The sequence below is a fragment of the Pteronotus mesoamericanus genome, unplaced genomic scaffold (assembly GCF_021234165.1).
Source record: "Pteronotus mesoamericanus isolate MK-2021 breed Mesoamerican mustached bat unplaced genomic scaffold, CSHL_Meso_final scaffold_36, whole genome shotgun sequence".
NCBI lineage: Eukaryota > Metazoa > Chordata > Mammalia > Chiroptera > Mormoopidae > Pteronotus > Pteronotus mesoamericanus.
The window spans coordinates 921,875-982,822 of NW_026555313.1; the positions used below are offsets into that span (position 1 = coordinate 921,875).

Sequence of the window (60,948 nt, forward strand, 5' to 3'; positions counted from 1 at the left end):
GATGGACACTTGGGCTGCTTCCATATCTTGGCGATTGTAAATAACATTGCAATGAACATAGGCGTGCTTATGTTCTTTGGAATTAGTGTTTTGGGTTCCTTAAAATATATTCCCAGAAGTGGCATCACTGGGTCAAAAGGCAAGTCCATTCTTAATTTTTTGAGGTATCTCCATACTGCTTTCCACAGTGGCTACACCAATCTACATGCCCCTCAACAGTGCAAAAGGGTTCCCCTTTCTCCACATCCTTGCCCGCACTTATTGTTTGTTGATTTATTGATGATAGCCATTCATACAGGTGTGAGATGGTATCTCATTGTAATTTTAGTTTGCATTTATTTGATAATTAGTAATGTTGAGCATCTTTTCATATGTCTATTGGCCATCTGTATGTCCTCTTTGGAGAAGTGTCTATTTAGGTCCTTTGCCCATTTTTGAACTGGGTTGTTTGTGTTTTTAGTGTTGAGTTTTGTAAGTTCTTTACAAATTTTGGATATTAACTCCTCATCAAATATGTTGATGAATATGTTCTCCCATTATATCAGTTCTTTTTATTTTTTGTTTATTTTTTTGGTGTGCAAAAATTTTTTAGTTTGATGTAGTCCCATTTGTTTATTTTTCTTTTCTTTCCCTTGCCTGGGGAAATGCATCTGATAAAATATTGCTACAAGTTTTGTCCAAGATTTTGCTGCCTGTGTTTTCTTCTAAGATTTTTATTGTTTCAGGTCCAATATTTAAGTCTTTAATCCATTTTGAGTTTATTCTTGTGTGTGGTATAAGAAGGAGGTCTAGTTTCATTTTTCTGCATGTATCTGTCCAATATTCCCAACACCATTTATTAACTAAACTATCTTTAGTCCATTGGATGTGCTTGCTTCCTCTGTTGAGTATCAATTGACTATATAAAGTTGTAGGTTTATTTCTGGGCTCTCTATTCTGTTCCACTGATCTTTGTGTCTGTTTTTGTGCCAGTACCATGCTGTTTCGCTTACTATGGCCTTATAGTATAGTTTCATATTAGGTAGCGTGATTCCTCCAACTTTGTCCTTCTTTCTCAGGATTGCTGTTCTTTTTGTGGTTTCATATACATTTTTGAAATATTTCTTTTAGTTCTGTGAAATACATTGTTGGATCTTAATAGGAATTAGAATATAAAACTTAAAATAATGGCATTTCATCCAATTATGAAAAAATTAAATATTTTAAAAATGTATTGCTTACATGGAGTCCAAAGACAGGCACTGAGCAGATCAGGCTAGAAAGGCATAACCAGGATTATCGGATGGCACTGTAATGACCACTCCTGTCCAGCAGGTGGCGAGGGGGAGGGAGGGTGTGTTTACTAAATACGGGAAAAGGAAAAGCCCTGGAAGCAGGGCAGCACCGCCAGTTTTGGGAAAAAGTTAAAAATATGAGACCCAGGCACCTAGAATTTTGAAGATCTGGAGCAAAAACCTTTATACATACAATCAAATTATGTAATTAAAAATCAATGGCTCCTTATATGATAAAATTCTGTACTCTGAGAACCATTCAGTACCTGCCGGAGCAGAAGCGTGGAGCTGGTCTTCGAAGGGGTTAACACACCCTACCCGTCTCTTGGCACACGGAGGACATGGACCTTTACAGCATCAACTACCTGCACTTCGGGGAGCCCAAAACTTGGTACGCGGTGCCCCCAGAGCACGGCCAGCGCCTGGAACGCCTGGCCAGGGAGCTTTTCCCGGGCAGTTCGCGGGGCTGTGAGGCCTTCCTGAGGCACAAGGTGGCTCTCATCTCGCCCAGCGTCCTCAAGGAGAACGGGATTCCCTTCAGTCGCATCACCCAGGAGGCTGGAGAGTTCATGGTGACGTTTCCCTACGGCTACCACGCTGGCTTCAATCACGGCTTCAACTGCGCGGAGGCCATCAATTTCGCCACCCGGCGGTGGATTGACTATGGCAAAGTGGCCTCTCAGTGCAGCTGCGGCGGGGGGCCAGGGTGAGCTTTTCCATGGACGCCTTCGTGCGCATCCTGCAGCCCGAGCCCTTTGAGATGAGTTGTGGAAACGCAGGCAGGAGGGGACTGTTGCGGACCACATGGAGCCCATGTCCCCGGGCAAGCTAGGACCTGAGCGCCTGGAGGAAGGGCCAGGCTGCCCGGTGGGCACAGAGAGCAGAGTTCCAGACCCTGAGGCGGAGGACCAGCCCCAAACAGTGCTGGATCCCAGAGCTCTGTAACCTGTCGCCTTGCTATGTCTTCCGTGGATGAGGGTCCTTTAACGACCTCCGGACCTCGCTTCCTTCTGTCCCTCCCCACTTCCTCCCATTTGCCTATGTGCACCACCACCTGATGCTTTTAATAATCACTGGAGCAAAAATAAAATAAAATATAAATAAATAAATAAATAAATAAATAACACTATTGTTTCACAAAATACTGTTTTTTCGGATATGGCTCCCAAAACACTGCTGGAAACTGATGAATTCTAGATCTTCGGCAGTAGCATAAGGTGCTGGTTTCATTTGTACCTCTGAGATGCTTGTGGTTAAAGGGATTAGGTATGACACCAAGCGGGTTCAAATCCTAGCTGTCACTCATCACAGATTATGGGAGCTTGCGCATGTTAACTCCCTCTCTCTGAGCCTCAGATTCCTCGTCGGTAAAATGCGATATTATGCCCACTTCACAGATTGCTATAAAGGTCATGGTAGCTAAGGCATTAAACCATCTTTTAACAGTGCCCATAATATATTAAGTGCTCAGTTAGCACTAATTACCATTTTACCTTGATTGTCTTTGGAAAAGTCTGGGTCAAAATAAGGACAAGCTGAGCACCCTTCAGAGAATAAAAATAAAGGAGGAAAGTCCAAAGGGGACCTAAGAGTACCATCTGGGAAGGGAGCTAGAACTTTGCCAGGTAGTGAAATTGTGCATGCATGTGCGTGCTCATGTGTGTTTTTGTGCGTGTGTTGCCTCCTTTTGCTTTCCTTCAGCAAAAAGGAGTGAAACCTTTGTTTTCTTCTTGGAGCAGCATGGAAGTAGGGAGGTGCGGAGATTTCAGCTTGAAGGTAGAAGAATAAGAGGGGTGCAGCCATGAAGACATGGGGAAGATGGGCCTAGTCTCTGGGTTATACTGTCGAGAAGGAAGGAGACTTGGGGAGGCCTGGGTCTAGAAGGGACTGGGAGACCGAACTACCACGAAAGCTTGGTGCTATTCCTCATCCAGTGCTGACAAGAGGGACCCCTCCTCTCTTTCAACAGCACAAGCAGGACTGTGGAGTGAAATTCTGGTGTCTGGAAATGCCCACGGCAGGGGTCTCTGAGGCAGGGGCTCTGCCTGCCTCCTTTGAGGGCTTCTGATGTAAGATGGGTCTCAAGACAGTGGGTTACATAATGTCTCTGGGGACCTGAGGCTTGCTGTTGGCTAAGGAAGACAATCAGTCCTGTGGGTGGAGAAACCTCTGTAGCAACTGCAGTCACACAGGACACCTTGCAGCACCTGAAGTAAAGAGTTACAAAGGTTGAAGTCACTGCGCTGACAGGCATGATGAAGGGAGTTCAAGCCGCTGAACTGGATCTTCAGACTGGTTGCCCTAAAACGGGAGCATGGGGATGAAACCCTAGTCCTGGATGATTTACACTTTTCTACTCAGAGTCCCTCTGCTTCCCCTCTGTTATTGCATTTTTGCACCTTCTCGCCACTTCATTCCTCCCATCAGTAGCCCCCAGGCCACACTGCCTGCTTCAAAGCGATGGCTGTGACAACTGAGTCCATTTTCCGGGGCCTGAGCCCCTCCCTGTGTGGTTATCGGTTATCGGCGGTGAGGCCACCTTCCCTGGCCCGGCTTCAGAGCACGGAGGCTTTCCTTCCTCCCGAGGGTGACGCCCTGGAAATCTGACTCTGCTTATCCATTTCAAATGGCCTCTCGTCCTTAGTACGGGATATTCTAGAAAGACTGTCTTTCTGGATAGTGATAGTGACTCTCTGTTATTCCTCCCCTGTCACCTCACCCACAGCCTCTTATTTTCCTTTTAATGGTGAAGTGAATAAATAATGATGCTGTTGATGTGGCTTTATGTTTTCTCCCCGTCCATGAACTCAGTCTGTCGACACAACTACTCTGTCAACTATGTGCAAAGTTGATTCTGAAGACTTGTGTGTTTAGTAAAGCAAACCTTTCCATAGTTTCTGTTTTTACCTTTTCAGCAGTTAGTTTGATGGGAGAACCAGACTTAGAGTCAGAAGAATGGCATTGGAACCTGCATTTGCCACTTGCTAGTCATGTGACCTTCAGCAAAACATCATTGACTTTCTCCAAGCCAAAATTACAGCGCAAGAGTTTTGTGGGCTGTAAATGCGGCAGGCATGTAGGAGGCACTCAGTTAATTTGGATGAGCATTCACAGGCTCTCCGTAATTCTGGGGCAAGCACAGGCTAAGGACACACTCTCTTATTTTCTCTTTCCATGATGCTAAGTTCTGTCACTCTTGTTACCACCCACATAGGTTAATCATTACTTTTTAAAGAAAGTTAATAGACTTTATTTTTTGGAGTATTTCACAGAAAAATTAACCTGAAAGTACAGACAATTCTCACATACCCCTGCCCCCTCCACCAGAATCCACACCAACTTAGTACATGTGTTACAATCAATGAATTTACATTGACACATCATTATCCTCCAAAGTCCATAGTCTACGTTAGGGTTCATTTTTGATGTTATACATTCTATGGGTTTGACAAATGTACAATGGCATGTATCTGCCCTTATAATACCATACAGGATAGTTTTGCTGCCTATAAATCCTCTGCCTATTCATCCCTCCCCCTTTCCCAAATCCCTGGCAACCACTGATATTTTTACCATCCCCATAGTTCTGTTTTTTCCAGAATATCATATAGTTGGGATCATATAGTATGCTGTCTTTTCAGATTGATTTATTTCACTTAGTAGTAATATGCATTCAAGTTTTCTCCATGTCTTGTGACTTTATAGCTCATTTCTTTCTTTTCTTTTAAATACACACCTGAGGATATGGTTTATTGATTTTATAGAGAGAGAAGGGGGAGTGAGAGAGACAGACAGACAGACAGACATCCATGTGAGAGAAACATCAGTCTGTTACTTTCTGTACGCACCCCTACCAAGGACTGAACCCGCAACCTAGGAATGTGACCTGACTGGGAATTGAACACATGACTTTTTGATGTATGGGACGATGCTCCAACCAACTGAGCCACCTGGACAGGGCTATAGTTCATTTCTTTATCTTCCTGAATAACATTCTGTTATGTGAATGCACCATAGCTTATCCACTCACCTACTAAAGGACATTTGATTATTTCCAAGTTTTGGCAATTATGAATAAAACTACTATAAACATTCATGTGCAGGTTTCTGTGTGGAAGGAAGTTTTCAACTAATTTGGATAAATACCAAGGAATGGAATTGCTGTATCATGTAGTAAGACTATATTTAGTTTTGTAAGAAACTGCCAAACTGTCTTGTACCTACTATTTTTACTGGTAGAAAACTGTTCCTTTTTCTCATGATCTACAACATAGTATTTGTACAAAAGGTCGCATATACTCATTTGCAAATTCTCCTTCTTGTCATGCTTGGCCGGGTTGGGTTATTACCATGGCAAAGTCAAGATTTTATAAATGGTCAGGAGCCAGAAGACCCAGCCTTCATTCAGCCTCCTACCCTGCCTTGTCGAGTAATTCTTCACTAAATCAGCCCTTTCCTCTGTATCTCCACTTCCGCATTTAGTCAAAGGGGGCCCTCAGCCGCATTGCACTTGTGCTGGAGTTTACACACAAGTTCAGACCAGTGCAAACATAATTTTTGCTACAAAATGTTAACTATTATCATTATTATAAGACAAAATGCATAAGATGGACATTAGAATTTGTATTTGAATGCAACTTGGAGAGCTGGTGTTTGGGTCTTGGGATTCCTCTAAGATTTATCAAGCATTTCAGTTATAGATGTGTCTGCCTACCCGGCCACACTGAATTATTCACAAAGAAAAACCATACATCAATTCAGTCTCTGTGTGTATAAGGAGTCTTTTTCAGATATTTAAAAATAAGTTAATGTGATATTTATGTCATTGGATTGTGGCTATACATGGATTCAAAGTTGCCTTTTCCCCCAATGTTGGTGTCACCTTTCATCACTTTAAATAGGAAACCACAACCAGTTGCTAGGAACTGGCTTCAGAGATAAGCCGGGGAAAAACCCGATCTGAGTAGAACAGAACCCTGGGGAGAGGAACAGCCCCTCGCTGCAGCTGCCTCGGCCGGCCCGCCCTGCGCACCAGCCTCTCCAACTGAAGTCCCTCACGAGCTTGTGTTGCCCTCCTTGCCACCAGCTTGCGGTGACTATGGCACAATAGTGAGACCCTCAATTATTATCCTATTATTATTTTGGTGAGTCTTCTGGAGATAAACCATTTCAGGGAGAGCACAAGAGGGGCAGAGCTGAGCACCATGGGAAGGAGTGTCATTGTTAGAGGTGCCGCCCTACAGAAAAGTGGTGTTTGTGTTGCTGGGTTCCTGCATTTTCTTACCTCACCTCTCATAGGCTGGTACCCAGTATCCTTGGCCACAGTGAAGGAGACAAAGTTTCAAGTCCCCTGTAGCATTATGAGGAGTGATATATAATAACATCAAGAAGGCATAAGAGCTATGAGGAAAAATAAAACAACATATGTGCTGTTATATTCGATGGGGTGGACTTTTGGGGAATGTGGTCTCTATATGCGCCATGTGAACATGGGTGAGGGGAGCATCATTATAGGCAGCGGGACAACATATGAAAATGTCCTAAGGTGAGCTCATCTTTAATGGGCTCACAGACTAGCAAAGTGGGTGAAGAGTAGGAATGAGGGACAAGCAGCTGAGGCAGGGCTCTGGACTGGGGGATGGGCACACCATGCCTGACCTCCGTGAATGCATGCTTCTCCAGAAAACCGCTGAGTGACTGGAGCAGTTGGTGTTTTAAGTAAGCTGGGACAGAGGAATTCAGGGACCACCGAGCCTTGGAAAGCAGTTATAACTCACGGCCATCCCTGAGAGTGGCTCTGTCTTTCCTAGCAGGCGCAAATCCTGAGGGCAGGAGCTCTGGTTTGGTTCCCTGCGGCATCAGCTAACATAGAACGTATCTGACTCAGGAAGTACTTTGGACTTGAATTAGACAGGACTTGGGCGGACATAGCAGATCTCTGGCAATCACTAAGTTGACAACAGCCATTTCAACTATTTATAAGCTACCTCAAATTGATGACACGCAGGCAATATTTTGGAATTTTGCAGGGGTCCGTATTTGAATAATGCAGTCAGTTGTGAAGCCGATGAAGGAGAGAGAGACACTTGGCTCCTGGGGAGGCTGCAATAGGAATTCTCTGGAAAAATAGCTAGTAGGTGAAAGAAAGATCAGGTGAGAGAGTTGAACAGGCAGCAGATTTAGAGTGTGAGGCTATGCACAGCAAAATCTGGGCTTCAGATAACGATAATATTCAGGAAAGTACTAAGATTAGGAATTTGTGAAAATCTCAGAATTCTTTCTCTGTGAATATCAAGGGTCCCCTGAATACGTTTCTGCTACCCAAGAAACTCCTTAGGAGCCAGGAGGACACAAGGAATACTGTTGATTGAGGGGATACATTTCGTGAAACCGTCAATAGAAATGAAGAAATGGTTAGCATTATAAGAAACAGCTAAAATAAATGAAGTCCCTACTATAGCATTGGTGCTTTCACACTAACTGTCTTTTAAAATAAGATATCTAAGCCGAGGGTTGAAATAACCTGCAGAGCCAGAGAATAAACTCTGTGTCTCATATTTCAATACAAGACCTTCATTCATTCACTCAACAGATACTGTTAAGCACCCTTACTGTACCAGGCACTGTACTAGATGCGAAGGATACAACATAATCTGTGTTCATAGTCTGCTTGGGGAGACAGGCAAGCAGCCAGGCCGCTTCACCATGCCACAGATTCTTCTCAGCAACCGTAACAACATCCAGGCTCTCCCCAGGCTGATGGTTTGGAGCACCCGAAGATGTATCTTTTAAGTTCAGGGCCAAAGCCCCAGTGGGGCTCTCAGAGGCGTTTCAGTCTGTTCCTGGACTCATGGCAGTCATCTGGTTGCTTTTTCTCAGTCATGTGTGACAAATGGACGCATGCCAACTTTGGGGGGAACATGACTGCCCCGGGCATCTGTAGTCCTTCCCTGCCAGTTCTGCAGGGGCAGGCGGGCTGGCTTTGAATGCCCGCACTGGCTGGTCCGCTCCAGGGAGTGAGTGTGGTTTACCACCAGGCCCCTCCTTCCTCTGTCCGTGCCGTGGGCAGTCCATGGCCCCTTCAGGGAGCCGGGTCATTTACATGACATTTCCTATGTTCCATCCCGTCTTCCCACTATCTACACCCCTGCTATGGATTGAATGTAATTTGTATATTCGTATATTGGAACCCTAAGCTCAGTGCAACGATGTTTGCGGCTGGGACCTTCGGGAAAGGATTAGGCCACGCGGAGGAGCCCTCCCGAATGGGATTAGCGCCCTTCTAAGAATAGACTCGAGAGAGATGGTCTCTCTCTCCACCATGTGAGGATACAGTGAGAAGGGAGCTGTCTGGACATCGTGGAATCAGCCCTCACCAAGAACCCCACTCTGCCACCACCTTAATCTTGGACTGTGAGCCTCCAGGACAGTGAGGAATGAGTGTTGTTTAAGCCGCCCCACCCCCCGTTCAAGGTGTTCTGTTACAACAGCTGGCATGGACAAAATCTCACCGCGAGCCGCTAAAGTTTACGCTGGCCACTCTAGGAGAAAGGTAGGAAGAAGGAGGCTAAAACGCCAAGTAAAGGCTGTCGCTGTGTCACGAGTGTCAGTGTGCCGAGAACGCTGACTTGCAGTTTTTATACTTCATTCGTTTTCCCTTCCAGGAGCTTGTCTGCAGAGCCAAGCAGATGGAGATCCGCAGCGCAGGCCCTGTCATGGGCCTGTGGGCAAGACACTCACAACTCTGAGGCCCCCAGAGAGACAGTGGAGCTGCGTGGTCACCACACACACCCAGTGTTCAAATCCAGGTCTGCCTCTATGCTTGTGTGACTTGGGAAGCTGCTTCATCTGTGTGCGTCCTCTTCCTTTGCCCTAAAATGGAAATGGTTGCAACAGTACACACAGCAATAAGGGTGCTGATTAAGGTCCAATGCATTCATACATGTAAGACACTTTGAGCAGTCACAAACTTGAAGTAAGAACAAACTATTATTTTACATCTTATTGAACACTTTTTTATATTAACTTCAGCACACTCTTTGGCAAGAAGCATGCACCAGTCTACATATTATTGATATTTTTATTATTACTTATTTTGTATTCATTTAATATTATTAGTGTTATTTTCATTATGTTTATTAGTAATTACTTCCAGAGCTACTTAGGGTGACAGACCTGCTATCTTCCCTGCTAAACTACTAGAAAAGACAGCGACAAAGGAAAAGGGCTGTAGCTTCTTGTCATTCAAAGAACAGCCAGGTGTGAAGCGTGCACATCGCCTTTGAGTTTGGTAAAAATGCAGAAGCCCAGACGCCAGCCCTGACCTATATGACTCAGAACCTGCATTTTAGCTAGATCGCAGGTGAGTCACAGGCAAGTGGGAGGTTGAGAAGCACTGTTCTAGCACATCGGTTCTCAGGCCATTGGTACCACATCTGAAACATACTGATGTCTGGATGCCCACTGCCCTTCTCCAAATTTCCATTGTAACTGTTTCGAGGGCAAAGGTGATGCCCATGTGCAACCACGTTGAGAAGCACCCATCTAGCATCAGCTCCATGGGGGTTAGGCTACAGGGATAGATGGGAGTTTAATCTCTTCAGTCACTGCCAACGAGAGATGTGGTTTGTTTTCTTTCTTTTCAGGCCCAGTGGAAGCACAAAGAGACATAGAGAGGACACATTCTTCTCCCCTGCCCCCGCCATTCCCCAGTCTTCATTCCAGCTAATGGGACATGTGACAAGGCTCTGTGCAGGCCTCTTGGCCACAGTTTCTGTTTCTCTTTGTGTCGGGTCACAGTGTCCAGGCTGTGTTGGCCGGCACTGTTTCTCTCGCTCAGTCCTGTGCAGATGGGGCTCGGCTCTTCCGCAGTGGGAGTGTGTGCTTCCTTGAGATGCGGTCTGTCGCCGTCCTCCATCCCTTGCCCACTGTACACAGCAGCACCCACAGGCTGCTGGAGTGAGAAAACCCGGCCAGAGAGCTGACCTTTCCTGTGCACCCCTTGACCCCTAGTGGAAAATTCACGTTCCCATCGGGCTCAAGCGCTTTGTCTAATGAGCAACGCTGTCAAGGTGCTGTCTCCCACCCCTTCGGAAGATCAAGGACGCCCCCCCAGTGCCAGCCTACTAAGTTGTGGGAGTCAGGGTCATGGGGTTGTCGGTTTCTGAATTTTCAAGAGAAGCTGCAAACTTGGAATTTTCTGAAAAAAAAATCTTAAGATTTTAAAATGTTGGCAGCTAGTTCAAAAAAATGTAAAAGTCCTGTTGGCTGAATAAAATATTTCCAGAAGCCAGAGCTGGCCCATTGACCTGAGAGACATGCCCCCGGTTCTAAACTTCATTTGTCTTGCGAAGATTCTGGGAACCCATGATCTAACCTAAATGATCTTCCTTTACATTCAGAGCTTGTCAAAAAGGCGTGACACCTCGAGTCCTCTAAGTCATGCGGCCAAAGGTTTGTAACTCAGGTGACTTGTTAGTTAGGTGGACCCTCTGCTGAAGGCGTATCTTTCATATGTCTAGGCCGACGCATGGTTGTTCCTTCTATGGTCACATGGGACCTCTGCTTGGCCTGGGCCAGATAGCGTAGGAGTTGTGCAGAGTATATCGTATTTCCCCAGGACAGCAGATCAGAAGGAAAGAAAGAGGGATTTATACTCTCTGTCTTCTCCCTCTCTGCCCCTCCTCCCTCCCTGAATAACAGGCAGCCCGGCATTTGACAAAGCTCCTTGTTTCATGCTGCCACATCTCTCCTAGTGACCGAATGTTTCTCCCTCAATGTTCTCTTTATACAAGATGATGTGACTTTGTTTGTTGCTAATATTAGACCTGCAACAGATGCTCTGGGTGCATGTGGAGCAGATTAATAAATCAAAGACAAAGGCCTCAAATGCCCAGTGACTTTAACAGCAGAACTTGGGGCAAGGGGTAGGGGGCTCCCACTGTGTTAGGCAAGGTGCTGACAGGCCTGTGAGAGACCCCGGAACTGAGTCCACAGAATAGATAACTTTGGAAATACAGGGAGAGCTCTGGGGGAAGCCGGCAGAGGGCACGAAACATCAAGATACGGCCTCTTCACATGCAGACAAACAGTAATACCAAGTTCTGGTGAAAATGGCAAGTCATCAAGACACCACTAGTGGCTGAAATTAGGACCCAGGAGAACCAGATAACCTAGCGGGACAGCAGATAGTTCAGTGAACATGGCTGATGTCATGGTTCTTACTGCACCTTTCAGTTTTTCTCAATGAAGTCCCTTATTAGACAATTAGAGGAGAGTGGTTACATGCTGTGAACCTGCTGGGTTTTAGCGTGAACTGCTGAGATGCTCTCTTCTCACTTCTGCTAGATGTTTTAAGAGTTTCTTAATATCTGTGTGTGTGCTTTTTTTTCCTCCAATTTTTATTTGGTTGCCCGAATCCTGTGGAAGTGAATGTGTAAAGTGTGGTGGAGATTGTGCCTGACTCTGTTGCCTCCTACACAGGCCACATGCTAACAGACGTTGTCCTACGGAGCCTTTTCTGCCCACAGTGACTCCGAGGCTAGCTGAGACTTGGCCAAAGCCAACAAATCAAGGGTCTGTGGTCTCAGGAGGGTTGTGCTGAAAAGGTGCTGTGCTCTAAAAGTCCTACTGGGATTTGGAATTGAATTGTCACGTTGAATCCTGCAGCTAACCTGTCTATAAACTAAAGTTAATCTTGTTTGAAAATAAAACCAGAGCCCTAAAATACCTGTCTTATAAGTTCCAAATTCTTATAATTATGATTTTTTAATTTTTAAGTATATTTTATTGATTATGCTATTACAGTTGTCCCATTTTCTTATCCGTTTTATCCCCCTCTTCCCTGTATTCCCCTTCCCACCAGTGTCCCCCCACTGCCTCCACCACTTAGTTCATGTTCATGGGTTGTACCTATAAGTTCTTTGGCTTCTCCATTTCCTATACTATTCTTAACCTCCCCTTGTCTATTTTGTACCTGTCACTTATGCTTCTTGTTCCCTGTACCTTTTTCACCTATTCTCCCCCCACCCCCAATAACCCTCCATGTGATCTCCATTTCTGTGATTTTGTTCCTGTTCTAGTTGTTTGCTTAGTTCTTTTTTTTTGTTTTTTGTTTTAGGTTTAGTTGTTGATAGTTGTGAGTTTGTTGTCATTTTACTGTTCATAGTTTTGATCTTCTTTTTCTTAGATAAGTCCTTTTAACATTTCATATAATAAGGGCTTGGTGATGATGAACTCCTTTAATATTACCTCTTCTGGGAAGCACTTTATCTGCCCTTCCATTCTAAATGATAGCTTTACTGGATAGCACAGTCTAGGTTGTAGGTCTTTGCCTTTTATGACCTTGAGGACTTCTTTCCAGCCCCTTCTTGCCTGTAAGCTTTCTTTTGAGAAATCAGCTTACTGTCTTATGGAAACTCTTTTGTACGTAACTCTCTCCTGTTCGCTTGCTGCTTTTAAGATTCTCTTCTTATCTTTAATGCTCTCCTTTATCTTTACTTTGATGTCTTTTGGTGTGTTTCTCCTTGGATCCAACTTCTTTGGGGCTCTCTGAGCTTCCTGGACTTGCATATCTAGTTCCTTCACCAGATTGGGCTTCATTATTTTTTCAAATAAATTTTCAATTTCTTGCTTTTCCTCTTCTCCTTCTGGCACCCTATATGATTAGGATATGGGAATGTTTAAATTTGTCCTAGAGGTTTTCCTAATCCTCTTCATTTTTTTGAATTCTTGATTTCTCCTTCTGTTATAGTTGAATGTTTATTTCTTCCTTTTTTTCCAAATCATTGATTTGAATCCCGGTTTCCTTACCCTCACTATTGGTTCCCTGTATGTTTTTGTTTATTTTACTTTGTATAGCCTTGCCTTCTTCCTTTGTTTTGCGACCGTACTCAATCATTTCTGTAAGCGTCTTGATTACCAGTGTTTTGAACTGTGCACCTGATAAGTTGGCTATCTCCTCTTCGATTAGGTCTTTTTCTGGAGTTTTGATCTGTTCTTCCATTTGGGCCATATTTTTTTTTTGTCTTGGCTTTTTACATTGTAAGGGGCAGAGCCTTAGGTGTTTTCAGAGTGGGGCAACCCACTCTGCTGTGTTGTGGTGCTGTGTGTGGGAGTGGGGTCAGAGAGGGAACAATGCCGCTTACTGGGTTCTCACCCTGCTTTCCATCACTTCTCTCACTACCCATAAGCAGATTGTGCCCTTTCAGATGCTGATTCCCAGGGAGGTGGGTTTGTGTATGTTCTAGGACTCCATGGGCCCCTCCAATGGACTCTCCTGTGAGACTGGAAGTTCTCCTGCTGCCACAACTCTCACAGGTTTTTACAGCCAGAAGTTTTGAGGCTTTAGTCTCTCACACTGGAACCCTGGGTTGTGTGATCTGTCTCGCTCCCCAGTGGTTCCTCGCAGCTTATTGGCATGCAAATATGGGACTGCATAGTCCGCCCGCTGCCGCCTTGCCACACATCCTCTCTGCCCCAGCTTCCCATCTCCGTCCCTCCCACTAGTCTGGATGCATGTTTCTTTAACTCATTGGTTGTTGGCCTTCCATACAGTTTGATTTTATGGCAGCTCTGGTTGTTTTTTGTTTTTAAGATGGTTGTTATCCTTCTTTTTTATGTGTGTGAGGAAATGAAGCATATCTACCTATGCCTCCATCTTGGCTGGAAACTTCCTATAATTCCCCCCCACCCCTCAAATGAGTGTCTGGCCAGCTACCTATAAAGGAACTATATTAAAGAAATGAACTAGCATTTACTGAGTTATGCTATATGTTAAGTGCTTCACATTGGTTATTTCGTTTAATTCTCATGTCAACAATGTGAGGTAGGTGTTATTATCCCCATTTTGCAGATGAGGGATTTAAGGCTCAGGGACTTTCAACAGCTTGTGAGTGGCAGAGGCTTAAACTAAAGTTTTCTGATGCTCAAACCTGTGTTGTTTAAATTTATCTGCTCTTTTTGGAGCTTTTATACAATTCCCAGATATGGTTACATGCACACTGAGACAGACACACACAGACAGATACAGGACTCAGTGTTTTCCTTAATTTTTTCTAGAGATAAAAATAAACAGAAATTGTTTTAAATTAATAAGTGATTATAATGAAATGGATACTTAGGCAGATGAGTTTCTGAAATAAATATTTAAAGTTCTCTGTTGGAAATAGAGATACCCTGGCAGCTTAGACTGTGAGTTCCAGTACAGCTGAGACCATATTTTATTCACTCTGTGTCCCTAGCTATTAGCACTGAGTCTGGCCCACAAGGGGCAGTCAGCATTTGTTGAATGATTAAATAAATTTCTCCTCTATACACATCAGTATTTGGAAGAAAGAGACCATCTACTTAATTTTAACGGACTTCCTTCATCCACTGAGCAGAGGGTTGTCTTCAATAATACTGCCATAGATTGATGTTTGTGACTCCCCAAATTCATGCATTGAAACCTAACGTGTGACTGAGGTGTTAGGAAGTGTGGGAATTGACTGTGGGAGGGGGGAAAAGGAGGTGGGATGGGTGGGATGCGCGGAGGTGGGCAAAGGGGGAAAAACTGAGACAACTGTAATAGAATAAACATAATTTAAAAAAAAACAAGTAGGGCCTTTGGGAGGTGATTACATCAGACTGTGGAACCCTCATGAAATGGATTAGTGGCCTTATAAAAGAGGCCCCATAGAGTTTGCTTACCTCTTCTACCAGGTGGGGACACATGTCTATGAACCTGGTGGGCTCTCACCAGTTGCTGATTCTACTGGCAGTTTGATCTTAGGCTTCAGAACTATGAGAAATACATGTTTGTTGTTTTTATGCCACCCAGTCTATGACATTTTGTTTCAGCCTGAAAGGACCATGACAAATACTAAATAAGATTAATAAGGGTTAGGCAAGAAAGCCAAGCTAGGCAGTTTATCCATAGCTGGAGAAGGGAGATTTTGGTCATTACGCTTCATCAGAACCTCCACTATTATAAGATGCACATACTTAATTTAAATGGACTTCCTTAAATGGACTGAGGCAATTAAACTATGCCACACTATCAATTGTAAAATGCACTTCAGTTTTAGAGATGCTAAATGTGTTTAATACTTAACACTAGGAGGTAGGTTCTATCACTATCCTCATTTTATAGATGAGAAAACTGAGGCTTAGAGAGGGTTGACAATTTGTCCAAGATCACATGGCCGGTAAGAGGAGTTGGCATTTGAACCCAGACAGTCTGACTTCAGAGTTCAAACTCATAACCACTATGTTCTTCTCCTTATCAAGATGGAAAGCTGGAAAAGGTTTCAGAAAAATTATTTTTAAATTTTTATTTATTAATTTACTTTTTATCGACATATATCAGAAACGTTATTTTAAATATGTCTCTACATGAAGGCATTCAAAGTTATTCCAGCGTGAAGTAATCCTTTGACATCGGACAAATGTGCAAAGACAATCGACCAGCCGGAAGTACCTTTTTTAGTGCAGGCTAATGGGAAGAGAGTGTGTATGTGTACACGTGTGTGCTTCTTCTAGGGCAGCTGAAGTTCTTCAATATTACTTTTAGGCATCATCCACAGTGTAGCTTTGCTGGGAAGAAGACAGTTTGGCCCACTGTTTCAGCTGAGCATGACTCAGCCTCCTGTTGGCTTGAGTGTTAACGTCCTTTTTGACTCAGAGGCCTTCCGCCTCTCACTAGAGGATGTGAGCCAGACCTGCTTTCTTAGGTTTCATCATTGTTAGGAAAATAAATCAGCATTCTAACCATACTGTAGCTACTCCTCAGACACTTCACCTCACTTAGTAATCCAAATGGGGTTAACTCATTATTTGTCAATTTTATATTAGTACCAGAAAATCTGGTACTGAGAGGAGAGATAAAGAAGTAGTTTTAGGGGCTTAGAAATTAATTATTATTCTAGTTTATGAGCCATTGTTTCAACATATCTTATCATTGAGTGTGACTTTCTACCATTCCCATTGTCTTTCCAGAGCTGCTTCTCCACAGATTAGTGTCGGTTACCCTGCTCAGCCCTCACAGCGCATAGTACTTCCTTTATAGAACACTTCCCACCCTGTATTGTAATTGTGTGTCCGTCTGTCTCCCCTACGTACTGCAAGTTCTGTGGAAAGGTCTGGGTCAGTTTTGCACTGGATGGCCCTGGATGCAGAGTGAAGTCGGTGTTTCCGAACTCGCTGGCTGCAGCAAAGTTCCCAGCCGCGCCCTCCCCTGGCCTGAGGCAGAGCGGCTGGCAGAGGTGACGCAGGACCGCCGTCGGAGTGGCGATCGGACTTAACTTTGCTCCCCTTGAATAACCAGCTTTTAGTATAATGACTAGCTCATGGTAGATATTTCTTTTTAAAAATGTTTTGAAAATAAATGAATGAATTAGAGCATGAAAATCTAAATGAAGTTACAGAGAGAAAGAGTTTTTTCTTTCATTCAATCATTTATTTAGTTACTACATTAAATACACTATGTTTATGCCTAAGGGGAAAGGTAGTAAATTAGGTACAGGGAAACAATGACTTAATAAACACTCCTACTCTCACATAAGGCAGAAGGGGGCAAGCGGTGAGGGCACAGGCTCAGGAACAAGAGGGAGCATTTTACATTCCAGGAACTACAGGAGCACAGAGGGCCAGGTGGGAGTGGCCGCAGCAGAGGCCCCGGAAGGAGGGAGGGTCCAGATCTCAGTGGTCTGGGCGTCAGGCGGAGAGTGGAGCTTCATCCGAAAATGACTGACGGGCTGTAAGAGTAGGGTGACATCATCCCGTTTATTTTAGGAAGCCACTTCAGCTGGAAAATGGATTAGAGGAGATGAAAGGGAAAACCTGGGATGAGAGGGGAGGATGGTTTGGCCTCAGGTGGTGGTGGTGGGGATGCACCTGTCATGAGAGCACTGAGGCAGTTTGGGGGTGGGTGGGGTCTGGAGAAGTATCTAGTCGGCTCAAGGTTCCAAGCAGCTTGGGACAGAAACAACCAAATGCAGAAGTACAAGGAGAATAATTTTATTGCACATCAGCCATTACTTTTTGTCTTCAGGGCTTTGCTGAAGGCTGTTGACAGGTGTTGGTTGGATTGGCACGGGTGCGAGTGCAGAGACCCTGGAGGATCTGGTCTGAAACCTTCCCCCTGTGAGACCAGCTAGTGGAAAGGAGAGGGACTAGAGGCAAGAGAGAGCGCTGAACTACCGATGGATTCTGTGTTGTACATAAAGATGCAGCTAAAGATAGTCTTCCCCTGGAATGAGCCGTCAGCAAAAACTAAGACTCGATCAAGGCACTCCCACCCGGTAGTGTGTTCCAGAATTTTAGGGTGAGGACATTTGTAATTTGCAAATGTATGTTCAATATTACAATAATTTTATCTTTGGAAGGCAAGCAAACAAAAAGAATCTCTGTTGTCTTATACTAAAAACTAAAGGAAACAAAGCAGACAGAGTCGTCCGGGCTGTGGGATGTGCAAACATTCTGTGTGTGTGTGTGTCAGGGGCTTGGGGGAAAACGAGAATCTGCCCCAGGGGTTGGGGAGGACTGGCAGAGATACTCATGCTTATCCAAGCAATCCACAAAGTGTGAGAAATAGTAAAATGAAGTCACATAAGCATTTTAAGTTATAAAGACCAAGAATTTATTTGATTATGTTTTTTGCATTTGTTAAAATATAACATAAGCATCACATTTGACATCTATTACTCCAGACTCTGTAGTAGTCACTGGGGTCTAGAGACTAAGAAGACATCACCCTTGTCTGCAGGAGCACAGGATCAGTAGAGAGGACAGGCACAGGGATTATTAATATCCTAACATTATAAGCACCATAACAGAAATGTTTACAAAGAACACAGGGAGAAGAAGGATGAATTTATAGTTGTTTATATAGTTCTTTATAGTTGACAGCATGAATCGACATTGGGGAACATGTATAACCCTGTATAATAATAGCACAAAAAATTGTATAAAATCTACAACAGCCACAGCCTTCTGGGAGAAGCATCATCCCCATGAGAGGACATGACTGAGGTCTACAGGGTGAGATGACTTGGCTGAGCTGCGAGTACTGGATGACCAACGTCATCAACCCCAGATCAAAGGGGACTCCAAGTCTGGCTAGCCTCTTCTGTGACCTGACACTAAATGTGCCTTTAAAAAAAAATTAAGATGTCAATTTAGGTTTCATTTTATAGGCCAAACCTAATTAACATTTTCAGGAATTGAAGCCTGTATGGAATTTGTTCTTAAGCTCCAAAATATGTTCTCCTGACAATCCATCTCCTACTTTGCAGGTTTACCTTACAGATTTGCTGTGATTTAGAAGAAACCAGGCAGACCTGGTTCAAATCTGGCTCAGGACCCACTGCACTATGCCATTTTAGGCAAACATCAGAATACTTCTGTTCTCAGTTCCCTGTGTGGCACACTGGAGCAATAAGATTAAATAACGAGCTGTAAGTAAGGGTACGTGGCCCCGAGTAGGAGCTCTGGCTCTACCTCTGCCACCACATCATCTGAGGTACCATCGCTCACCTGGATTATCGAATACATTTTTCTTCCTTCGTTCTTGACCACTCCAATCTGCCCATTTCTGCACAGGGAGCAAAGGTGGTTGCAGCACTACTGTTGAAAGATGAGAATCCTCAATATAATTTATAATTTTTCTTTCCAAACTGTAGGCCGTGAGTCACTAGTGGGTCACAGAAACAGTTTTGTGGGTCACCAGTGGCATTTTTAAAAAGTGGTATAAAATAGAATAAAACAGAAATATCAGGTTGCACTGCCAATCATGAGCATAAGTATTAATTTACATGAAACTTGTTCTCTCATTGTGGGTCCTGTCAAAAATATTTGAAGGCCTCTGGCCTATGATATCCTGAATGATAGGACGTTGCCTTCTTCTTTAGCCTCATTTCTCATAATCTCCTCTTAGTTCTCTGCTCTAGGCCCACCCCAGCCTTCCTTAAATTCCCCCAGCACATGCTGTTTTACTCTTTGCCCAGTTAATGTCATGTACTCAGTCTCAGCTCAGACTTCAATTCTTCAGGCTATATACTCTGAGTCCCTGTGGGGATCAGGTTCTCAGAGATCCATGACCAGTGTTTAATTATTCCTTTAATAGCATGATTTTGTGATTAATGCAAGCTTTCCCACTAGGCTGTCATCCTCAAGACCGGAGGAACCCTGTCCTACTTGAATACCTGGCCGGGGCCAGCACATAAACACTCCGTGGGATGAGTCAAGCAATGTATCAACCAACCTACCAGCCCATGATGCCGACTAGTCTCCTTGTTGCCTTGGTATTGGTTTTGTTTCTAAGCCTTGCACCAGTTAAACCACATGGGCTTCGCTGTCTGCCTAGGTTAGGAACTTCCTATAACGAGATTCCTTAACTTGGGTCTCCCGGCTGCTAATGTGCTAAGAATACGTCCAAGATGTGTTCCTGTGCAGGCAGTTGAGCATTTCGTTGGTAGGGAGAGACTAACATTCATCGGATTTTAGAGGGGGTCTCTGTTCACCTGCTTCAGAGGCACAGTTATCTGAGCATCTCCTACCGCCCCTTTGCATCCCCATGGCTCCCTGCGGCGCGATGGCTCCAGAGGCTTCTGGGTGCCCGGCCCAGGGGACCATCCTTTCCCAGCCCCTCCGATTAGGCTGACCCGCTCAGATCTTCCGCTCTTCAAGCGCGCGTTCCCGCAGACGGCGAAGACGAGGCGGAGCGGCGGCAGGTGCCCTGCGTCTCTGAGCCCGGGTGCAGCCCCGGGGGCGCTGTCCGCAGCCCGGAGCTCCGGCCGTCGGCCTCCGCAGCCACCATCTTCGGGGAGGGAGGGTGCGAGGGAGGCGCGGCCTTGGGACGCGGACACGCCCCCGCCGCCGGGGCCGCCCCGCCGGCCCCGCCGCGCGTTAGCCCAGCCGCACCCGGGTTCCGACTTCCCCTCCAGCCCGGCTCGCGGCCTCGCGCTCCCCACCCGGCCCACAGAGCCCGCGCCGCGGCCGCCCAGCGCTTGCAGAGGCCGACATGGGCCCCGCGCGCTGGCTCGCGCTGGGCAGCCTCCTCGCCCTGGGTGCGCTGCTGGAAGGCCGGCTCGTGGACGAGGAGGACGCCGGCTTTGGCGAATGTGACCAATTCTTCTACGCCCAGACCCCGCCAGCGGGGCTGGCGGCCGAGGGCCACGTGAAGATCTGTCAGCGCTCCGAGGGCACCGAGCACTTCGCCACCCTGTACAGCACCCGGGACCGCATCCCCGTGTACTCGGCGTTCCGCGCCCCGCGCTCCATGCCCGCCGACGCGGAGCAGCGCTGGTTGGTGGAGCCGCAGGTAAGCGAGGTGTTTCCCCAGCCCTGGCGCTTGGCTGGCCTCCAGGGGCACCTTGCAGCCACCGTGAGGATGGGGGAAAGCAGCCCCCACGCCCTCCGTGTGCCAGGGTCAGGAAACCCGGGTTTCGGATCCACTCCATTGCTCACCGGTAGTTATACAGCCTAACTAGCCCCTGTCGATGCCACCGCAGGAGCTCGGCGATCTTTTAGACTTCGCTTAAGCCGCAGAGGCCGGGGGTTTCCCAGTCGGAGGTGGTTCTGTCTACATTTCGGTGCAGACATCTGTAGTATCTCATTCATTTCTCGAATAGCGAGCAGAGTGAGACCAAGACCCCTGAGACCTTTCAGATTAGCAAGAAGCCTGGGCTGGGAGCTCACAGGCCTTGGCGCAGGTCATTGCCACACTTTTTAGGGAGTGGATGGGCATTTTCATGCCCATTTTGTAAAAGAGGGAGATCAAGGCTCGGGAAGAAGAGACTTGCAGAAGGGAAGACCACCCCGTTGGTAAGCTAGGCCAGGGCTTTTGGGTAGAAGTTCACTGCCCTTTCTATTAGGGAAAAGCTTCCCATTCTGCAGAGGCTGCCTGAGCCTGAAAACCCTTCCCTTACTCACACAGCATCAAGTAAATTCTCTCTGAAGTTGTGTTGAGTTAGGGCAATGCAATAAAGGTATAGATTTTAAGAAAGGCAATGGGATAGTTATAAATAACATGGAAACATTGACTGCCTGCAATTAGTGCAAAGAACAAACCAGTTTTTCCTGACTCGTTATATCTGTATTATCCGACCGCTTGGAAATCATGTCAGTCACCTCAGGGTGTTCTGTCATATCTGGTGAGGGTGACCAAATGTTACTTAACACATGCTGCCCCACCTTAGCTCAAGCCAGACTCCTCTGTAGAATGCCTAGCCAGTTCTCCGCCTCTCAGCAGCCTCCCACCTGTCTCTGCACCTGCTCCAGCTGCCAAAGCCACTCTAGCTGCCGGAGGAGCTGACCCACTCAGCCCGCACATGCATGGTGGCCACAGCTACGCAGGACCATAAGGGTGAACAGGAGACCTGCTTGCAGGTGTTTCATTCAGAACCCTGGAGTGTAATCTCTGTAATGTCATCCAGATACTTCCAGCTCTGAGAGTTCGGCCAAACCTCAAGCAACCTGTACCTCAGTCCCCTTACCTTCTCCATCTCTGTTGCATGTTCTTCACCTGCTGATGTCAGGACCTGTGAGATCAGGCACGTGCAAAAACCTTTGTGAATTGTGCACTCTTCAAACATATATTATCTAAAATTAGTTTGTCCCCAGCTGCAACTCCAGACCTCTCTGTGTTTCCTCTAACTCATTATGCATTGGGATTGTGGGCCTGTGAAGAAAAGAGATGATCTGGTCTTTGCTCCTTGAGGATCCCATGCACACCTCGGGACGGCAGACCATACATGTGAGGAAAACATGGGAATGCATGCTAAACAAATTTCAGTTAAATTCAGAACACAATTAGTAATCACCTACTGTGTGCCAGGCACTTAGAGTACCAGCAGAATAGATTGTAGCTCCTGAACTCAAAGGTTTTCTGGTCCTCAGGTGAAGCGCGCTGGGTGGTGAGGCAGCGTAGGTTAGTTCTTCCATAGACTAGCTGTAAACTTGGAGATAATAACAGGGTGGTTCTAAGGATTAAATGAGTTATTGTATACAGTGTTTTCTGAGAGGTGCCTGGCACCTGAGTCCTAGGTTATGATATAAGCAAAACCCCATAATTTAATAAAGGTAAACAAGTCCTATTAGAGTTAATCTGTCTTGGAGGTGATAGGGGAAAGCCTTAGGGGCAGGATGACATTTGTGCTGTGCCTTGGAGGATGAAGAAGAGGTCAGAAGGGGGAGGAGGTGGAGGAGGAAGGCATTCCAAGGGGAGGGAACATCATAAGTGAGAAATGCGGATTCAGGGATTAGTGATTAGTGTGGGGAGTGGTTGGAGTAGCCAAACTGTAAAGTGAGTAGATTCCAGTCTACTCACGTGTTCAGAATGAAGGAGAATGATGGAAGGGAGGGGTCAGGTGTGAAGGAGTAATCAGGGAAGGTTTAGGGAGGCCAGAGTTATTAAAGGAGTTGCAAAGGAGCATCATTCAGCAGAGAGGAAATGGACAGAACCTCACCTAAGCCTGGGCTTCTGGGCATGGGTGTAGGTAATGAGGAATAAGACTAAGGTGATAAAAGTTGCGGGAGGGGAGGGGATTAGATCCAAATGGCAACTTTAAAGGTGAGACAGACAGTGGTTTGGAAAAGGACAGGAGCCAGAGTTCTGAGCTGGGGAGGTCGCAATGGTCACAGACCTACGCTTTCTCGCTTTCTCGTGCAAGGTGGGCTTGGGCCCTCCTGCCCCCTCCCTTCCCCTACAATGTCAGGTGAAGCCAGCCAGGGGCCAGAGACTGTTAGGAGGGAGGGAGGAGAAACTGCAAGATGAGATGCAGGCGGGCTTGGAGCGCACTGCTGCCAACCTGGCCACGCTGCGGCCTGCTCCCCAGGCCTGCCTCGCTGCCAAGGTCTCCACTGCAGAAAGATGCCCAGGGCTCAGTGTACCCTTTTGCCTGCTTCAAAGCCATTTGTAATACTGAGTCACCTTGTACCCACCTCACCTCCTATTGAGGTCAGCATTACAGAGGCTGAGCAGACAGGGGAGGAAGAGGCCGGAGATCGAAGGCGCTTTGGGCTTGCTTTTGGTGATGAGTGGGGCAGGGCTGCACTGGCCCTGGGCTCCCACGGCCCAGCTCAGTAGCTTTCATGGCTGTCCTGCAGTTTCCCTTGAAAAAAAGAACTCTTAAGTGGAAGAATATAGAAACTGAGTCACTCTGGTGCTTAAAACCTTTAAAGTGTTGGCGTCCCCACACCTACAGGACAAAGTTCATCCTGTAGAATACAGTTTACAAGGCCTCCGTGCCCGGGTGCCAGCCCCATTCTCACAGGTTAGGGTCCAGCATTCTCCAGCTGCCTTGAGTGCCTCTCATAAACCATTCTGTTTGTGCCAGTTGTTTCTTTGCTCATGTTGATTTGTTGCCCCAAATGCCCTTTCTACACTGCCCCCACCCCTCTCCTCACTTCTTCCTCCCCTGCACCATCCTTTAAAACTGCCAACGTGTCACCTCTTCCAGAAAGAATTGCCCACCTGAGTTAGGTTCACTTCTCAGTGATCCTATAATTTCTCTATTTTTGTACTTACCACATTGCTTTATAATTACCTGCATATGTGTCTGTCTCCTCTACGTGAGTCCCTGAGGACTGAGTCTTACTCATGTGTATATTCCAAGTGCCTAGGATATAGAAAACACTCAGTAAGTACTGAATAACATAATTTGATGTTAGGGCCAATCAGGCAGCGGGTGAGATGTTCAGCTAGAGTTTTCTCAGCGGGAAGCTCTCTGCTGCAGAAGCTAGTCTGGGAGCTGGCCAGCAGTCACTGCTACAGACATATTTCATGTGCAGAGCTGGCCTTCCTCTAAGTCTGCCCCCAGATGATCTGGATCTCTGTTCTGTATAACAACGCTGTAGTGTCAGCCACAGGACCCCATGACTGCCAATGATGGAGGAATTTAAATAGGATCTTCTGAGGAACAGAATGAGAACTTTAAAAGGAAGCAGAGAGGCCTGGCCAGGTAGCTCCATTGGCTAAAGCGTTGTTCCAGTACACCAAAGTTGTGGGTCTGATCCCTGGTCAGGACACACAGAAGGGTCAACCAGTAAATGCGTAAATAAGTGGAACAACAAATCTGTGTCTCTCTCTTTCTCTCTCCCTGCCTCTCTTGCCAAAATCAATTAAAAAATAAATAAAGGAAACAGGAAAAATAGAACTGTCTTACGTTCTATGTGAAATGTGGTCTGTTTTAAGTTGGGTGGGGAGAGAAGGCAAATGTGGGGGTGGGGGGAGAGTGAGAGAGAGGGAGGGAGACAAGAGATGAGAAAAATGTGTTCCCTCTAGCATCATGGCAGTGGCGTGGAGGTTTCCAGTCAAGACTCAGAGACCTGAGAATTGGGTTCTAGTTTAGCACTGGGAGCTTCAAATCATTTAGTTTCTCAACTCCTTTCCATTTAAGGAAGAATTTGTGGATGAGGTACCAGTGATGCCTTTCCGAAGTACACTGTCAATTCATGCTGGAGCCAACGTATAAGATCTGTCACTCTATAAACATGAATACTGGGAGGATCTGGTTTTATATTCAGCTCATACTTTTTTAATCTTGCAAAAACACTGTAAGATGTCATTCTCTTCATTGTAGAGATGAGGAAACTGGCTCAGTTGATGGGCCCAACGTCACACAGCTTGAATCTGAACTCATGACTCTCTGCTCCTAGTCCATGCTCTTTTCAGACACCATGAAGATTCTTTGATCTCACAGGAGATCCACTACATTAATGGTGGTAGGAAATTAATTCTCATCTTTTATATGGGAATCTTAATTTCTACTCCATTTCTCTTTCTTAACACATGTATTATTGGGTTAGCCAAAAAGGTTGTTTTTTCCCCCCCATAAGATGGCTCTAGTAGTGCTTAGTTTTCTTTAATTTCATTCAAAACAATTTTTATATTGTATTGTGACAGCTGTCATACCAGCATGCATTTAAAAAATCTTATCAAAATTGATGAATTATTGTATAGCCATTTTAGTATTGGAGATGGAAGAAAATAGGAACATTTTTGTCATATTATGCTTTATTATTTCAAGAGAGGTAAAAACACAACTGAAATGCAAAAAAAGATTTGTGGTGTATGGAGAAGGTGTTGTGACTGATTGAATGTATCCAAAGTGGTTTGAGAAGTTTCGTGCTGGAGATTTCTCACTCGACAATGATGCTCCACCGTTGGGTAGACCAGTTGAAGTTGACCGTGATCAAAATGAGACATTAATTGAGAACAATCAAAGTTATACCACATAGGAGATAGCAAACATACTCAAAATATCCAAATCAATAAAGTTATTGGTGAAAATGAAAAAATGTGTCTTTTATTTTACAGAAAAAAACTAAACAGACTTTTTGGCCAGCCCAGTACAAGTGAGAGCACATATTTGGCCGCATAAATGCTGCTCGTGTCAGTGGCTCTGCAGTGAAGGCGATATCCTGTTAACCACAAAAGCATTTTCCTAAAGGGCTCAGTGAGGTCACGTTTCATTCCTTAGTAAATGCGTGTGAACAGATGTCACAACTTAGAACCTTAAGTTCTTGATCTTTCATTTCCACCAATAGCTTCTTGCTTACACACCCTGAAACTGTTAGACACACTGTCTAATTTATTCTAACATCAGCTCTCTTCTCATTGTGTCAGAGAACAAATATAAAGAAGACATTATATGCTTAAATTTCTGAATAAGGGATGTAACAAATAGGACAATTCTGATTCTTCCTAGTTAAGAAACTCAAGTTCAGGTTCAATCTCTGCCATTTATAGGCTACATGACCTTACATTCTTTCAGTCTTATCTTTCTGATTTGTTCATTAAAGTTATAACGAGTGTTAATTTCATAAAGTGGTAGTGACAAATAAACAGGATAACACATATAAGCATGTAGCATGGTACCTGGAATATGGTAAGGTCTTAGCAAATATTCGTGTGTATACTTCATTAAGGTCTTACTCTAATAGGTGTTAGACATACCCAAATGCCCATACATGCACATGTGGAATGTTGGAATAGATAGGTGACTCCTACAATTCTATAAATCTCTCCTAAAACGTGGAATATCAATCTATGTATCTTCTCAAGTACAAGGTATGTGTTCCACATTCATATAATTGGTCCTCAGAAAGTACATGGTGGAGGTTGAATGAAAGGAAGATCAAATGGATGGATTTAAGTAACTGAAAAAAACAAAACAAAACAGGTGCCAGAAATACCTCCACCTTCCCTGTTCTGATCAACCGAAAGTTATATTGTCACAGAACAAACAGTGGGCAATTACATTCCAATCTATTATGCTGAGCTTGGGTGAGGCTGGGAAGCACCTGAGTCAAGGGGATGGTTCCAAAGTCAGTTGCTCAATTTCTTCTTTACTGGAGTGCAAATAGCAAAGACAGGAGTCACGTAGGTTATTCATTGCATTTTTCTCCTTTTGTGGCTTTTTATTTATCTCTGAATTCAGTGTTTCCATTTGTTTTGTGGTCATTCTCAGGAGCAAGTTAAGGTACTTGCCCTATATTGGCAGAACATTTTAGGGACATTTTGTCCTGGAACAGTCCAGGAACGATAGATCTGCACACCATTCTTTCAGTTTAGACTTTAATGTGGACAGTCCAGGAAAGGAACTATTGTTTATTGGTCCCTTACTGGGTGCAAAGATCTTCACAAATTAGCAGATTCATACAACTCTAGGTATTATGATCCATGTTTTATAGTTGAAACCAGGGTTCAGAGTGATTACATAGCTTATCAAGGTCACACAGCTGCTAGGCGGCAAAGCCAGGAGGGGCGCTTATGGCTGCCCGCCTCCAAAGCTCTCAGCCCTCTTCCTATCCGTCATTCTGTCTTCCAATCACAACATCAGCATTTTCTCTCCAGATTCCAAATCAACTGACTAGATGTGTTACTTTATTTTTATTTTGCTGAACCAATTGGATGATTTACGGCTTTGCTTCTAACACACTTCTCAAAATTCCACCTTTGAATCGCCATTAGCTCAGGTATCAGCTCCCGGTGATTGAGTGGTCCTTTCCTTGAGAAATAAAGGTTTTATTCTTTGGGTTTCAAATTTCTCTACCTTTCACACTGTCAGCTCAACAAGTGAAAATTTGAGAAAATAAATCCTCCCACTTGCCAGTAGTGTTTGCTTCCAGTGAACTGGTCTTGCTCCTAGAATTACTGTTAGCGCAAGAATGTTTTCCCCTTCAAGTTGTATATCATGTCTTTGGAATGGTCACATACCCTTTTGATCCATAGAACCTGGCATCTGTGGCAGCAATAACTCATTGCCTGCTGATAAATCTATGCGGCCACTGAAAGGAAGGAGAAATAAAGAAGAAACCGACTCATAGGGTGAACCAAAAATAGAAGCAGCATTTAGTATTCCGGTCCTGCTTTTACTGACCCAGTGCCTGACGAAGTGTGGCTCAGTCGAAAGGGTCTAGCTGAGGGCATTTAATATTTTTAATGAAAACTGAAAGTTAGGGTACATTTTATTTGCAGATTAAACATAGCTGAAATAGTATTTAAAAGTATAAATTAAATTACATGTTCCCATTGACTTGCACCTTAATTGTAAAGATTTTTATCTCGAGTTTTGACTGACCTTCAATTGGCCAGAATACTTAATGCTTTAACATAGCCCTGGGTCCTCTGATGATATTTATCGCAACACCTGCTACATGGCAGGCCCTGTTCTAGGTCCTGGAGATAGAGCAGTGGGCCAAACAAAAATACCTACGCTCATGGAGCTTAGTATCTAAAAGAGGACACAGGTGATAAAATAAATGAAAGGCATAGCATATTAAATAGTAAAAAGTACTACGGAGAAAAAAATGCAACTTAGAAGGATATGAATTATCAGGGAAGAGGTTAAGTTTTAAAAGGGTTTCCAGGGAAGACATGACTAAGGAGGTGGCTGTGCACAGACTTGAAGGAAGTGACGAAGCCAGTCGTGCAGGTGTCTGGTGGAAGTTAGTTTTGTAGCTGGAAAAGCAAGTGCAAAGGGCCTGGGGCATGAGCGTTCCCCTGTATTTGAAGAAGATGCCATTGTGGCTAGAGAAGGATAAATGAGGAGAGGAGCAGGAAATGACAGATCATTTAAGACCTTCTGGACTATTTGTAGGAAATTTGGCTTTTACTCCACCTGAGTCAGGAAGCCATAGTCTGGCTTTGAACAGAGAGTTTTGATGTGATTTGGCTGATCTGACTCACCTTTTTTTGTTTTTGTATCCCAAATATGTTTACTGGGATGGTTTCCCACGCATCCTGATTCAGGGCACATTTAGTGCTGCTTCCTTCTGAAGAAGCATCCCCTGGAAGTCTTGCTCCTCCTGCTGTGGGCTGACGGAAGTCACTGGAGCAGCCAGCACCCAACATTACCACCTGTGCATGGCTAACGTCAGTGGTGACTTCTCAGCATCCAGGGCATTTCACATCCATGAAGTAGGAATGGGGGCTCCGCCCCAGGTGATCCTCAGTGAGAGGCATGTTGTTGTGGGGAGGTTGTGGGGTGACCCCCGGAAAGCTGACTTACATTTTCATAGCATCATTTTAGTTGCCACATTGAGAACAGACTGTGGGTTCAAGGACAGAAGCAGAGAGACCAAATAAATTTCAGTAGTCTGACAAGAGACAATGGTGGCTTGGACCAGGGTAGTCACAGTCTCGTTCTGGATATATTTTGTAGAAAGAGTCAAGAGTCTTTGGTGTGAGATAGAGGGAGGAGTCACAGATAACTGCGAGGACTTTGGCCAGAACAACCAGAAGAATGGCACTGCCATGACTAAGATGGGGACACTGAGGAGAAGCGGGTGTGAGATGTGCTGACTGTGAGATGCCTTCAGGTTTCCCATGGAGCTTTAACTAGGGTCTAGAGCTCACTGGGTACTTACCACATACTGGGCATGCGTGTAGGCATGTTTTTTCCACAAGTAATTTTAATCCTCACAACAACCATAGGAAATAGGTGCTATTATTATCCTCCCTAGACAGAAGAGGAGTTGAGGCATGGAGAGGTAAAATTACTCCATGTCCGTGGTGCTAGGAGCTGGTGGGACTGGGGTTTGAACTTGAGCTGTATGACTCTTGAGAACACAAGCAGCTGTCTCTCTTAACAAACCCATTAATGTACTGGGAGAACTCCTATTTAACTCTCCTGAAAGAAGTTTCTCTTTGGAAAGGTCACACATTCATTTATTAGGACTTCATAGAGCAGAGCATGTTTCCAGCCCCAGAGCTTCATACATGCCAGTACATGTCAGATGCTCACAGCCTCAGGTGTACCTTCGTGCTGCACTGGGCTGAGTGTGCTGTTTCCCCCTTTTGCAATTTTGCTCTATTCTCTTCCATGGTGAGCACTTATACTATGGTCATTATGCTAACAGACGTCCTCCATAAAGCACCAGAATGTGGAGGGGAATGGATCATCTCAAAAGTCTGTCAAGCAGTGAGTATTGTCCCTTGGATCACAGTAAATGTGGCAGGAATAAAGGAGGGGTCTTGCATCTATGGGGGCATGGAGTTATGGCTGCTGGAGATGGGTTGGGTATAGTACCTGAGTCTGAGGTGAGCCCTGTTCCTAAAAAGATGCCAGTTGCCCGAGGGGAAGGGGTGCAAGGGAAACACACCCTCTAGAGATCCACCTGTGGAGCAGAGGTAGAGGATCCACTCATCCATCCTTCACCCTCGTCAATGCAGGAACCCCTCCTATGCACCCAGCCTGTCTCCCCAGGGAAGTAAGGCCAGCTGAACTCAGCACATTCTGAAACTTAGCCCAGTAATGCAATAAGCCCTGCTTTGGGACCAGAAGAGGGCCTTTGCTCCAATGCAAAACACCCGACCTCCTTGAAAGGGCAGAAATTCCCTTTTCCTTTATGACCGGTAGTAAGCTGAACTCTTCCCCCGTGCAAGTTCTTAACATTTGTCCTCATGTCCTAGCTAATCTGGCTTCCACCCAGCGTGGTAAATGAGCCTTCGTTGTGTGTTTGGAAGAGGGCAGTGTTGGTTTCAGAAAATTATCTTAGTATTTATAACTGAGGGAAGAAGTTGATCCATATCACATCAGTTTGTAGATTCGATTGACCAAGTGACATGATTGACCAGGGATCGTGTAAGGAAATGGCCACTATTTATGTTTCTGAAAGATTGGGCATCCACCCTAGTCTCAGGACACAGGGATACATGGGGAAAGGAAAGCCGAGTTTATGAACCATAAAAGCTCTTTTCTCATTCTTGACTATTTCTATTGTATCTGGAGGATGGTACCCATGATAACATCAGATGATTCCGTCATGGCTGAGTGGTCCATTTGGGATGTTTGACGGCCTTGCTTCTCTGCCCCTCGGTTGGACAAAGTTCACCCGCACAATCCCTACCGTCTGCACTCTGAGGTCCAGGCTCCCATCATCTTTGTCCAGGACTCTCTGCAAGACAGCTTCTTGATGGGTTGACCCCTGCCTTTCTCCATTCTGAAGCCAGGGAAATCCTCGCAAAACATGCATCCCGTCATGCCTCCAGCAGTCTCACTGGAAACCCTTCAGGACTCTCCGCTTTTCTTCGGATAAAAATAAGCCCTTATCGAGGTCTCCAGAGTCATGCACGGTCTGCCTCCCGTCCCTTCCCAGCTTTATCTGGTGTTACAGACCTTGCCAGGCCTTTACCTCTAACCACTTTGGCTTATTTCTGTTTATTTTTTATTTTTTATTTTTATCAAGTTTTTAATGTATGCAATCTGAATTCTGTCAGTGACATATACATAACTACATCAATTTTTGTTAGGTCAAAGTTGTGACTAAATTTACTTTTTTTAAAAGATTTTATTTATTTGTTTTTAGAGCTAAGGGAATGAAGGGAGAAAGAGAGGGAAAGAAACCTCAGTGCATGAGAGATACGTCAATTGGTTGCCTCTTACATGCTCCCAGCTGGGAACCTGGCCCAAAACCCAGGCATGTGCCCTGACCGGGGATCAACTGGTAACCTCTCGGTTCGCAGGTTCACAGGTTCGCTCAATCCACTGAGCCACACCAGCCAGGGCTGTGACTAAATTCACTTTTAAAGTCACAGTTTTAAGCAGCTGAGCCAGCTCTCTGTACCTTAACAACCTTTTTCCCCAATGAGATGAGTCTTCAATAGCAACTTAGGCTAATTCCATCGTAATATTTATCACATTGTCTGGGTGATTTAAAAGCATAATTCATCAATGAGCATCTCTTATTTTTTCCTTCATTGGCAGTAGGGCTTACATCTAGTATTAATGGTGCTTCCCATTTCATCTTTTTGGGTTCAAATCCACCTCTGTAATAGCCACCATTGAAGGCAGATTTTGGTAGACTTTGAAAAACTTCTCTGGCCTGAGGCTCCCCGTATGCTTCAGGGCTTGCAAAACATAGCAGCCTGCAAATCCTGCAGCAGCAGCGGCCAGTCCAGCTGCCACCACTGTACTGGCCGTGGCTCTGGCTTCGCTCCCCAGCCTCCACCGAGAACAGGTTCATCCCAGCCCAGAGGCCACGGCCACCAACTTCATGTCTCTACCAGGAAGCAAGGCTGCCAGCGCAAGAAGGGAGAAAACATCCAGACACAGCTGCTCTAGAAAACACAGCAGGGGCAGCTGCGATCTAGGCTGGAAAAATTTTTTTAAAAACAATGTTTAAAAACTTGTATTTCTCTTCCATCATAGGGCCTTTGTACCTGCTATATTTTGTTGTTGTTGTTGTTGTTGTTGTTGTTGTCTTCCATGATATTCCCAACTAGGTCAACTGCCCGGAGTACTCTCTAGGAGCAGCAAACATACCTTTTTGTGCTAGTCTGCCATAGTTATACACTTATTTGCATGACTAATTGAGTGCCGCCTAACTAGACTCTGAAGTCCATGAGGGTAGGCAGGTCCCAGGGCTATTGTTGCTCCCCTTTGAATCCTTATATCTAATGCAGGGACTAACAAACTTTTCTTGAAAGGGCCAGATAGTAAATAGTTTAGGCTTTGCAGGCCATGTAGTCTCTGTTGCAGCTATTCAGCTGGGCTGTTTGAGCACAAAAACAGCCACAGACAATACATAAATGAATGAGTGTGGCAATGTTCCAATGGAACTTTATGTACAAAAGCAGGTGATAGGCTGGATTTGGCTCACAGGCTGTAGTTTGCCAACCTCTGGTCTTGCAGAATGCCATCACCTAGTGAGTGATTAATAATGTTGAATGTGGAGCACTCAGAAAATATGGATTGAACAGTGACAGTAAGGTATGAAGGCTGTACGATCCTACTCCTACTGCGACATGGCAACCCTAGACCTAGAATTTACATCTAACTTTTTAAAGATGCATGTGGTTGTCAGTATTTGTAATATTTAGGGTTTTTGGGGTTGTACAAGTAATGTATGCTTATGCTAAAAATTTTTTGAACATTTTGGAAGTATATAGAGACAAAGATCTCATTTCTCACAGATAAGAAATTTTTAGTTTGTGTATGTGTGTATGTGCTAGCATTCCATGAATTTCCATCATTCAGAGATACATGTGTCTCTGCATACCCTTTATTCTAGTCAACAAGTCTCAGCACACTTTTGGACTCTGCAAAGCCACTCATAACAAGCTCTGAAACAACCATCACACCCAGGGAGTGGGACGGGGAGGGGCTTCTACTGATCAACACAACAATTTATTTCATTTAGAAATAGGAGACCTAGGGATTTCAGGTGCAAAGTCCAGTTCATGACATTTTTCTTTCAAGTTTATATTATGTATAACTCGTGGATAGCTTGAAATAATCCTGCCTCTGTCCCCTTCCTGCATTCTTGAGTGGAGATGTCCTTTTCCTCAAATGGAGACAGAGGCCTAAGGAATCACTCTCTGACCAAAGTCACAAGGCCAGTCAGTGGCAGAGCTGACAGATTGCCTCATTTCTAATCTGATATTCTACTTCTAAATCTTTTTTTTTAGAGACAGAGAAACATCAATTCGTTTTCCACTTATTTATGCATTCATTGGTTGGTTGCTTTATATGCCCTGACTGGAACCAGACTCACAACCTTGGCATATCAGGATGACGCTCTAACCGCCTGAGCTACCCAGCCAGGGCCTCTATTTCTAATTCTAAACTCTGCCACCCTATAGTCCATGTTTAGAGGAAATTGAAAAAGAAGGACATTCCAAAAACAAAGGAGAAAAGGGTAAAGAAATGGAAAGGATTTGGCCTGAGGGCAGACTTCCTAGCTTCAAGTGGTATTTATTACACACATGGAACACTAGATGCCCTCTCTTTTGTGCTTAAGATAAGAGGATACAAACTTTAACACTCTGGGAAGTTTTAGGTTGGATGCAAATAAACCATTTCCTGACTGTGAGTTATTCTGCTGTGGAAAAGCCTCTTAAGGATTTTCAAGTCCCTTTCTCAAATGATGTCTATAATGATGGAAAAATTTTGCCTGTTGCCTGTCTCTTATAGCTGTAAGCCTATGTGGAGACCAGCTAGCAGCCTTTTCCAGTTTTCAGATGAGGGTGAGTCCCTAAGTGAGGTGACAGTGGTGACTCCTCTGCAGTGGCAGGCTGCAGTTCCACGCCCAGGTAGTTCATTGACTGGCTTATTACTGCAGTTGCTTTTGCTGCTGTCAATATTGGGTACCATTCTGTTCCTCTGGTCTGGCCTCATTTACCTAGTAAATGTGGTCACAGCTGAACAGAGACATAAATTTGTTCTCTGTCAGTTGGGGTTTAAGAGGTACACAAGTAGGCAGGGAATTACAGGGCTCTTCAGTGACAGAAATAAGCTGACCCTGTTTATTTTTTGTCCATTCATTTATTCATTCCTGGTCAGCTGGTCTAGAATTTTAGCATAGGAAAAGATGGGTAGCCAGACATCCAACTGCTGATTGATACTTTTACTAGTATTTTCATTATCATCAGCAGCAAAACCATTTATTGAGTTCTCAGGACTAAGCCAGGAAATAGTCTAAGACATGGTCCTGGAACAAGATCTGGTCCCTACCTGCAGGTGTCTTGTTGCTTAGTTGGGAAGGCAGATCATGACCAAGAAGAAGTAGTTTACTTAGCTCTCTCTCCCTTGCTAGACTATTAGCCCCGAAGGAGCAAAGACTGAGAAACAGAGTGGTTAAGGAAGCAGGTTTTCAAGAGGGGCAAAATTGGGTTGCATCCCAGCCCTGTCATTTACCGGCTGTGTGACCTCGGGAATGTTATGGAATCTCATGGAGCCCAGTTTCCCGTCTGTGGCACGGGGCTAAGAAATCGTCCCTATTCTACAGAGGAGTTAGAAGGATTCGGTATGGCAGTGTGTGCACAAGTCGATCTGTATTGTGTCTGAGCACTCAGTACAAATAGTTGAAGTATGTTGAATGAAAAAGTAACCTTTGCTTCTTAGAGTATGCCTGTCTTGGAGACCATCAGGATGAGGGTTACCATGCTCCTAGATCCGACCCAGTATTGCCGCTAAAATGCTTCCCGGGTTCATAGTGGGAAAGTGAGAGGTCAGACTCCCAAGGTGGTCAAACAGGAGAAGAAGAAGACAGGCCATGCCAAGCGACAGATGCAGTACAACTGGTGTTTGTCAATGTTGTTGCCACCTTTAGGAAAAAAGAAAAGCCCTAATGCCAGCTGTGAAGTCCTTTGTAATACTGGCTTTCTCTACTAAAGCCACTTAGCCCTGTCAGAACAAAAACAGAAACAAAAACCTACATCCCTGCTCCATGGCCACCTTACCTATGCTCCTGCACTATCTTCTATGTTACTTTGTCCAGTCTCTTTAAAAGAATATGGCAGAAGTTCCTTCTCTCTGTCTCTGGGGTGACCCTCTGATCTATTCCCAGACTGCTGGGACCAAGGCAGCCTTGTATATTCATTTCTTCCCAAGATTTAATCCAGGTGTCTAGAAGGTTCCATGCCTAAATGGTCCCTGCCCTGATTCCCACAGGAGGCTCACTGAGTTCTCCTAAGAATAGGACTCCTGACATTTCAGGCTTGTTGGTGCATGAATCATAAGCTTCCCTAAACTTGCTCGGGTGAAGGGCAGAGCTGTTGTACGAGATCACTGGTAGAGCCACAGGCACGTGGACAGAGATACACAAAGGCCTCAGGGAACCGGGGCTGGAAAACTTCTACAGGCCAAATGGTCCCACCTGGTCTTCTGGGCCTTTCTCCCACCCTCTGTCTTATATCTGCTTTCCTATGCGTCTCCCTGGCTGACAGCCTTAAGCTGCATCTAGCAACTTTCACACCCTGGCTGTTGTCAGTTGCTGAGTTTCTTAGATAGGAAACCCAAGAGAGTCATGGGGTTGGTTGTTGGCCGGATTGGCTGTCCCTTGGTTGTGACTGGCAAGGCAAGGAGGTGCGTAGGAGGGGGTCATGCAGGAACAAATGCTGCGGTTTCAGAGATAGTGTCAGAACTACTCAGTTAAGTCAGAAGTGAAAGTTGACTGTGGCACATTGATTGACAAGGGCCGGTATACCCAGTAGTTGGCTGGGAGGGCCCAGAGTGGGCACCCAGATTAGATATTTGAGGGACCCTCACTACTCAGCAGAACCTGTTGTAAGTACCATCCATGTGATTCATGTCACCAATGCCCTGAGGTGAATGTGATCTCCCCGGACTGGGTGAGTGGGTTTTGGGGAACGATCTCACTGTGACTGTATCAGCCAGGGTTCTGGAAGGAAACAGATGGAACTCTCAGCGTAGTTTAACCAACAGAATTGAGTGAATAAATGATTTCTAGAGAATTAAGGAAGCCAGCAAGACATGGTGAAGCACCAGGGTCTAGCCATCATACAAAATTGTCATGTCCCTGGTCTGTGGGGTCAGCGGGAAGCCTGATGAGAGCCCTGACTACAGAGAAACTCAGCCAGAGCCAGAACCGCAGCAACCAGATCAGGAGGAAGCAAGGGAATAGATTCTCTGGTCTCTCTGCTCCCACCGCCCCATTTTGCTGCTCTAGTCAGAAGCCAGAGGGCAAGAGAGCTCAGATGACATCCTGAAGAGTCAGCCTCCTGTGACTCAGAGCAGGGCAGAGAAGAGAGGAGATTCTGGGAGGCCAAAGAGGCTGCCCAGCGCAAGAGCTGTGAGACTGAAGTCGGCTTTGGCATCCAAGTAGAATGTACGTGGCAGAGAGGAAGGGCGGAGGCATCCTCAGCCATTGGAGACATGGACGGCAGTACAGAGAGAAGCAGGGAAGCATTTATGTTATAGCCATGAAACTGATTTGGTTGATTGGCCTGTTTTGGTTGAATGTGAGGGAAGATTTGAGAGAAGAGGTTGGAGGAGTTTTGGGGGGGATCCCAGGAATTTACCAGTTTGTCATTAACTAGGATGTTGTTGAAGATGTTAGAGTAGTAAGATATGCTTAAAAGAGTATAAAGAGTAAAAATAGACATTTCATTCCACATGTGAATATGGAAAGAAATCCATATTTATGCATTTTTATGATCAGAATATTAGCTGCTCTGTTAGGTGGAGGACCCAAAGGCGCTATAATACGTTGTTCTCTCCCTTATTATCATCGCAGACTTGCAATTTGTGTATAATACCTGCCAAAAGTATAAATAGTATGTTAATAAATTAGGACCAGCTGGAGCTCTACCAAAGATGATTTAAACATTTGCATTTCAGTGTGGGCTTCGCGGGCCCTCTGCATCAGTATCACTAGGGGTGGTGGTTGAAAATGCATTTCTGAACCCCACTCCAGGCCTAGTGAAGAGACTTTTGGTGTGAAGCACAAGAATCTGCATTTTAAAATAAGGACCCAGGTGCTTCTAATACAAAGTGAATTTCGAAAACTATTAATTTAAGGACACATTACTAATTTCTTGTAGTATCAGTCTGGGCAGGGGCTTAATCCCACCAGACTGATAAATAAGAATGTGATAAAGACCTGGCCAAACAGGTTCTTAATTTAGAATCATCTGGAGAACTTTAAAAACATCCTGATTCCCAGCTCTGCCCTTGCCCCTGCCCCTGCCCCAGAGATTCTGATTTAGTTGGTCTGGGGTAAGGCCTGGAGGTGGTTTTGCTTCTAAGCTTCCAGGTGATTCTGAGGGGCAGCCAGGCCTGAGAACCTCTAATCTTGTCTGAACTCAGAAGGTGGAAAACATTAGGGATGGAGACATCTCTACTTAACTGACTTTTCTGAATTCTGTCCTACACAGTTAAAGGCTAAGAATAATTGCTCTGGAAAAGAAAGCAGAGTCCAGAGTGGAAAACAGGCTTCAGTGAGTAATGAGGAAGGAAACCAGAGAAGACCAGGGATGATGTAACCTGAGAAGGTACTGCAGTTCTAGAAAGGTCTTCAAGGACTTGGCACACTTTCTTAGGCTCCAGGGACTTTGAGGCTTGGAGTTTTGTGTGAGAACAGTCAGAGGGATCCTTCGGGGAGTGGAGGGTGGGGTGGGAGGCTTTGCCCTCGAGGCTGCCCCCTGGCCTGCCCTCAGGCCTCCCCTGCCTGCATATATCACCAGTTCAGTTTTGGTGCTTTTTTTTTTTTTTTTTTTACTGCTCCCCCCTTTTTATTTTTACTCTTTTATTTTTCAAGAAAAGAAAAGTCTGAAGTGGAAGTGAAATATCCTTTCATTCTTTCTTCTATTGCATAATCTTCCCATTTAGGAGGAGAAAACTAAACTCTTCAGCTAATTGTCCCTGCATCTCCACATTTCACCAGGCACTTGCTAAGTGCCTATGGTATGCACATCAAAAGGAGAGTTGGATGTGCCTGCTTCTGCCCAAAGGCAGGAATGTGTGCGAGTGGCCCTGGGGCCCAGAGGAAGGGCGATTCCGGGGGAGGAAGGCTGAGAGGGCCTGGAACCACGCCTGAGTAGCTAACGGGCTGGTCAGGAAAGGAAAAGCCCCGCATTTCTCTTTCCTTAAAAAAGAAAACAAAAATCCTTCTAATTCTTCTAAAGCTGTTTCTGTCCCCAAGAGGATAAAGAATATTTTGGGTCTCAGACAGGGAGGAGTTCTTTTTTTAAAATGGGTGGGTTGGAACTCTGTTTATTCCTTTCCTGAGAGCTCAAAGTTCTCCTGGCTGATTCCTCTCCATGTCCTTCTTGGGTTCTGGGCTCCACCAGCCTCTGCTTCTTTTCTGAAAGGCTCTCTTTCCTGGTGCCGGGTATCTTCTGTGGTGAGTGCATTCTCTTAGGAATCACCCCAGCCTCAGATCTAGTTCATTCCATTGTGTGTGACATTGCAGAGAGCCTGTCTGCACTGTCCAGATCCAGCTCTGATACAATTATCTGATGCTCCAATTATCAGCTACACTCACTGTTTCTTGTGAGGAGGGGGCCTCTCACCCACCTAGTGACTGGTGCCAGGCAGAGAGGGGATAGCATCTCTTTAATGTTCCTGTGTGTGTGTTTCATAGCTCAAAGAACTGTGAACAGGGACAAAATTGGAACACCCAATGTTCAGCTCATCTGATTATTTCACACCTGTTGAAAAATAACACAAGCCCCAAAGGACATAGCTTCTCTCTGCCCACAGGGTTGGATAGAATCTCAGTAGGTTGTCTTCTGACCATAGGATCTGGTCTGAATCATCCCTGCATATGCTTATCTGGCCTCAGTTTAGGATTTGCAGGGAAAGGAAATGCCGCCCTTCCCAAATCATTGCAAAGTTTTGTAACCCTTTTGATGGTTCTTTTTGAAGACCACCTTTTCGTCAGGCAGATCCCAGAGCAGGTCTAGAGCACAGCCTGTACTCCCTGGAACCTGTCTATTCATATCTGTGCACTGGGGAAAATTAGATGTGCATCAGAAGATTGTTGTGCAGGTCAAATGAGATAATCCAACAAGTGTTGATCACTTCCTGGTTGAAGGGCCATCATAATAGGGGCAAGGAGCATAGAGATTATCAAGCCCTGGCCCCGGCCCTTCAACTCAGTGGGACAGACAGATGGATAAATATGGTTTCTCTGCCTGGCAGACTTCCTCCCACTTTGTCTTTGGTGGGCAGCCTGCCTAACCTGACCATCCGCTGGTGTTGCCCACTCAGCGGCCCATCAGCTGCAGGGTCACGCCTGGCCCCCCCACCTGCCAGCTGCTGACAGCTGCCACTCCTCTTCAGCCTCCCCCTCCCCACATCCTCTAAGCCGGTCTTGCTCCTCACCTGCACTTGCACCTCCTCAGTCTCTGTTTGTTTGTTTTTTTTTTAATGTTTTAATTGATTTTTTTGGAGAGAGAAACATTAATTGGTTGTTCCACTTATTTGTGCATTCGTTGGTTGCTTCTTGTATGTGCCCTGACCAGAGACTGAAGCCACAACGTTGGCGTATCGCGATGACAGTCTCTTCACACCAGTAGTGCCATTAGCTATCACCTGCAACCCTTGTCCCTTGCCCACCTGGACTCTGAGGCCAGGTTCTTCAGTTGGTTGCAGTGAAGGTCCCCACACTTCATTCCCGCCACGGAGAGTGTGTAGGCCAGTTCGTTCTGTGCGTTTGTCCCTGGTGAGTACCAAACTACCACCCTGGTCCCAGCAGAGCTGGCCTGCCCTGTGAATCCTGTTTGACTTTGGTAGAGCTTTCTTTTATTTCCAGCGGCCTTTCTTTCTTCTCGAGAATCCCCTAGCATCATGACCCCAGGAGGCTTGCAGACCAACCCCGCGCTCCCTGCGGTCGGGCCACTGTGCCCCCGCTTACGGCAGGCAAGCTGACCGCTGCTTCCCCGAGAGCTCAGAACACCAGGTCCCCGTGCGCCCTCTTCTCCGGCCTTCTCAGAACAGGTTCCTTCGCACCAGGCTGACCCTCCTCCTCATGTTCCCAGCATCACTCTCTGTGCTGATGATGCCCTCTCCTTTGCCATGGCTGCGGTCATAACATAGTGGTCAGCGAACGCCTATCAAGTCCTGCTACAGGCAGGTCTTCATTGTGGTTAGGAGAGGGAAGTCTTATACAAGAGGTGGTCCCAGTGCTTTAGGACTTAGTCTGTAAAGATAGAAGGAGCAAATGAACAGAGAGATACAGCCCTCTGGCGCACAGATTCCCCTCTCTGATAACTCTTTCTTTTTGACTTTTAGTCCCCTCATTGGGTCCATGGTGACTGCTCTTTAAGACTCATCTTGGTAACTAATGATAAGATTCTCCTCAGCCCCATCCTCCCTACCCAGTCATCCAGGCCTCTGCAAAGCCTCCTTGTGCTCCTAAGTGTTCGGAGACATTCTGTGACCCTCTCTGCCCGGGCTCACGGCTGCCCCCACTCCCTTGCTCTGTGGTGCAGCCCTCTGACTGGCCTTGGAGGCCTTAGCTGGGGCCCTTGCTGAGTTCCTGCTCTCCTGGCCCTGTGGGGTTCTTTGTCACATCACAACACTTGTGCAGGCTTGATGCTGCCAAGGGAATGAAGGGGACTCCCCTGTACCTGCCACGTCTCTGATCTATTTTACAGAAAGCTTGTGCAGTTGGTGTGATTCTGTCTGTGGAGGAGTTGAGAAGAGAGTGAGAGGAAGGAGGACAGAAGAGGAAGCAGGGGGTGGCAGGGGGAGCGTGGGAGGTCACCAGGGTATGGCTGAAAAGTGCTGAAGCTTCATGTTTGTGCTCTCCTTCAGATCAATGTCACTTTCAACAAGCAGCTCCTCCTCCCTCCTCAGTGACAAATTTCCCAGTGGTGGATCTGCACCAGGTGACTGTGGTCCCTGAGGTTTGCAGGGATGTCGCAGCCCAGAGCCCTCAGGGACTGGGGCTCTGCTTAGTGGCTCACTGCTCCTCTAGCTTGTCACCTTCTCATCATCCCCCCCAAGATGTTCCAAGCCCCAAGACGCCCCCTCATACGGAGACCTAAGCAGCGCCCCCCGCCACAATGCCATCTTCCTTGGGCTGTTGGCGGGGGGTAGGGGGCTGGAAGACAACCTTTGCTTTTTCCTGTAAATCCTGCTCCTCAAGCTGCGGTCCTGTTCATCTCCTGCCTTTGCCTAAAGACCTCTCAAACAAGAGGTCTGTTTCGGCGGCCTCCTCCTGCCCGTGTGCAGTCACTTCTGCCGCCTGTCTTCCCTCCTGAGCCCTGTGTGGAAATTGCCTTTTGAAGTCTCCAATCATGAAATGCCTTGGTTTTTGTCTCCATCTTCCCTTTCCTCTCTGAGGCAGGGGGCACCCTGTTGGTCCTCCCCTAGCCAAAGCTTTGTCCTCTTTCTGATGTAACACTAGATGATGGGTTCTCCTAGGGCTCCATCTCTGTCTTCCAGCTTCTCTTTGTCCTCCTCCTGTCCTCCAGAGTGGCTGCCTGTGGCTCTCTCATCCAGAGCTGTGGGCTGCTTTGGGCGCGTGGCAGGCGGCTTTGGAGTCTAGGAAGCTGGACATAAGCTTTGGCTCTGACACCTACATATTGGATGACCTTGTACTTGTCACTAACCCGAGTTTTAATTTTCCCGTGTGTAAGGTGATAACAATGCCCACCTGGTCGGGTTAGGTGAAGAGTAACTGGGATGCAGCAGTGCTGTTTGTAGTCATTTGCAAACCTGCTTTGTGATTTTTGCCATTTGCGAATATTGCCTTTACTGCTATTTACTTGAAATTGGCCTTTACACTGATTTTAAATCAATTCCCTGGAAAACGAATTTAGTATTGTCCTAACTAATAATATCCATGAAATCATGTTTATGAAATGCTGGCCCTATTTTCCTAGGACACTTTAAACATAAATCTACAGCAATTCAAATAAAAACATTCATTTGTACAGTTCTAATTATTCTCGGTACCACAGGGCTACATGCCCTGTAGTGTGAATCTTTTACGTAAGTCTCCGCCATGATGCCTGCACCACAGAGAGCATGTGAACAGGTTGAGTCTTTGTTGTTCGGAGCCTCCGTGGCTAACTCCTTGTCTGTTGTTTCAACCTTGCTTCTGCCCCCAAGCTCCAGTTCTGAATCTCCAGCTGCTATAAAATATTTTTGCCTGTCAGTTTAGCCATTTAAAGGTCAGCCTGTTTACTCTTCCTCCATGGTCCCTCATTTCCTGGTGACCTCAGCTCTGGCCCCTGCCGTCATCTTTCAGTTTCCATGGACCCTCCCAGATGAGCTTCTTCCTTCCGGAGTCTTGCACATGTCCTTCCCTTTCCATTCCCTCGTCTGCCTCTGTGGTCCAGGCTTTCCTGCGCAGTACAGCGAGTGTATCTCTCTGGAATTATACATTCCCAGTGATACTCTGGTCCTTAGAAACATCAGAGAATTTCTACTGTGTCCTGGTAAAGGCCAAACTTGGAAGCATAGCATTGAAAGTGCCCAATGGCTGAACGGAGCAGTAGTGCATTAGAGCTGCTGAGGTCAGACCGTGCGGGTGTGTGACCTCGCCCACTCTCAGTGACAGTGTGAAATTGGGGAGGTTTCTCAGTGTTTTCCTTCTGTAAAGGAAAGTAACAAAGGTCCTGTTAGGATTAAAGAAGACGCCTTAGGTAAAGCACTTACCCTGGTGCCTAGAATACAGTGAGTACTCAATAAGTGGTAGCTAGAATTATTTTATGGTTAGTTATCTGTATATCAGATCGCCTATAATCTGGTCCCCTGCTCTCCTTTCTGATTAAACCATTCACTTTTCCTTCCTCAGAATCCTGTTTTCGAAGGCTACTTGTCTCTGTGCCCAAGCCTTTCTGTACAAGTCTGGTTAAACCTTACTGACCTTTCTGTTTCTCTAAATTCATCAGAATCTTGCATATCCTTCTAATCCCACCTCAGCTTTTGTTTTCTTCAAGAAGTCAGAAGCTCTTCCTCAACTGCACTCACTGTGCCCTTCCTTCCTCTGAAGTGTGATTGTTCTTTTTTCTTTATACCTTGTAATATTCGGCACTTAAACTTCATTACACTCCTGTTTTTTCTTGATTTCCAGTGGAATATCATATGCATCTATGTATGGTTTTCCTAAATAGGTGGTGAGTTTCTTGATGTGAAGGCATCTTTTGGGGTATAAAGCATATCAAAACGCCAGCTGTGGGTCTGGACTTCCCGAGTTCATACCCTGATGCTGGTGCTCACTAACTGTGTGACCTTGAGCAAGTTACTTAATCTCGATGTGACTCAGTTTCTTCACTTGTCAACAGGTGATAATAATAGTAGTACCTTGTTCTGTGAGTTTAAATGAGTCAATAGTTAGCATAGCCACTAACTGATTTAATACATGTAAATTTCTTAAAATGGTGCCTGGCTTAAAGTGCTCAATACATGTTTGTTGTCGTTATTCTTATTATAACCAATCCTGATGCTTCCTCCCACAGCACTAGTCACAAAAATATATGCTTATAAATATTATAAATTAATAAATATTGTTGAATAGCTGAATATTTTCCCTCCAGTATTGCTTTTCTATTTTCTACTAGTCTATTTTTTTATATGCATATTAGCAGGAAAATTGAAAGTCTCCATTCATTTAATTCCAAAGCAAAAAAGAAATCCCATGGGTATAAGTAGCTTTTAATGTCTGGCAGAAGGAAACAGACCGACTTGTTGAGAGAAACTGTTTTTTTCTTGGTACTGAATTTGAAAGGAATTTATTATAAAATTATTTATGGGGCAGGGTGCTGGTGTAGGGGGGAAGCTCCTTCTTCTAAAACCTACTTAACATGCTGTGATTAGAAAAAACGTTTCCATTAAACACAGGAACAATATCAAATTACCCTGGCAGCCCAGGGGGACTAGGTCAGCAGGGAGGAGGATTACACAGAGAGATCTTTGTACCTGCCCCTACTTCAGAGATCCTGCTGGGAAACCAAAGAGTAAGATTAATGGTGCATACAAAAGGGCAAGTGTAGCCCAGAAATTGTAATCTAAAATTACGTCTTACCTCACAGGTGCATTTTTGTCTTTAGAGAGCAGTGTTGTTGGTAATTTACTGTAATTGCAATAACCAGATCATTAAACTGTGTCTGTAGAGAGCATGGAAAAATACATCTGCCCTTTACATGACACTGTACCGAAGAATATGTTAGATTTTTAAAATCAACTAGTTGTACTACTTTTAATACAGTTTCCTGCACATGCATTAGGTATTTTAGCTACATACACACTTTGACATTCCTTCAGAAAGCGAGGACCTACCAAGACATACTTGGTTGTAGAGTTAAGTACACATGGTGTTGATGGGAAGCTGCTATAGTGGCTTTATGTAGATTTTCAGGTGATTCTTTAACAAATGATAATAAAACATTAGTCATCTTGGGATCAGAAGAAAATTTTGTCATAGGTTAAAAACTGGTTTTAAGACAAGGAGCAGGAATTGTAACAGGCATTTCTGTCCATGGAGGTCAGTTAAGAGACTGTTATAATGCTTTGGGAATTAATATGTTTTATAATTGATATGGTGGAGTGACTTCATAATGTAATATCTAATTTTTTGAATGACTCCAAAATTGCAGAAACAAAATCAATGGAAATAAATTTCAGGAAGACAGAAATACCTGTGAATGAACAGACAAAAAATTACAGGTAGTACATAATGTAAAGAAATTGGTAACAACAAACAAAAATGAACAGAGTCAAGTTTGTAAGCTGGTTGATGTAATTTAGGAAGGGGTGGAGAGTCCCTGTGTCCTATTCTTAGTGAGAATCTTTTAGGCTGTAAAGTTCTTGACAGCCTCAGTAAAGGTGTTGAAAAATACTGTCCTACTTAACACCAAACACTTACCAGGTTGTGGTCTAAAGAGAAAAAAAAAACACTTAAGCCAAGTAAATAAATTTTGGGATGGTAAATCTATAATGGGTTATAAAAAGAAAGAAGGCATACTTTAGGAAAAACTTTTTAAACCTGAGACAATGGGGAAAACAAAAATGCCTAGGCAGATGTGGAATCTCTCCTCCCACTACATTCACATAGAAATATTATATCTTTTTTAAAAATTTAAAATACATGTTTATATACTTAGATTCATATTTCAGAAAAAAGCAGGAAAGGGAAGTTTTCAGGTGCCAGAAATATATAAGAAACCAGTTGCCAGAGCTATGCGCACGAAGCCCTAGGGCTCTTACTTGAGTGCGGACAGGAGTCAAGGTTACATACCCTATTCAGGGTATAAAACTGGAACTCAGCTCGTCGAATACAGCTGAAAGCTGGCAAATTGCTGCAGCACTGGTGAACTAACAGAAAAATTATCTGCAAGTTGTTAAAGGAAATAGCTGTCCACCCATGTCAGACTCCCAGAAGTAAGTCCAGAGTCATCATCTTTCCTTTATATGGGTCCATATTTGCACCGATTTCTCCCTGTGGACACTGTGAGCTGAAAAAGTAACTCAGAAAGTAGTTCAGAATTATTGAACTCTTTCGGGCACTGGCAGTGGCAACTGCAAAAGTAATCCTATTAAATTGGTTTGTTTTCTTCAACAAAATACCATGGACCTCTTTAGGAAAACAACCTCACCAGCAAAAATTGAAAAGCACTTAATATTCCCACCACTTTGAAATTAACCAATAGAAGCAATAAAATAAACTGAAAAACCAAATTAAATAGAGAAATTTTAAAGAAACTTTAAGATAAGCCTGTCTAAATTATTGAAAGATAAAAAAGAATTTCACAAGAGAAAATAATCAAGGAGAGTTTAAGGTAGAACCAAATAGAAATGCTGGAAAAGAAATAAAGAGTCATTAATGTGAAAAAAAGAAAAAAAATCTCAACAAAACTAGACACAGCTAAAGAGAGATCTAGTGAATTGGAAGATATATCTGAGGATCTCATCTAAGATACAAAATAAGCATTAATGAGATATAAAATATGAAAAAAAAATAAGACACAGAAAGGATAGAAAGAGAGGTTTTGATTTGTATCTTATTGGATCCTCAAAGGAGAGAGTAAAGCATTTATGGAAGATCAACACATATCTTTTGGTATTTTTGTCTGAGAGTAATACTGGATTAGATGAGCCTTGGGAAATTTATTTTTTATTCTTTTAATTTTGGCTAGTGTTATTCACATTCATTTAGTGCATTGAACTAAGGTTATGACTAGATAAACCAATCCTAGAATGCCTGACACTTCCACAGCCTCTGATTGGGGGAAGCCCTGTGTGGATCACCGGAGTTCTTTCCCCAGCACCCAGCCGCAGCCCGTCCACCAGGCGCGAGCATGTAACTCAAGGAGAGCTGTTCCATAGGCTTGTCTTGACATGCCCTGATATGGAAAGTTGAACTGGGTACATCAGATTCTGTCTCTGGAGCATTTGAAGTAGGGAATTAAGTAACAGAAGTAACTAAAACTGCAGGTTAATCATACGGTCAGTGGCTAGGGAGGCCCTGAGGAGCCATGTCCAAGCTCAAGTGATGATGAAACATTGACCATAAGTCAGCAGAAGCCATGAAGTAGAAAAGAGCTATGCAGAAAGAAGTAAGTGAAGAAGCCAGGAGGGAGAGAGAGAAAAAGTCCAACGGGTCAAACGTGGCTGAAAGATGGCAATCATTAATGTCGATTTAGTCTCAGCCACAGATTCTTGGTGCCAAAATTCCCTAGAGCTGCCTGGAATCCATTTATGGTTCTAGCAGTGCCAAGCTACACCACAATTCTGGGTCTTTGGGAGCCTATTGGTTCAATTTCTCCTGGTTTCTGTGCCTCTGCGTCCTTCCAGTGAACCGTCCTTACAGGAGGTAACATGAATGAATCTTTGTTCATTGAAGGTCTTAAGGAGCACAGTTCAGATTCAGTTAAGCCATACAATTTATCTAGGTGACCATGGCTGTATAGAGTCCCTTTCCTACCGGTTTAACTCCATCCTATGGAGTGGGAGTGGAGTAGGTTGTGGTGAGGGGGCTGATTTTACAGCTTTTGTCCACGAACTTTTCCTGCACTTGCTGTTCCCTGCTATCCCTGTGCGTGCGGAGGGGGAAAAGGGGAGGAGCCAAGTGAGGTGCCAATAGGCACCCTGTGGGCCAGACAACTAACCCGCCTCTAGGGGTAGCAGCAGTCTGGGGACTGCTCTGGCCAGTCACCCTCTTCCTGCGCTGCCACACTTTCAGGCTGTGACGCTAGTGGCTCAGCTGCCATGGGCCCTGGGCAAAGGCTAAAAGGAGCCATGCGGGGAGCCTGAAGATGTGCCCTTTCCCTCCTCCTTTCCCTTCTCTCCTCAGCCTGGGACTGCGACACCGAGGGCTCAGATTATCAGCTTCTCTTCAGGGACTTCATTTATTCTATGACACACACATAAAAGGAGATTACAGAGAGTGCATTTTTTTTTCCTACTCTGTGGTAGAGAAAACTGGTATAACGGTGTCTATTAAGATCAGGGAAAGTGTAACTTACTAGTAAAGGATATATGCTTTAATAATAAAGACTGTTCAAAGTTCAAATCCTGTTCCTACTATTACTGGATGACTTTGAAAAGCTATATCATCTTTTTGAGTCTTAGTTCCCCACCTATAAAATCAGGTAAAAAAAATACCTTCCATAGAGCGTTATATTGAACACAATTATTTAGTAGTTTAAACTATATTAGTCCCTGACCCCTGCACCCCATTGCTATATAGGTGCAGTATGCAGGCATTCTGTCTTGATTTTGTCATCAACCCATAGAGCCAGATTTGGAGATCATAAGATTACAGTGGCCATGGATATGGGGTTCTGTAAAAGCCAAGAACAGAGGAAGGGAAGATGAGTATCCGCAGCACATAGTATAGTTACCCCTTTGCCTAGGGAGGCCCAGGGCAAGGAGGAGCACAGAGCCCACTGAAGGAGCAGGCTCTGGCGCTCCCAGCAGTCTTGGTGCCATCCTGGCCCATTTCCCTCGTACCTATGAAGTGTGGGCAGAAGAGGTTTACCCCAGTTGCCAGGTGGACAGTCACAGCAGAAATTTGAAGTCCCATGAACCTAAGTGGCCTGAGAGGATGCAGAAACAACCAGCTTAAGTCTCCTCTGACCTTGGAAGCTGAGAAAACATGTTCTAAAGCCTGGGTTGAAATCAACCCACAGGCTTGGTTTCAGCCTAAAAGAATATTATCTTTTTCACATACTTATACACAATCACCCTTCTCTTTCTCTGTCTCTCTCTTTCTCTCATCTACTTCTGTCCTTTTCTTCCCCCTTTTATCCCTCCCCTTTTGCTTCTCTTTTGCTCCTTCTCCTTCCTCCTCCAAGAGTCTCTCTTCTCTGCTCACATTCCAGGCCTGCCACCTATCCCTGCAGTCACTGCCTCATCCCTGGATGGGCCATGGGCGGAAAACGCGCCAGCAGGCTGCCTCTGCTCTGTCACAGGGCTACCAGTTCAAAAGCCAGCACCAGACTTTCCCTAGAGGGGACCCAGGAGTTGTACGCTAAATGCCGACAGAATGCCTAGGAGCCAGGGAAACACGTGCATCTTGAAATCCTTGACCTTACACCCAGGGCTCCACAATCTTGAGCTCATGATTCAGGAATGAGGCGGGTATTTCCATGTGATATATCTTTCAGCCATAGGAGAGCAGCAGCAGAAGCTTTACAAAATGAATGAGCTGCTTATCCCTATCCTCTGGAGATGTGGGAGTGGAGAACATCTATGATCATTTCTGATTCTAAGACTGGGGGAAGGGATAGAACAGCCTTGAAGGATGAGGATGCAGACTTAAGAAATCCATTAGACTTCAGTAAATATTCCTGCTTTTACATCAATTTGCTCATCCATTGCCCTTGCTGACCCTGCATGTAACTCCCATGAAGCATGTCCACATTTGCCGTGGCAGCTTTGAAGAAATGCCTCGCTGGTTTTCTTCCCGACAAAAGGCGCGACACAGCTCACATGGCCTTGACTTCTGCGGGTGTAGTGATGGGTTTAGGAGGTAGCGCGAATTCTGGGAAACCAGTTATTAAGAATGTTTTTAAATGTTTGTTTGTTTATTTATTTAATTATTTTTAAAGAAGGGAAGGGAGGGAGAAAGAAAGGGAGAGGAACATCAATATGTGGTTGCATCTCGCACACCATCCCCTGGGGGCCTGGCCCGCAACCCAGGCATGTGCCCTACACTGGGAATCTAACTGGCAGCCCTTTGGTTCAGAGGCCAGCGCTCAATCCACTGAGGCACACCAGCCAGGGCAGAATTTATTTATTTTAATTTGTTTCTTTTCTGTTTGTTTCTTTTTGAAAGTAACGCATAATATAAGTAATTTCTGGGTTGATGTCCATAGCAGAGGTGTAGGGAGAAAAACAATAGAGGAAAAAAATCACTAGCATCCGCAGGAATCAAACCACCATTGCAGACATTTTCTTGTGTTGCCTTCCAAAGTTTTTCATGCCTATTTTTAGACTTTAAAAATTGTTATTATTTAATTTTATATCCTGCGTTTTCCTTTCAACATTATAGCATTTATTTCCCCATTATTAAAAATTCTTCATAATTACTGTACAGTGCTCTTTAATGGCTTTGAGATATTTCATTGATAGATATAATATTGTTTACTTTACAGTATGGGTTTTTTTGAAAGTATGTGTTGGTTCAAGTTCCTGCTGTTGTGCCTGTCTGCTGTGATGACTATTTCAGGGCATAAAGTGAATGGATACTTTGAGATTCTACTATCTGTCAGTCCTTGGCTGGGTCCTGTGGGAAATATATAGGGTCCTTGGTGTCAAAGAATTGGCAGTCTAGTTTGAGAGGTAAAAACGGAGTTCTGGGTCAGTCCCGAGCTCTTCCCTTTTGTCCTTTCAGATTGGTAAAGTGAAAGTATATATTACACTGCCGAATTAAAAAAAGAAAAAGCAAAACCAAGATGGATTTTACATATATGTGTGTATGTTCCCTCATTTGATTTAGATGCTCTGAGTAGAGTTGATTTTTTCATATATCCCAAAGTATATAAACATTCATTAGGAATATATTCATTAAATTGCAGCCAACATTGGTGACTGATTATCTGAATTGTAGTTCTGATTTTTATGGGCCTGTTGAGATCTACTTTCCCCTTGTTTTCATTTTTACAATCCATTTGAACCTCCTGGAAAAAATATTCTAAAGGAGAAATATGAAATTCATAAAACTACAGCGATAAAAAAGGAATTTAATGATGGTGTATGTGTGTGAGTGTGTGAAGGAGTGTTGCTCGGTGCAGGAATGCAGGATGCGCAAAGGGTAAAATAGGAAACAGCCGATTTGAAAGGTGCTTTCAAACACCAGCATCGGGAGAAATTAGAATGGAGTGTGCGTGCACCAGAAAGCCAAGCCCTTCCAAACCCAAGCGCAGGAAGCGTAATAGGGGCTTCTGTTAGAGTCTTGGCAGAATGATTCAAGGGCACCCTCTCTGCTGCGCACTGATGCATCTGAACACTCCCTCTCTTCTTTCAGATCGATGACCCCCGCAGCAACCTTGAGGAGGTGATGAATGAGGCTGATGCTATCAGCACTGTGAGCAATCTGGGAAGCCGGCAAGCCTTGAGTACGGATTACTTGGATTCTGATTATCAGAGAGGACAGCTGTACCCGTTCTCCCTTAGCAGTGATTTTCACATAGCCATGTTCGCTCTCACAAATGCAGCTCCGATGACCCCGACCTTCCGGGAGCGATGGTACATGAATCTCAACAGCCTGATGGACCGCGCCCTGACCCCACAGTGTGGCAGTGGGGATGACCTCTATATCATCACAGGTGCTGTGCCCTCAGACAGCAAAGTCAAAGACAAAGTGACCGTCCCTGAGTTTGTTTGGCTGGCAGCCTGTTGTGCTGTCCCTGGAGGAGGCTGGGCCATGGGCTTTGTCAAGTACACCAGGGACGGTGATGTCATAGAAGATGTGATGGTGAAAGACCTTGAGAAACTGCTTCCGTTTAACCCTCAGTTATTCCAGAACAACTGTGGTGAAGCGGAACAGGACACAGAGAAAATGAAAAAAATCCTGGAAGCGGTTAACCAAGTCCAGGATGAAGAGCGAATGGTGCGCTCTAAAGAGAGCACTAGTCCTCCCCCCAGCACAAGGAGCAAGAGGTCTGCTCTGCTGCCCCCGGATGCACCTGAGGAAAGGAGTAGCTTTTTGGGGAAACTCATAGGCTTCATCGCTACCCCATTCATCAAGCTTTTCCAATTAATTTGCTATCTTGTGGTGGGAATCTTGAAGAGCATTTTGTATTTCCTGTGGTATGTCGCCAAGCAGGTGATGAATGGCATAGAAAGTTGCCTTTACCGCCTGGGTTCAGCCACTTTATCGTACTTCTTGGCCATTGGGGAAGAGTTGGCGAGCATTCCCTGGAAGGTACTCAAAGTCATAGTCAAAATCATCAGGGCCCTTCTCCGGATCCTTTGTTGTCTGCTGAAGGTTGTTTGCCGCATCCTGGGCATCCCTGTCCGAGTCCTTGTGGATGTGGCCGCTTTCCCTGTGTACACCATGGGCGCCATTCCGATCGTGTGCAAGGACATCGCAGTGGGCCTTGGTGGCACCATCTCTCTGCTCTTTGACACTGCTTTTGGCACTGTGGGTGGCCTATTTCAGGTTGCTTTTAGTGCTTGCAAGCGAATTGGCTACAAGGTCACTTTTGACAGTTCTGGGGAGTTATAGAACTCAAAAAACTAATAGTGACCAGTAAATTTGATTTTTTTTTTTTTAAATAGAGAAGGCTGGAATACTTTGTCTGTACAGTAGGTTTCTGTTCACTATCAGTTATATTTGGGACTTTCCTGGGCATGTCTCTATGTCTTTGAAAAGGAAGATGGTACACTTGAGACTTGGCCCAAGAGAAATGTTCAGGGTAGGATTATGTGTAGGTCATCTGATGTGAAATGGGCAAGCTTCTAAACTGTAACCTTTGGTTATTTACTCTGATACAGATGACCACCTGAGCGATTCTGGTTTTCAGGTGTGATAGTTAAAAATTACAGAAGAGGGAGGAATTAGAAAGAGGACAATGTTAAACCAAAGGGTTTTTGAGACAATGAGAAAGGAATCTTGTTCCTCCTTTTACTCTCTGAGACTGAAGGCAAAACTGATATAAATATTCTTGGCCGGTTTACCTTTTGTTTCTCTTTTTCCTCAACTCAACTGACCTTGGTGAAGTTCAGACTCGCTTTGCTGCTGAAATAACTTTCTTATGATATAGAATCTGCTATATCCCTTCACTTTCCATGGTTCCCAAGTACATTTAAGATTTTTTTCTCCAAAGTTGAATTTTGATGCATTTTTCTTTTATGTAATGATAAGCATTTTATGCCAAATGTGACACAACAAATTTTGAATGCCAGGGCAAAGATCGTTTGCCCCTTGAACGTGTAGCACAGTCTTCTAGGGTATAAACAAGAGGCCACAAGGTGAGAGCCAGCTCTGAGTAGGTGCTGTAAGTCCCAGGACATCCCTAGCCAAGCTGGATTAACTTGAAGTATATCAAATCTCTGGCTGACAAGATTGAGCTCAAAGACCTACATGTTAAGCTAATATGAAAATTCACACTCTTCAACTTACTAGATCAATCTTTCTTATCCCTCAAGCAAATACCCAAAACAGTAAAGCACTCTGGCTTTTGTCTTTAAATGATTGTTTTGGTATAAATGTACAGAAAAGAACCACAAAACAAAAACTATTCTAGCCACCTGGGAAGTTTATATATGTATAAACTTGATTAAGAATGATCTCTTAGGCAATTATTTTTATAGTATATTTGAGTCTAGAACACATACCACTCACATTAATGCAAATTTGGCTTGAGAGCTAATCCCCAATGTTTTGATCAAACATTTGTCAATTAAAATCTTGCACTGAAAATGGTAAAAAGGGAAAGCAGAATCTCCCAAATTTTGTTCTGCCTTCTGAATGAATGGTCTGGATTTTTCTTGAGTGTCCTAAAGAGTCATGGTAAGGTAAGAAAAAAAAGGGGAGGTGGGGAGGCCACCATTCATCTGGAAGTCAGATGCAGAAACCTGGGGCCCAGTAAAACAAGGAGAGAATGATGGATCAACGACTTGCTTCGGGTTGGGGGATGAGAAATATGAGTGTAGTGAGAGTTACATTTTGCGGAAAAATAATTGAATTGGCCCCACAGTGAAAAAGCAGGCAGCAAGCTGGCAGGCTGATCAGTTTGTGATGCAAGATTGGGAATTATGGCACCAGACTGGTCAATGGTAGGGAGCTATGAACTGAATTTAAGAATCTTAAGCAGTAAGTATTTCACCGACACTTCTGTTAGCATTAACATCTGTAATCTGACTTTGCTCCGTCTCAAGTGTGAAGGTTCATGGAAGGGTGAGGGTACTGATGGGTCAAGAATCCTGCTAGATTAAAGAAAGAGACTCTTAGAAGTGACCAGCGAAGCAGTCTGGCCAAACCTTCATTTAATGAGGAACCTGAGGCACAGGGAGGCAACGGGCTTGCTTTCAGTTTCACAGCTACCTGATGGCTTAGCAGGAGCCAAGATCTTACGCACACGTCCCATCACACCTGGGATGTCAGCTATGTGGTGTGTGGGGTTCATTTCAGCTGCCTCCCGGACCATGGCAGAGTTTTCTCCGCCATCCACGCACAACAGCATGCTTAGTGCCTCCCACTGACACAGTTTTCCTGCTTGTACATATTTGCTAAGTGAGGCCCAAAGAGGGCATCCATGGCAGCTTGAGCCCCTTGGCACCATGCAAGGAGCGGGGCATCCAAACTGCTTCTTGAGAGCCATTTGGAAATGTCTTCTTGTTCACTGCTTGTTGTTGAATTTCTTATTTATTTATTCTTGGGTGGCCTTTTTAGAAACCTGGGAAGGGATAATAAAGCAAAAAAAAATCCTCAAGTTTAGGCGGCTGAGACTCTGCACTGGACGACCGGATGTGACTGTGCCTCTGGGACACAGGCACAATAAACCAGCAGGTGGCTGCACCACTGGTCTGCTCCCAGTGAGCTACTTTGGGTTTTGAGGTGAGAGTTGGGGTCGATGAACCCCATCTCTGGCTTGCAGATTTTTCTGTGTCTCAGGCCCCTGGGGAAGTCAGCCAACCTTTACTATAGAGCTGATTCTCTAGGGTGTGGACTGGCCGCCCTTGGGACACTTCTTTTCCATTGTGCCTTTTGAATGTTGGTTTCTCACTCGGCGTTAACACTTCCAGCTAACTGCAGACTAGGGAGTTGGGGGAAGGAACTACAGTGAAGCACTCATCGTTCATTCAGTCCTTCATCTGTCCAACATGTATTTGCACCTCAAGGCTGCAGAGATAAACATATGGATCTCATTTTGAGGAGTTCAGAAATCTAGCGGGGAGACCACATGGTACAACTGAGACATGTAACACATCATGGTAAGTGCTACACCAAAGGTACTAACGAGCAGCCTGAATCCTGGAGCACAGGAGGAAAAAGACCACAGAACCATGGAAACTCAGGAAGCCTTTAGAGAGGGTGTGACAAAAGTCAGTTTGACATTTTCGAGCTATGTACAATGCTGTGCACCTTGCAATGCTCAATAAAGTAATTGTTGACAACTCATTGGCCATTTTGTTAAATGTCTGAAGGGCGAGAATTCTAATAGTTGAAATGAGGTTTGGGAATTATCTGATTTTTTTTTTTTTTCCATTTTCTTCTTGATGCAGTCAATCAGTTTCAACTTACACCTGGCTTTTAATTAATTTATTTATTTTAATTTTGAATCCTACATGGAAAAACATAGGAAAGGTTAGATCAGTGAAACTTTTCAATGTTGTTTTTCTGAAAAGCTATTTGGAATAGCAAATATCCATGACATGTCCTTCATAAATAAGCACCAAAGGCATATTGCTTCACTGATCTGAATTACAAAGTAAATGATAGAAACACTCAATTTTTTGCTTATTCTTTAGGAAACTCCCAAGGCATCAGAAATAATGAGCAGTCCCTAAAGCGGGCACTGTCTTCTCCATGGCCTTTGGTAGGCAGTCTCTCTGGGTGGAGGTGAAACTTGGCTGCCTGTCCACTGTGGGCAGGGTCATATGTGTGACTGTGTCTTGTTCAGCATTTCCCTTAAGCTCACCACACAATAGGCAGTTTTTAGAATTACACTATGAGCAATATAGTGTGTACTCCTTGACTTTCATAAATGTGTTCTCAGATTTCACATTGTCTCTTTTTTGTAGATATTTTTCCATGACGTCATGGCTTGATTTCTAATAATTATGCTTTAAGCCAATTGCAGTTGACCCTTGAACAAAACATATGTGAACTGTGTGGGTTTACTGATATGCAGGTTTTTTAAAATAAATATCTGTACTGTTCATGATCTGCAGTCAAGAACCTATAGATGTGGAGGGCTGACTGTATGCATTGTTCTATACCATTTTATGTAGGGGACTTGAGCCTCCATGGATTTTAGTTTGTGCACAGAGTTCTGGAACCAATCCCCTGTGGGTACTAAGGGACAACTTAAGTTTGGGGGGAGTCAAAAGTTACACATGGATTTTCAACTGCATGGGGGTCAGCACCCTTAACCCCAGCATTGTTCAATGGTCAACTGTATTGTTTTCAATCCTCACCTGAGGATATGTTTATTGATTTTAGAGAGAAAGAAGGAGAGAGCAAAACACTGATGTGACAGAGAAATATTGATCCGTTGCCTCCCATACGTACCCTAACCAGGAATTGAACCTGCAACCTTTTGGTGTACGTATTGATGTTCTGACTAACCAAGCCATCCAGCCAAAGCTCAACTGTACTTTTAAGCTTAAATTTCAACAAAGAAAATGCCCATGACCACTTGTCATTGTTTATGTTGTTGAGTGTATGGGAGTGCACAGTGAGACGCTCCAGGAAGTAGGTTTAAGTTTCTCCTGGAGGCAGTATTGCCTAATGGTTAGCAGCCCAGGCTCTGGCGTCAAAGGCCGTTTGGCTCAAATCTTGGTTTTACCAGTTACTATGTGGTGAAGTGCGCAACTTACTAACTTGGGCAAGTTACCACCCAAAGCCTTGACTCCTTCATCTATAAAATGGGGCTAATTATTAGTACCTATTTCAGAGGGTTGTTATAAGAAGTCAATGAGTTAATGAAGATAAAAGCATTTATTACCATGCTTGTCACATGATGAGTGCTCAGTAAATGTTAATTATTGTTGCTATAGGTGTTGTTGGTAATAACATCCACATGCCTTGGATGAAATTGGCCATCCTTGAATCTCAGGACATTTCTAGATTAGAGCTGGAAGGGTCAGGGTTAAAGTACACTCTGGGGGTTGAGGTCATGAATGAAAATGAAAATCCAGAGCTTTACCAGTGGTGTCAACATACTGAAGAAACAGGTGAGGGTTTGGACCTAGAATCTAGAAAAAGGAGGCTCTGAGAACAGGAACTCTACCTGTTTCCAGTGCTATTTAGGAAGGCTGGCATGAGCATTTCTGGTCCCTGGAATAGAGAGGGATTTTTCCCTCCAAATTTCTCCATTCTTGAGTTCATGGTCTTATAACAGATTCAGCCTCAAAGAACCCTATTGCTTGGAAGAGAGTAAAATAGACAGAGTATATACATTTCAGTTGTTGAAAAGAACAGTGGCCTTTACTATAAATGGTCATCTTCCTTTATTCTTCAGCCTCTTATGAGTTAAGACATTATGAATTAGTGCCCAAAGACTAATTGATCATGGGTATTGATAAGGTAGGTGCTGGACGCTGTAGTTGACCCCTGGGCCCTGTACTGCAGTGATGACCAACCTACCCCCCTCATTCACTGGGTGCAGTCTCCAAGAGGCCCTGCCTGGTGTCCTCAGTGCCATCTTTGGCAATTGATCTCGGCCAATCTGTAATACCCACATCGAAGCAGATGCTGACAATATGTTTTTACTTTGCAGATTTGAGTATGCTATAAACCTGTGTTCTACCTCTGAAGATTGCATAATACTTTTTTTTAAGTAAGAGATTATTTGTATAAAGAACCCACACTAATCAGATGAACCAAAAGGTGATTTCGATGATTAAGAAATAATAAGAGTTCTACTTATTTTGCATGTCCTGACTTGGCCCACTTAATGGATCACTCTGGTTCAAACAGTAAGAGTCATGCTGAGAAGTGCTCAGAGCTCGTGGACTTAGCTCCTGAACTACCCTTTTCACTGGTCAGTTCCACTCTCTCCTGGCCTCCTGGCTGGACATCTCCTCTCTGTTCCCACTCCAACCGATGCATCAATTAGGTGCCTCCTGGGTGTCTAAGATTTCACCATTCAGGACCCGCTTGCTGCTTTTTATCTTGAAACAGTTATGCTCCAGAAAGATCACTTTTCCCACCCAAAACCCCTTCCCTACGGACAACTGCTCAGATGGCCCCAGTCAAGAAAGGTCATTTCTCCAGGTCACGTTAAATAGAACCAGAAGGCTTCTGGGTGATGGGGGAGAAGTTTACAAAGGTAACAAGGGGAGTTTGGCCCATGCAACCACCCGGAGTTAGGTAATTTTAAAAGTATGGAAAAATACAATTCATGCTTAATGAAAAGGACTATTAGAATATATATAATAATTTGGCGATAGTAAGGGAGGAGAGATGCCTGTAGATGTTTTGAACCAGCTCTCCTTAAGACTCTCATGTATCTCTATAGGCCTTTCCTACAGAAAAATATAATGTTGGACACTCCTTGCCCATTTGAAAAAATTTATAGGTTTCCTTTTCATCTGAAGTTGACAGACTGACCCATATAGAACCCTACTTTTCAGAAGTACTTTTACCCCCAGGGATTCAACCCATCTTCCCAAATTCTGCAAAAGACTAGCGTGTCGGCAGGGGCGTCCACAGTCACCTAGATGTCGACAGCTGGAGTCTAGGGTTTCTGTCCTCTTTCCTTAGGGAGCATTTGCTTCTCTTTAGAGTAGGAAAAGGAAATACTCACTGAGATAGATCAATATTCAGGGAGAAAAAATAGATTTTTAAAAATGTTATGAGTGCAAAGAGAGGTTCCCTCCAGTACTGTGTTAATCAATAGTAATCTGACTTGGAACATCACTGTATAGAACCGTCCCATAGACTCAGTGCTACAAGAGAGGCTATGCCCTAATGAGAGCTTTCAGAATTTTTGTAATCTTGGGAAAGAAAATGAAGTTTGAAATCAATAAATTCTGCACAAAAGTGTTTCTTTAAAGAGTTATGGTATAAGGTTTGGGGTTTTTGTTTTATTTGTTTATTTGTTTTTAAACCTGCCCTCTGGGTTCTGTAGACCTGGGTTCAAGTCTTCATTCTCCTATAATACTTTGGGGGAAAGTCTCCAAACCTTTGTGAGCTTTAATTCCTTATCTATAAAATGTGGATAATAAAAATATCAACCTCATGGGTTTTTCTAAGGATCAAATGAGACAGTATGCTTTGTAAACTATAAAGTATCATAGAAATATGAAGATTTATTGTTACAAGAGAGCCAGCATTGGCTCTATTTCCTTAAAAATTGTTGCATGGTATATTTTTAAGAAGGCAAGTAGATATAAATGAAATTTAAAGCAGCTATCCAGAAAACATAAATGGCTTAGCCAAAAATTGGGCTTGATGGTTGATGTTGAACACTATGCTCTGGGAAGATTTAGAACTGAAGATCCTCAGAATTCTGCCTCTTATCCCTAAGTCCTATTTTCTTAAAACTCAATAAATCCTCTCTTCTGTAGACTGCTCTTCACACACCTCAAACCCATTTGCTTTCCCCCTGTATGAGTCACCTGAATCCCTAAAATAATAGGCATTGAAGAGAAGACACCGTATGAGTCATAAAACAATAAGAGCTGAATAAGGAGCAGGTGCCAGAGAGTGAAAAGTGCCAGGGGAGCCTCTGAGAACTGGCAGAAGCTGCCCAGACCTTTCCCGGCAGCCTGCAAACTGAAGGCCAGCCCAGGCCTGCCACTGTGCCATCCGTCCCCAAGGACACCAGGCAGCAGCTCCTGAGATTACGTTTCTGGAGGTTCTTGTGAGTGTGAGTTTCATCAAGGATTAGTCACATTCAGGTGTGTCCTGTGCCCTGCATCTAGCAGTAAACTTGTAGGGCAGTGGAAGTTCCAGAGATGAGGACTCAGCAGGTCAGTGTCAGAGGGGAGGATGCTCCCAGGACGCAGAAGACCTGACTGAGTTTCCTGCCTTTGAGGTACGGTGCCTTTTCTGGATGTCATCATTGGTAGATTTGCAGAGCAGGACTATCGTTAGGGTCCGCCAAATTCCAAGTAATAAATCATTGCTTTTCAACAAGTACTTTTATATGACTGAGTCACAGAGATCCTAACAAGTTTTGTCAACTTATCTCTTATTTGAGGGTTACCAAAAGTCAGAGAAATCCCCTGGGACACTATTAAGAAGGACAGTAAACTGTTGACAATCTCAACATCGTCATTATCATTATTATTAGCATTTCTTCCCAGACTTGCAGAATTAATTAACAGGGTTATCTTTAGTTGGTAGCCAACCTGGCCAGGTTGCTCAGTTGGTTGTAGAGTTGCCCTGGTGCAGGAGGTTGTGGGCTCAATCCCCGGTCGAGGCACATATAATAATCAACCATCTGGCTGGTGTGGTTCAGTGGATTGAGCGCTGGCCTGTGAACCAAAGAGTCGCTGGCTCGATTCCCAGTCAGGGCACATGCCTGGATTGCGGGCCAAGCCCCCAGTAGGGAGCACATGAGAGGCAACCACACATTTATGTTTCTTTCCCTCTCTCCCTCTCTTCCCCTCTGTCTAAAAATAAATAAATAAAATCTTTTTTAAAAAATCAACCCAAACAAAAAAAAAAGAGAGATCTTAATGCTCCATGCTCCCAAATAACTCCCCCAGCAATCTGTAGTATTGCCAGAAATCTCACCCTTTGGCTCCCTTCCCTTATATTCTCTCTGTTTCCTATGAAAACACAAATAGTCTAAGGTGAATTAGCACATTGTGTCAATACTAACTTAGCATAAATGGTCTTACGAAATCCTTCCCAGTAGTTGGAACAACACCCAGCAATAGTTTTGATAGATAAGAGGTGAGGTGGGAGGCACTGTGCTGAGGATCAGGGATGTCTGTCCTAGACCAGCTTCCCAGAGGGTCAGAGCCACCCCACGGCGAACCCTTTAATGTGGGGGCTGGAGACAAAGCGAGCTGCCCGCTAAGAAATAACGCCAAAAATTGTTCTCTGTGTGTCAAATAGATCAGCCCGTAATGGATCAAAGTAGACATACACACCTGAAAGAAGTAACAAGGCTGTCAGGCCTGTTGCTCTCCAAACCAGTGCTGGGCCAGTTAATGAACAACTAGCTTTTGGGTTGGGGGTGGGGAATAAACCCCGATTGGTAGTGTTTGCCAATTTCTCTAGTATAAATACTCCCACCGCGCTCGTTTCAAGTGGGCAGTGTGAGGTCACTGAAAGCAGAGTCAGGGAGGGGGCACACAGCCTGCGCTCCTGAGCTGAAGTCCTTGGCAGCCACTGCCCCACACCACAACCTCATAATCCCAGTGAGTGCAGGAAGGCTCAAACGGAAAAAAATGTTTCCAGCAGAAAAGTTGATCAGCCACAGGATGGCAGAGGAAGAAAAATCACCGAGACTGACACTGACCATGCCCTCTCTCTCCACGAGTACTAGCCGGGAGAGAGAAAGACCTGGAACTTGAACTATGGTAATTTCCAGTTCTAAAGGCTACATCACCTGCTCTGTTGAATGATTGTGTAGAGTTATTTTTAGCTCAATGCCATTAAAGCACAATTTACCTAACGCCCTTTTCCCAATCCTGTTCTTCTGTCATGACCTGCCTTATGTTGGTTTACCTTTATGGCAAGGGTACACAACATGTGCATTTCAAACCCCTTGACAATGCTTTATCACAGCAAATTTTAACTAAGTGGCTTTTGATTATGTTTTTGTTTTCCTGTGTCGCTTAAGAACATAATGTATCAATGTTAAGATACTACAAGAAGTATTTCAGTCTATATTTCACCTCTATTTTTCAGTGTGAAT

The 60,948-nt window shown here is 44.5% G+C and overlaps 1 protein-coding gene and 1 pseudogene across 1 annotated transcript; both read left to right on the forward strand.

Moving 5' to 3' along the window:
- The window catches only part of LOC129086085 (lysine-specific demethylase 4D-like), a 7,914-nt pseudogene extending 5,664 nt beyond the window's left edge, over nucleotides 1–2,250 (forward strand).
- Nucleotides 2,251–20,172: 17,922 nt separating this feature from the next.
- Nucleotides 20,173–54,527, forward strand: ENDOD1 (endonuclease domain containing 1). Its single transcript, XM_054592232.1, has 2 exons — nucleotides 20,173–20,574; nucleotides 50,427–54,527. Exons 1-2 carry the CDS (start codon nucleotides 20,275–20,277, stop codon nucleotides 51,627–51,629), a joined length of 1,503 nt encoding a protein of 500 aa, XP_054448207.1. The 5' UTR covers nucleotides 20,173–20,274; the 3' UTR covers nucleotides 51,630–54,527.
- Nucleotides 54,528–60,948: the final 6,421 nt, after the last annotated feature.

Excerpts from the sequence above, each read along its gene's own strand:
- ENDOD1 (XM_054592232.1), top strand. The coding sequence starts at position 20,275 with ATGGGCCCCGCGCGCTGGCTCGCGCTGGGCAGCCTCCTCGCCCTGGGT. Across the intron at positions 20,575-50,426 it reads GCTGGTTGGTGGAGCCGCAG|ATCGATGACCCCCGCAGCAA; the intron begins GTAAGCGAGGTG and ends CTCTTCTTTCAG.